Source organism: Lygodium microphyllum, chromosome 4 (genome assembly GCF_053477565.2).
Source record: "Lygodium microphyllum isolate KBCC chromosome 4, Lygodium_microphyllum_v1.1.10, whole genome shotgun sequence".
Taxonomy (NCBI): domain Eukaryota; kingdom Viridiplantae; phylum Streptophyta; class Polypodiopsida; order Schizaeales; family Lygodiaceae; genus Lygodium; species Lygodium microphyllum.
The window spans coordinates 9656819-9728907 of record NC_141138.1 but is presented as its reverse complement, the minus strand read 5'-3'; the positions used below and the strand labels follow the sequence as shown (position 1 = coordinate 9728907).

The following is a 72089-nucleotide window of genomic DNA, read 5'->3' as shown; positions in this document are numbered from 1 at the left end:
TCTGTATACCTTCCGTATAGCTTTTGTTTTGTTCTGATTTTCTTCTGTATGAAGCATGGATTGATGATTGATGAAGATTGAGATCTTTTGAAAGCTTATTGAATAGTTTTTGATAGTTTGGAATGGTTTTAGTATGAGTTACGAGGTTCTAATGACCTTCTGTAACCCTCTGTAAACCTTCTGTAGAGCCTCTATCTCTGCTCTGTCTCTGTTCTATGTAATAGTTCTGTATCTGCTCTAGTATTGTACTGTACTGTTTTGTAGACCTTCTATAAGTGTTCTGTAGAATGTATGTGTGAATTTGGGAAATTTTTCTAACTTTTGGAAAGGATGAATCTAAGTTCAAAAGAGCTAAAACAAATGGAAGAAGCAGCTGTTGAAGACTGAAGAGGAGACTGAGTGACAGTGACAATAGTGAGCTGTGAAGAGACATTGTAGTGGCTCTGGTGCCTCTTCATATCAGACATACCTCTTGGGAGGTGCATCCATGACCTAAGAAGGATTATTGAGAGTTATTATGAGAGTATTGTAGTGAGGAGATGATGTACTATTGAGAGAGAGAGAGAGAGAAAGAGCCAGAGATAGCCAATTCTATCAAAACAGTATAACTGTATATGAGAGATTGAGAGAGAGAACTATGAAGACATTAAAGATGAATAATATGTGATTGATTTCCATTCAAAAATGGTGTATTCCTTTATGTTTATTGTTCTATTGAAGAATTCTATGAATAAGTTGAAGATTATGATTGACTCTATTAAATCCGTGGGAGATATCTTCTATGATGCTGCGTGAAGATTTGCTATTTTCTTTGTTTTGTTCATCAAAATAATGAAATGAAAGCTTTTTGATATTACAAGATAGATTTTCTTATAGTAGACTCCCCTTTTTCTTAGTGTCTCTCTTGGGACTCCATGTTTTTGGTGCGCAACCGGGGAAACTTGCCATCAACAAGCATTAGAAGAGGCTGAAAATGAAGGAAATGGCATTGCCAAGAAGAGAAGAATTCAATGGATGTTTGCAAAGTTCCTTCTTCCACTGAAGAGTTAGAGATTCTCATTATCAAAGACACTTTCTACAAGAAGTTCATCCCACAATGGCGGAAACATATCACCATCATGATGCATGCTCTATGTGGTGGAATGTTTCCTCTTCATGTTGAAGCAGCAAAAACTTGCATCTCGGTGGCAAACTGTTTGGGAACAAACTGAAGAGTAGAAACAAAGAGAATGACCATCCATGGTGTAAAATATTACACGGCGCAGCGAACAGAATCTGAGAAAGAGATAGAGAGTACACAACAGATAAGAGGAGAATCAGTAAATTCTTTAACTCCAAACAACTGATACAAAGATGGCTCTGTCCACCCGTGCGCTTCCACTGTGTGAAGCTTAGATGGCGATCTAGACAGAAGATAGGTGAAGAGTTTAAGGCTAGCTGGAACAACAACTCTGACTGGGTGAAAGATGAGTGAGAGATGGCTGCGAAGGGGTTTAGCTTTTATAGCCCGCGAAGGTCGTTAGGTCGGCCTGCTGACCGACCTACCATATGAGCCTCCACTAGTCGGCCAGGGAATATTCCCTTTACCATCGGGCCTTACCACGCAACTCAATGCAATGTGCCTCGAGTTGCTACCAGCTTAACCACTCCGTCTAACCCAAAGATTAGACCCACAACAGTCACCTTTTTGCCATCCGGTCACATAGACCTCATCTGATATACAAGTCAGGACTCAACCAATGTCCGGGCTCACATTTGGCTTCTCCTCATAATGGGGGCCTTACAACTTTGAGCACCATGGATCATTGGTAGCACCTAATGAGGGTGGGGCATTGATCATATCTAACACATGGAAGATTTTGCATTCATTGAGAAGTTTCTAGACATCATTAAGTGGGAGATCGTGAAGAAGCTTCAGGAGTCGTGGTCCGTGGAGGTTCACGAAAACAAGAAGGAAAAGAGTTGGAATTTGTTCATAGATGCTCAACAGCAAGATACATGGGATGCTTGGTGCACTAACAATCTTCTTTTTGTCCAATTAGAAACCCACTCGAAGTTGGTAGACAGAGTGTTTTTCACAATATACACTATTGAAACCCTCAGAATCTGGCATTATTATAATGACACAACAACAATCCTAAGAAGAATGAGTTTTTATACTTTCAGAATGGAATATCTCCCCCTCTGTAGTGGTTTGAAAGCTGAATTCATAGATGTTGAAAAGACGGAAATAGAAGAGATGTTGGCCAGAGAATCCCCCAAAGACTCAAGCCCTCTCAGATACTATCATATTGAGCACAGACTAACTGGTTGGAGCCAAGCCCCTGATGAATGACACAATCAAGAGGCAAGCGTTAGAATGATTCAAGAGGTACGTAAGAAGAGAGAAGGCAAAAATCAAAGTTGAGAATGAGCTCGTAGCAAAAGCTTCCTTTGACGCCCTAAAATCACTCTTTACAGAAGTTTCCATGGCAACTCAAGGTCCCCTTCCTAGTCAGATTCATCCTGGAAATATTGATGATATGCCAGCAAATGTAGTCCCATTGCCAATTTTTAAGGGAGAGTACAATGAAGACCCTGATCTTCATGTAGCAGAATTTATGGTAGCATGTGTGGCTAACAATGCCAGAACCCTTGAGCATTGGTTAGTGATATTCCCCACCACTTTCAAGGGCGCAACATTTCAGTGGTATGAGAGACAAGCAGCATGAACTTTTGGCACATGCGACGACCTGAAGTTGGCCTTCCTCACTAAATTCAGGCGTGAAGGTTTTGAAGAGCAGATGCGAGAGGAGTTCATGAACCTAAGTTGGTCCTCTGGAGAAAGAGTAGAAGCTTATGTCTCGCGAATTGAATCCATCCTGAAGAAATGGACTAACCATCATTCGGACGAAGGAATCCACAAAGGAGTGTTCCTTAGAGGCCTACAACCAGAAGTTCACAAGTTCGTGGAATTGAGAAGACCAGTCAATCTGCAAGCTGCAGTGGAAGGTGCAAGATTTGTATGATGAAGTTGAAGCAAGGTTGTCAATGACTTCAGGAAGAGGAGTCTTACCTCCTCCCATGCTAGGAATGGTATACCCACCAAATTCAGTCCCAGGGGCAGTTCCCTATCCCTATCCCCAGATGCAAATAGTGCCGCAGTATAATGCACCTAATCCACTGTGGTCACCACAAACGACAGTGCCTCAAATGATGGTTCAACCACAACAACAGTGGCCTCAAACAGTTCCTCCCATGGCGACTCAACAACAGTGGAATCCTACCAACTGGAATCAACAACCCCAAGTCTCAGCAAGAGCTCTGAATTAGAGCTAGAATAGAGGACCTTCTAGATCGACCCAACTAGTGTATGTAGTAATTACAGAAGCTTTCCAAAACCCTACTACAAGTACTTCAGGAGGTGAAAATCTGAAGGACTACTTATCCAACTCAGTTGCAAGTATCAAGAAAGAGCTTCTGGATGTGATTACAGAGCAGACGTTGAAGGTGAATAGAATACCGCCAATATATCCAATCCTGTGGGAGCTAGAAGAGATGTGATGTGCTCTAATACATGGTGCGAAAAGTGTCATCAAGCGGGACATTTAGCCACTGAATGTACCAAAAAACCAACCATTCCTAGGGCCCTCTGTTCTTATTATTTGCAGAAGAACCATATAGAGGATATTTTCTCTCTCAAAGAGATGCATGAACGAAGACAGAAGGATGAAAATGCAAGATTCAACTTGCTAGAATCCAAAATGATAACACAAGATATTAGACCAAAGCCTAGGAAATTTAGTCCTAATTTCAGTCCAAGGAGGTTTCCCTCTCAAAGTTACAGAGAGGATGATAGTCTGGGAGATCGGAGGTGGAATGTTATAGGTGTGGAGAAAAGAGTCATATCTCCCCGAATTGTCCAAACCCTAGACGATCAGTGGATTACAAGCCCTTATGTAGCCGATGCAAAGGTGAAGGCCACACTGCAAAGGATTGTCCAAGTCCAGCCCCTATAAAGCCCAATGGCACTGATAGCCAACAGAAGGTACAAGAGCCTGCCTTCAATTTGGTAGAGTTGGAAGTTGCTGCTGTCACACACGCCAAGAAGAAGGGACCAGTTGTCCAAGAAGAGAACAACTCTCCTGCCAAGACTGTGAAGTTCAACCTACCAACAGAGGGACAGAGAAGTACAGGACAGAATAGTACAGTACAGAGCACTATAGTGCCACAGAGAGTTATAGAGATAGTCCCAAAAACAGGACCAGAGGCCCAGGAGATAGATGATAGAGAAGCACCTCCAGAAACAAAGGAAGTGCCAATGCTGCAATTATTAGAAAAAAAAGGAAAGATGAAAATGGGCATGGCCCCATTCCCCCAATAGACTGGAGAAGCCTGTGGATCCTATCAAAGATTATGACTTGGTAAAAGACCTAGACACTTTTAAACTAAACTTAACATTCCGATAGTTGCTAATGTTGTCTCCCAGCTACCGAAAAATTTTCAAAAGCATCTTGATAAGAAGACGTGGACTAAGGATCACTCCTTCAACAATGAACAAGACCAATAAGTCCCTGGAGCCTATAAAGGAAGTCGATGTGGCTAATGCCTTCCTAGATCCTAGAACCCCAGAGATTAGTGTATGGATTGAATGATGCTTTATTTGAGATGCATTGATTGATGGAGGCTCATCAGTAAACATAATGACTAATGTGATCATGAAGGACTTAGGGTTGCAAGGAATTCAACCTACACATTGGCTTATCAGATTGGCAGACCAAAGCAAAATTAAACCGTTGGGCATCCTCCCATACATAAAAACAACCCTAGCAAGAAGAGACTATTGGCTAACATATCTGGTGGTCAAACCAAATTCTTATGGGACCTCATATCCTCTGCTGTTGGAAAGACCTTGGCTTTTTGAAGTAAGAGCCAGGACGGACTGGTTCAAAGACCCTACGTAGAGGACCCAACAAAGTGGTGTTAAAGCTGTATGGATCGCAAAAAGGCAATGGATCCACATCCATTGAAGTCATAACTGACTCCTCCAACGAGGTAACAGATGGTACAACAGGAGATGAAGAGGTTGTTAAGCAGATTTTTCCTAAGAAAACAGAGGCATAGTCCCTAACAGTGGGCACTGTAAGACAACTTCCAAGGGAAGAAAAATCCTTGTCCATGGGAGAATATATCCTACCTCAACTAGAATTAACTTCTGAAATCACCTCTGACAGTGAAATAGAAGCATGGATGCATTGTTCTCCCTGTTACATGACAGTCACAGAGATAGAACCAGAGACAGAACAGATACAAAGCAGTAACAGATACAGAGACAGAGCAGATGCAGAACAGAGACGTAGCAGATACAGAGACAATCACAGAGACAGTAATAGACACAGAGCTAGAGCCAGAGCCAAAGGCAAAAGTAGAGTCGGAGGCTGTGACAGAAGTAGAAGCAGATGCAGAGGTAGAATATCTGTTCTTCTCCTACAAAGCCTCTACAGAAGAGCAGAGACAGAGCCTCTAGAGGAAGAGGATGAGAATGACAAGGAAGAAAACAAAGCAGGTTATGAAAGTGCAGATGAAGAATTTCCTCTGATAGAGGATGATCTTGTCGATGTCTCTATAGAAACCTCAAAGGAGGCCGAAGATCTCAGGGTGCTGTATGGAATGACTATGGTTCCATTTGGGTTGGCCAATTGACCATAAAGTATACAGAATCTGTATGAGCAATGGATTAAAAGCATAAAACTTAAGTTAACCAGTGGCTCCTGTCGCCCTTACCGTTCAGTCCAGAGAAAAGATGATGATGATGCCCCTTGCCAATAGAAGCCAGAGCTATAAAAGCCTCGGCCTCTAGAAGGTCCGTGCTATGTGACATTCTTTAACAAATCCTCTGAAGATGAATACCTAAGTCCAGAATAAATCATCACTCACATAGAAGTAAACAAAGCTCTGATACCCTTCCAGTAACCTCAACAGACAAATGATTCATCTGTTCAGAAGGAGGACACTGGCTCTAGTGGAACATCAGATGAGGATACTACTCTCTTGAAAGAGTCAGACATCTATCTAGACCTCTATCCAGAAGTAATCGGTGGACATTTATCCGCGAAGTGGAAGGTGAAAGACAAATAACATTCCTGGATACTGACGATACTGAATGTCACCTAAAAGTGGGTCTCAATCTTCCAGAGGAAGAACTAGTGGTCCTGCGAGACTTACTAAAGGAGAACTTAGATGTGTTTGCTTGGTCATATAAAGATCTAAAGGGGATTGATCCCACAGTATGCCAACTATCACATTGACCTAGAGTCTGATGCCAAACCTATAAGGCAAAGACAAAGGCGTATGAATCCTAATTATTCTGCATTGGTGAAGGTTGAATTATTGAAACTTCTTGAAGCAGAGTTCATTTGTCCCGTGGCTAACAGTGAATGGGTTTCGTCCATTGTGGTAGTACCCAAGAAGAATGGGAAACTTCGAATATGTTTCGACTTTTGAAAGCTGAATTCGAAGACAAAGAAGGATCATTTCCCCATCCCTTTTACCGACCAACTGTTGGACACAGTGGCAGGCCATGAGTTGTATTCCCTCTTGGATGGATTCAGTGGATATAACCAAGTCCAAATTGCAGAAGAGGACCAATCTAAAACAACCTTTACCACAGAATGGGAGACCTATGCCTATAGAGTGATGCCATTCGAGCTGTAATGCTCCTGGCACCTTCCAATAAGTAATGATGGCTGCCTTCCAGAATCATTTGCATGATTTCATTGAGGTGTATCTTGATGACTTCTATGTCTATAGCTTGATCCGTGAGCACTGGGGACACTTGGAGCAATGTTTTGACAGATGCCGAGAGTATGGGATTTCTCTCAACCCCGACAAATGTGTCTTTGGCACCTCCTCAGGAGTTCTTCTGGGCCATATTGTCTCCGCACAAGGGATTGCAACAAACTCGGCAAAGATTGAGAAGATTGCCGCTTTGATAGCACCAATAAACCTCAAGCAATTGAGAGGATTTCTTGGCCATGTGGGCTACTACATAAGATTTATTGTACATTTTCCAACTCAGGCAGCCCCTCTGCACAAGCTGCTAAAGGAAAGAAGCTGATTTCCTTTGGACTGATGACTGTGAAGAAGCCTTTAATACCCTAAAACAATGCCTTATCCAAGCACCTATCTTGCAGCCTCTTGATTGGACGAAGGAGTTGCGTGTGCACACAGATGCATCTGTTGAAGGGCTAGGTGCTATCCTATGTCAAAAGGGCCCTTCTAAATTAGATCAACCAATTTATTATGCAAGTCGAAAGGTCACTGATAGGGAACGGAACTATACAGTGATAGTGCCTGAATGCTTAGCAATGGTCTTTGCACTAGAGAAGTTTCGACACTATCTACTGCCAATGCATTTCAAGTTCTACATGGATCATGAAGCCTTGTCCTTCCTGATGAACAAAGCAGATGTTAAAGGATGACTGATGAGATGGTTGCTCCTATTCCAAGAGTTCGATTTTGAAGTGGTCACTAAGCCTGGCCATTCCCATGTCCTAGCCGATCATCTGTCACGGATCCCTCAAATAGTGTTGAGAATCAGCAATCACACTCACTAAAACAGCCTCTTTGTATGGAGCTTCAGGTTCAAGGATATGCAGGCTAACTTATCCCATATGCACAATGGTGCCTACTGCAGTTTCCTACTTTCCTATAAAGCATTGTACTTGCTTCCTTTCTTAATGCAATGATAGTACTCTTTTCTTTTCAGTGAAGTGTCAATGTCATTGTCCACATACACAAGATTGTGTTTATGAGTCCAAGTCTCAATCTTGGAACCTAATTCACTTGTGTAACAAACAGTGTCTTTGTCTTCTCCATCATGCGTCCACACTTCTCATTTCATCCTCCTTGCCATGCTCTAGATCCCGCATTTGTCACATGGTATCAGAGCCCAGTTGGGCATGGCATTGCTTCTCTAGCCTCTCTTGATTCCTCTCAACCTCAGTCTAGCTCAATGTCAACTCATGACTTCATCTCCCAACTCTACTCTCACTGAAGCTTCCATGGCAGCCATAGCCAGCAGCACCCTGTCAGATTGAGCTGCTTATATCTCACTCCACAGGTCAAATCTCTTGGAGCTTCCTTCTGGAAAAGTATTTCCCAACTCACAAAGCTTCCCTGTATCACATCAATCCAGGACATTGGACCATCTGGAGCTCAACATTGTGAAAATCCTCAATCTCTGCTCTGTGTTTGCCATAGCCAGACAGGACCTACCTTACTTGGAGCTTCAATAACTCCTCAATCAGGCCATTTCAGCCCATGATTTCTTCTAGGGATTGTTCCTCTACTCAAGGCGATTCATCTTGGCACAAAAATCGACTGCATTACTGCGCCCTGACTCTAGCATTGCGAAAATTGCGGAAATCTGTCAGAATTGCGCCTACTTACGTTCGAGCTTCCTGCATGCTGCATACAGTCCACGATGTTGACGATTATCATGGGGCTTTGATAGCCCATGAAGTCAGCTTCCTAGGCATATAAAAAATTTTGAAAATGATCCACTGTAGCTCCTGCAATCAGCAAAAAACCAGGCTGCCCCCAGAAACCCTAATGCAAAAGCCATAGCCGAAGCTTCAAAATTCTGACATTTCTCATTGTTTCTCTCACTGAAGTTATCAACAGTGATTTTAATCACTGAGCAATACTCTCTGAAGTTCATTAAAGTACTGTCACTCAGATTTGAAGGTATCAGCATCAAATCAAGAAGGGGAAGATCACTTGGATTTAAAAGAGTAAAGGACTTTGCAGATTTGGTATTCATTGACACTCAGTTAGTGTTTTTTAGCACTTGTGTCTCTCAACCAACTCTTCTGCTGCTCAAATCTAATAAGTCTGAAGTTGATTTGCTACTGTTCCCGTAAGTCTGACATGGGAAAAGACTCTCCAAATGCTCGATTCAAAGGAGTCGGGTTCCACACCTGGCAAACCCGCATCAAGCTCATCTTGATGAAAAAGGGTCTCTGGGCCATCACAAATGGCAAAGAGAAGAAACCTCGGGACGCGGACCTTGCAACTACTTGGCAAAAGAATGATGACAGAGCCCATGCCATTATCAAACTGGAGCTAGACGACAGTTATATCCACCATGTGGATAACTGTGAGACCTCACAGGATACATGGAAAAGACTTGACACCCTGTTCGGTGCACAATCTAAATCATCAAAGTATGGTCTCTTGATTGAGTTCTTCAGGCTTGAAATGAAGTCCAACACATCACTTGCCACACATCTCAATTACATGGAAGGACTCCTAACCCAACTTGCAGGAATCAACATTAAAATGGATGAAGATGTTTGCATCGGTGTTCTACTTAAGAGCTTGCCTCCTGAATATAATAATGTATCAACAACTTTAATCAACATGCCAAATCCTGAACTTGTTGATATCCAGGCATCACTGTTAGAAGAAGAAAAGAAGCTAAAAACTAAGGAAGAACCAAGTACCTCTAGAGATGAGCATGCATTATATGTTGGCAACAGGTACAAAGGCAAGAAGGATCAGCTCTTCTGCGACTTCTACAAAAGGACTGGACACACCGAGAAGTTCTGCCACGCAAGAAAGAGATCCCAAAAGGCCTATCTAGTCGCAGTCAAAGAAGAAGAAGAAAATGGAGCAAAGGAAGAAGAAGATGAAGATGAAGACCACCAGGATCGGAAGAACAAGACTCATCAGTCCTTGTACTCTCATAATTCTGATAGACTGTTTTAATAGCCTTGTATTTTCCTTGCCCTAATGCTTCCTGCCATAAGCTTTGTAAACTCCTTATGTAACTTGGCATTACAATCCATGTACACTTTGTGAGGCCCCTGTTACAGCCTCTGGATGTCCACCATGTTTATGGTACCCACACTTAGCCTTTTCTGCGATAGCCTCTGGTGTTTTGCCATGTTTGTGGTATGCCCACACTTTGCAGGTGGTTCTCATTACAGCCTCTACACACTTTGTGCCTTTCTAGTTGTGATTGAGGAGAGGTGTTGAGAATCAACAATCACACTCACTAAAACAGCCTCTTTGTATGCTTCAGGTTCAAGGATATGCAAGCTAACTTATCCCATATGCACAATGGTGCCTACTGCAGTTTCCTACTTTCCTATAAAGCATTGTACTTGCTTCCTTTCTTAATGCAATGATAGTACTCTGTTCTTTTCAGTGAAGTGTCAATGTCATTGTCCACATACACAAGATTGTGTTTATGAGTCCAAGTCTCAATCTTGGAACCTAATTCACTTGTGTAACAAACAGTGTCTTTGTCTTCTCCATCATGAGTCCACACTTCTCATTTCATCCTCCATAGCTTCCGGTTTTGCCATGCTCTAGATCCCGCATTTGTCACAAATAGAAGCAGAGGAACAAGATGATCCACACCTTCCTGATGCTTCTTTGTTTCTAGTTGAAAGAGTTACTCCTTGGTATGCAGACATAGCCAACCTCCTGGCAACTCAATAGTATCCTCCTGGCATCTCAAGCCGTGAGAAGAAGAAGCTTCTGTTAGAATCAACCCCCTACACCTTGGTAGGCGGAAGTGCTGCGAAGATATGTTGCAAGGGATGAAATCGGCATAATATTGAAAGCATGCCATGATGAACCATGTGGTGGACACTTCGCAAGAAAAACGACAGCCAGGAAGGCTCTATTAGCAGGATATTGGTGGCCGACCCTCCACAAGGATGCATATGATTACTGCAAGAGATGTGATGCTTGTCAACGAATGGGAAAACCTACCACAACAAGTGCCATGCCACTGCAACCCATTCTTCTCCTAAAGCCGTTCGAGGAGTGGAGGATTGATTTTTGGGTCCCATTGATCCACCCAACAGACGGAAGAAGAACAAATACATCCTAGCATGTACGGATTATGTCACAAAGTGGTGTGAAGCTAAAGCCCTGAAGCGGGACGATGGTAACAGCGTAGCCCTGTTCATGTACGAGAATATTATCACTCATTTTGGTAGTCCCCTTGAGCTAGTAAGTGACCGAGGTACTCATTTCCTTAACAAAATCGTGGAGGAGCTGATGGAACTGTATAAGATCTGCCATTGTAAGTCCACTCCTTATTACCCCAGAGCCAACGGCCAAGTTGAAATCACCAATCGCATCCTCTACTCGATTCTGACAAGAACGATTGCCGAACATCGTCACAACTGGGACGATCGACTTACAGAGGCCCTCTGGGCATACAGAACTTCCCATAAGGCAGCTATAGGATAGACCCCTTTCTAGCTAGTGTATGGTACAGAAGTCGTCTTCCTTGTTGAGCTGGAATTGCCCTCTTTGCGAGTGGTAGTTAAAGAATGCTTGGGAGATGATGAGTTACTGCAACGCTATCTCCTGCACTTAGAATGCTTGGACGAGATATAGCAGATGGCCCTACAGTGCATGGAAACCACTCAAGCGCGACGCAAAGCCTATCATGAGAGTTTCATCAAGCACAAGGAGTTCAAAGAAGGTGATCTTGTCCTAGCCTATGATTCGAGATTTGGCAAGTTTCCTAGCAAGCTTCAACAATGGTGGATGGGCCCATACAAGGTACTTGCTGTCAATCCTAACGGCTCTGTTCAGGTGCAAACCGTTGATGCCTCTGATGATCCTTTCCTGATCAATGGCTATCGTCTGAAGATGTACTTCCCTCCCTGGGGATCTTGAAAATCATAGTTGACATACCCTTTCCCTTTTGGGCATCGCACTATCCTGCTCGTCGTGCTTCTGATAGCCCTTATGATTCTCCTCATGAGGCGGTCTCATTCTGCTAGCCCCTCACAGATACCTCTCAATCCGACCTTGTTCTCTTCTCGTCTAATCCAACAATGGTGGCAAGATTGGTCCTGACACATGGTATTTCTACAATTTTCTTTCTTAATGAAAAAAAAAGGAAAACAGAAAAAAAGAAGAAAAATGGAAAAAAAAAAAACAAAACAAACGAACTTGTTATGGGAGAAAAGAAAGAAATTCCCTGTCATAATAGGGCTCGTTCCAAGAAAAGGTGGAAACACCCTTGGCCGGGAAGCTAACTGTGGAAAAGGTGGTAACACCTTGCAGTTCAGGATAGCTGATTCATCAGCAGACCCTTTTCAGCAAGAAATTCGAAGCCATCTCCCTTGGTGCGTTGTCTCTGCAATATCAGTCCGTCTGTCCTTCTTAACACACGACTTTTCTTACAAATCATTGAAGTACGAGACTTGTTGGCTGCCTCCCTGGGTATGCCTCATCTTCAAGATCCTCATGACAACCACAATCCTCATGATCTTCATCACCAACCCCTTGAGTGATGCGAGCTTTCATCCTAACAGGATGGGGATGTGCATATGGGCTGCCCTCTGTATCTATCAGAGTGTGAGACAGAGGGTGGGGTGAGTGACCACTCTTTTCTTTCAAATTGAATGAGAGGTGAGATGTGTGAACAAAGTATTGCATGCACGGGATGGGCCTCTCAATGCACAAAGCATGATCTGTTCATGTGCACTGCACCATAAGGCTCCATGGCCTTCCTTTTTGCACTGTATGCCGACACAGGGCAGGATGCACAGTTGCACCATCAAATGCGCACAAGGCATACAACCTTTGCACAAGTGACTGTGAGGATTACATCAATGGGTTTCATGAATGGGCTACCCTCTGTATCTATCAATAGAGCGTGAGACAAAGGGTGGCCTGAGTGTGACTAGCGTTTCTTCAATCAATTATTGAGAGGTGAGGATCGAGGGACGTTACGACCATTGGAGTCAGGTATGTTTCTGTTTTCCTATGCACCCATAGGATGGGTCACTGCCATAAGCATTGGACATGTCACTCTGTTCTATACACCGCATTGCAAGGCTCCCTGGCATGCCTCCTTGCACCTATGCCAGACGGGTTGGACGCACTGATGCACCATCAATTGTGCACCCTAGCATACTCTCTCTACACCATACCCTTGTCGATTCCTAAACCGGGTGTGAGATCTGGGTTTTCATCATTATTTCCTCGAGTGATGTTAGTCATGGGGCGAGTGACTGTTCTGTCATTCCATTTGAGTGATTGTGAGTTGAGTGCAATATCCCTCGCCACCTATCGACGAATTTCCTGTGATTCCTTCAACCAGCTATCTCCCTAGGTGCTATTGCGTGGTCCCTGCCATGAAGGACATTGGACATGTGCTGTGAAGACACATGGGTACCTCCTACAGCTGACAACGATACAAGATGCAACCTCGATAGTCGACATTCCTCCTCAGCAATATGGGCCAAGTTTTTCTAACCCTACACCTTCTATTTCTCAGTGACGGTCATGTCTTAAGTGTGGGGACGTATGTGGTTGGTCTGATGTGTGGTACTCGATCCTTGATGTTGGGTTTACCCTTCCTGCTAAGGTTTTAAGTGTGGGGACGCGTCCCTGTGCGCCTATGTTGCATATCCCCATGCATATACCTGGCTATGATCATGCATCTCTACCATGAATTTATTTTACCCTGATGGGGTTCCTTCCCCACTCTTCCGTTCTATTTCACCCTGTCCCCGGGGTTGTTTCTTGACCGTTTTTCTTTATCTTTTATTTTTTGATTTTTTCATATGAACGCACCTTACGTTCACCGAAATCCCAATCCAACCTTATAGTCCTGTTCGTCCCTTTGAACTGCATATTTTTTCTTTTTACGGACCCTTGTTTCGACAGATGGTTCTAAAGTTATTAATTTTTGAAGCAATTCCCGTAAATTGGACAGTTTCCCATGTGAATGCATCTTTCTTACTTCGGAACCCTAGTCCGATGTGCCAGCCCTATCCTTCCCATTCCCCCTAAAATTTTCCCTTTTACTCCATGTCATTTCGATGCACGGTTCATCCATTATTAATTTTTGTGGATTTTCGGGCCCTTTTCGTGCTTATTTTTCACATTTTTCCATGTGAACCTGCCCTATTTGCATTGGAATTCCAGTTTGATTTGACAACCGTGTCCCGCTAGCCTTTCCCCCACTTTTTCCTTTTTCCTCCCCCCTCTTCCGACTATCGGATTTTTAGTTATTAATTTTTTTGAGTATTTTCAAGTGTGTTTTTTGTGTTTTTCCCATATGAACCCCTCCTATTTTCCTTCCAACTAAGTTTTGATGCACCAGCCCTATGAATCCCTTCCTTTCGGATATTTTTCCTTTTTATTGTCCTCTATTTCGGTGCACGATTCTTCCCGTATTAATTTTCGAGTCCATTTTTGGGCCTGTTTTTTGGGTTTTTCCTATGTGAGTGCATCCTATCTTGCTTGGAACTGTGCTTTGCCATGATGGGGTTGTTGGACACATTGTTCTGTACAATTTTCCTTCTTTCCGCATTTCGTTCTGATGCGTGAATTTTCTGATAATAATATCTGTATGTATTTTCAGGCTTTTTTTGCATTTTTCCCATGTGAACACCCTGATTTTTCCCCGAGACCCATGTTGCATGTTCCATCACTTTTCCCTCGTCTCCCAGCACATTTTTCCTTTTTACGGATTTTCGATCCGACGTACGGTTTGGGTTTTATTAATTTTTCTTCCTTTTTGCCGTGTGACCGTGTTTCTTGTGTCGCGCGTGAACGCGCCTGTTTTTGGTTTTACGTGCCTCAAGACGCCCCCGTGGCGTATGTGTTTTGCACATCGCCGTCCCTGCCCCGTTTGCTCCCATCATTGCAAATTTTTTTACCGCTTGCCCCGCGCATGCACACAGGATGGGGGTGTGTTCCTTTTGCACACCCATACCCCTTTTTTTTTTTAACCCTCAATTACACACACATAACAACCAAACCACCCACATTTTTTTAAAAAAATGATACTACTAATACTACATACAAACCAAAGACAAACACACATAGAAAAAAAAGGGGCCAAGAAAAAAAAACACTAACTTTAATATATATATATATATATATATATATATATATATATATATATATATATATATATATATATATATAAACATAATTAACAAAAAAACCCCCAAAAAAACACAAACAAAACACACCTAATTATAAAACACACCAACTTTTTGAAAACAAATAAATTAAATTTTTAAAAAAACGCAAAAAAACAACAAACAAATTAATTCAAACTTACTTTAAAACACAAAAATAATAAAAAACCACAAACATAAAAAAACAAAACCGCTTACCTGCCTCCTCCTCCTCGTTGCCCACATCTCCTCGTCCACACGCTCCCCTGCCGCCCGCCACCATAGTCATCATCCCCTACCGCCTGCCACCATAGCCGCTGTGCCTACGACCGCCACCCGCCCCCGTGCGCCAGGGCGTTGCCTCCAACCTCCCCCTTTCCCTCTTCGCTCCGCTCCTCTATGCCGCCCACCAACATAGCCGCTGCCCCTGCCACCCTCCTCGCCTCACCACCACCACCACCACCACCACCACCTCCTCCTCCTCCTCCTCCTCCTCCTCCTCCTCCTCCTCCTCCTCCTCCTCCTCCTCCTCCTCCTCCTCCTCCTCCTCCTCCTCCTCCTCAGTCGCCGGCCTTCCCCCTTCCCCTACCCCTGGTTAGTCCTAACCTTGCTAACCTTACTTAACTAACCTCACTAACCTTACTTCAACAAACTAACCTTACTTAACCTGACTAACATTACTTAACCTAACTAACATAACTTAACAAACTAACCTCACCTAATCCACTTAACAAACTAACCTAATTGATTTAATAAACTAAACTAACTTAATTGCTTTCACCGCCTAAGTTAACCTAATTAACTTAACCTACTCAGTCACCTAATTCACTTAGGTTACCCCCTTACAGCCCCCGTTTCTGCCCCTTCTCCCTTCTCCTCTGTTGTTTTCCCACCATGTGGTCGCTCTCGGTGTACGGGTGTGCTAGCGGGCGTTCAAGTGCGAGGACGCACTTCCGGTTTGTTCGTGCGGTGGAGTGTTCCAGTCAGCTGTTCACATGCAGTCATCCTCCGCTGTTCACACGCAGCTCAGGTACCGCCTTTTATTTTCAAACCCGCAAAATACATAAAAATACGTAAAAATAAACATAAAACACAAAAAATCCAAAAAATCATTAAAATTTAATTAAAAAGCAAAAAATTTACCCAAAAAATCTAAAAATTTTCCATATTTCTAAAATCATTTGGAATATTTTTTAAAAGTGAAAATTCAAGAAAATAAATTGCAAAAATTTCAAAATTTCAAAATTCCTTCAAAAATATATGTAAAATGAGTAAAACTCATTAAAAATTAGTAAAAATTCAAAAATATTTCCAAAAAAAATCTAAAAAATTTCCACAAATCCCCTTTCCCCTTTTGCCACTAATTTCTTAATTAAAAATGCTTCCATAAATAGCCAAAGTATTATTAAAAGCCAAAACTCCTAAATTTAATACTTCACCTCATGAAAATTCATTTTAAATTCCAAAAATCAGCTGAAAAATCATGGATAAATTACAACACATTTTTGACACTTGCTAGATTGCTGAAATTTTACCCTTACACTTCACAACATATTCATGTGTCCTATATCTCGATTTAATTATTTAAAAATAGAAAAATAATAATAAAACAAATAAATCAAACCAAATAATATACACAATACAAACACACCTAAAATACAATTTTAAAAAAACCATAAACAAACAATATAAAAAAATAAAAATCAGCAAAAACACTAAGGTGCTTTATTTTTTCCAATCAGTGGTGTTTTTTTTTTTACTGCTTTCCTTGCATTTGGGGACTACTCAGTGCGCCTTCAGTCTATTGCATGTACACCCCTACCAGGTTTTTTTAAATAAGTTTTATTCATTTTCATTATCCCTTAACCACAATTAATTGCTAAAATGAACTATATTCACCCACTTTCCATGCGCGCTCGCACTAAACACACAGTTTCTACTAATTTAAAAATGAACCAACCGTCCACTTTGCACGCGCTACGTGTGCTTCAGAGACACCTTATTTTTTATTTAGAAATGAACCAACCGTCACAAAAAAGCACGCGCTGGCAAAAAAACGCTCCACATCACTATTAATTTCTAATTAATGAATTTACATTTAGAGATCCCAGTCTGGGAATCGCATTCCGGGTTTTGTTTAAGCACCGCTTCACCCTAATAAATTGTAAATAAATTTTAAGAAGGAACCAATGTTTTCTTATTAAGGTTTATCACCTAATAAAATGTCACCCATTGTTAATAATTTCTTAAAATGAACCCTTCATTAAAACCATTTTTCCTCACTATATTTTTTTCTCCTTTTTAATAAACACGCTTCGTGGGATGGGTGCGTAAAGTCCTCTTTGCTGAAATTGTTGGTCAAAGTTATGGTCAAGTCCTGATTTAGATTTTTATGGTATTATGGTTTGCTTATGTGCTACGATTATGGATACAGTTTGTAGTTTTTTCTCTTTTTTGCCTGATACGGGGTTTTGGGTGCCTACTTGTTGCATCGCATGAAGTTTTCAGTCGCATATGTGTAGAGGTCATGCTGAATTTTTTCTGGGATGTGGATTGTTTGGGGTGGTAAATTGGTTAGTTATGTCTATGTGTGTGTATTTCTTTTTGATAGCCCTTTGACTGTTTTGCATGCATTCCTCCCTACTGGCTTTTGAGCCTATAGCGAAAGCAGGACTTGCAACTTTCGTGGCTGCTTCATTCCCATTGATTCCAGATGATCCATCCTTGTGTGATGCGTTTCTTGCATCATATAGTAAGAAATCAGGTCTGGTTCATGGTGCTTCCATGGTGTTGACACCCCGAGGGTTAGGGAAGGCTTTGTCTCTTCCCTACAAAGGAGAGCTCTTTGTTACAGCTAGACAATTATTCTCCAATGATGAGATTTTCAAGCTGTTACAGAAGCAGACCAAGGAGATTCTGGATGTCAAGAAAGTGATAAACACTCCAAGAGTATCTTTTTCCATGATCACACTGATCCTCTTTGAAAATTAGTTTGTCAATTCCTCCAAGACAAGTTTATGCCTGCCAAAACGCCATCCCATTATTTGTCCAAAGAACTCTTCACGACTTCCAGGATGGTGTTAAAAGGGGTAGCTATTGATTGGAGTACTTACCTGCTTACAAAGATGGACCAAAATTTTGTCAAAGTAACCAGAGGAAATGTCACAAATGTCACAAATGTCACCTATGGTTCCAACCTATATGCTTTCTTGACGTACTCAGGCCTTAAGAAGGGTGTGCTACCACCTCCTCCATCTGATCCAATACCTCCCCCTCCACCTTCAGAAGAGTCAGAACCTATTGACATAGAGGATATTGATTCCCCTCATCCATTGGTTATTCAGTGGAAGCGCTTGAAGCGTGTAGCAGATAAAACTCCCTCAGTCCTTCCTTCAGTCACAATTCCTACTACTTCTGGCAGTGACCTCCCTGCTTACCTCACATGTAACAATTTGTTCAGGGCACATAGAGAGGGTTCTTTGGACATATCAGTCCCTTCACTGAATAGTTTAGTGTCAGGAGATGCTATTCCATTCCTTTGTAATGACATCCAGAGTTCGATTGAACTTTCAGTTGAGTGACAGCTTGTATTCAACAGTTGTATGCTTCTTTCTATAAAGAACTGATGCAGTCCAAAGACCAATTGCATAAGGCAACCTCAAAGTTAGCCTCTACTAAAGACACACTTGTAGATCTGTTTAAGAAGATGGAGCAGCAGACCCGAATGATTGAGACCCAAAGAGAAGAAATATCTTCTTTGAAGATTCAATTAACAGAAGCTCAGTCAGAGGTCACTAGAGTTTTAGAGGAGAAAGAGAGAATGTCTAAAGAAGCTCAAGAGTTTCAACTCTTTTAGATGCAAAACTGTCAGCCTTGCAGACTGGTCATAATATAGTAGAATCACAAGCTTCCCAGATTAAGCAGTTGCAAGACCAACTGGCACAGTCACGGTCCATTCCTCCAAGCCCCAATGTTCCTATTATTCCTTCTATCTCTAAGCAGGACTTGGCAGTTCTCCAGAGACAAGCCACATTGTGTCCATTGTTTCAAGATAAAGTGGAAAGATTACAGTCTAGGATGAATTTGTTATGGTCTACATTTGAGCACTTTCAGGAGTATGTTCCTCCGCACCATTCTTTCTTTGTCCACTATCAGTTGTTGCAGAAGATGGCCTTCTATATGAAGCTTTCAACGATGGATCTTCCTCTTCCAGAGGATGGTTGGAGTGGGGCTTGGTCTTCTGATTTGCTGACAGAAGTCGTATGTATGGTTTTTGAAGATTCTGTGACAACAGATACCATAGTTGTCTTACATGTATCTACGAGGTGATCTGTTGATTTCAGATTATGTAGATCTGGCCTTGTATGTGGGGGATGTGGTTTTACAAGCTGTTTTGTATGTCAACTATTTGGAGTTGCGGATAGATGACATGTTTCAGTGTTATTCCTCAAAAGTGGCTACTTGCCCTGACAATTCATGGCATTCAATGATTGATTCTGTGGTCCTGAATCAACGTCAGAATACAGCTTCTACTTATGTACAGAGCACTAACAAACTGAGGGTGGATCTCCTAGCTTATCTTTCCAAAAACCATCCATTTGATTCATCCTTTTTTTATGTCTACCAAAGAAGATTTGTTTTCAATCCCTGTGTTCCTAGCCTATTATACTATCAACAAATGGCCCATCGCTATGATACCTATCTTTCCCTTTATCAAACCAACTTAGCAGTTATCTTACCTCTTCTTTTTCAACCTCAAGGTTTTTCTCAAATTCCTATATTTACCTATTGTTCTTTTATCGAAGATTGAGTTTTTTCCCCTTCTCCACTATATCCTTCACCATCTATCCATATACATTCTACTTTTCCTGTTTATCAATTGACACCTTTCCTAACTGATTCACTTAAATTTTCAGCCACTCCTTCTTTATCTTATTCCTCCTTTTATGATTTTGCCTACCCATCTCTTCATCCTCTTTTACTTATTCCACTTCCATCTCCTGCCACTTCTATTTCTCAACCCCCTTAGTTGGTTAGTGAGTACGATGGATTTGATTAGCAGATTCCAAGAAGAAGAGGATGGAGCTCAACTGATTCTCTCACAAGACCCTAAATAAACTGGCCATTAATTCTAGGGGACTGGAAAACTGCTAGTCAAGCATACCAGAAGTACCCCCATTTTGCTCACCAATATTCACAATCTTTAAATCCTTTAGTGAGATTGGCAGCTCATTTTGCTTGGCATCTAGCATACATGCATAGGCATTCCCATAATGATCAAAAGGCCATTCCAAAGCTTTGTATAAATGTCAATGTGAACATTGATTCCCCACAGTTGGATATCCTCTATTTTCATGCCCTATGTCTCCCTAGTAGATACCTTGTTTTGCTAGAAAGGATGTGTTGCCTGCAGTTCTTTCAAAATCCTCCCAAGACATTTGTGGATGAGTCCTTCTCCATGGATCGTTTTCAAAACCACCAAGCCTTCAAAAGGGATCACCTTCATTGATGCCTTTGCAATGTATTGTGGATGATTCTTAATGATATATATCTCTTTTTGAAGGTGTCATTCAGATGGTTATGTTAGTGTTTGTGTGTGTGTTGTGGGTTAATTGTATGTGATGAGTTCGTGCTGATTGAGAATAATTTGTTCGAGAGCTCTTTTCAAACTATTGATGATGGATGGAAAGCCTATGGTGGAAAGCTGAATAAGAACCTCTTATATCCTTTACAAATTTGTTATGACTTCCAATTGATTAATTAGATGAGTTCATGAATAACGAAGTTTTCCTTTAGTAGTTTTTTTTTAGAGATACAGGTAATAAGTTGAGGTCGTGGTTTGGAGAGATTGTTGAAGATCCTATAGAAGATCAAAATTGAGCTCTTTAGTGAACTTATATTCTTCTTTTCCTTAGGTCGCGAGGACGCTTCCTTTCTAAGTGTGGGGATATGTTGAGAGTGGAAAAAGACTGAATTTTCGACTAATTTTTGTTGTTTTTTAGGTCTGAATGATTGATTTTTGATGGATTTAGAGTGATGTATGGTTGTTAAAGGAAGTGTTTGAGAGTGTTTTGGATGATATTGATTATGTTTTGGAAGTTCATGATGATTTTCAGTAGAGATATGAAGCTCTGTGATGTTTAGATAGTTTCTGTTGAGGTTCTGATTGGTTCTGTATACCTTCTATATAGCTTTTGTTTTGTTCTAATTTTCTTCTCTATGAAGCATGGATTGATGATTGATGAAGATTGAGATCTTTTGAAAGCTTATTGAATAGTTTTTGATAGTTTGGAATGGTTTTAGTATGAGTTATGAGGTTCTGATGACCTTCTGTAACCCTCTGTAAACCTTCTGTAGAGCCTCTATCTCTGCTCTGTCTCTGCTCTGTGTAACAGTTCTGTATTTGCTCTAGTACTGTATTGTACTGTTCTGTAGACCTTCTATAAGTGTTCTGTAGAATGTATATGTGACTTTGGAAAAGTTTTCTAACTTTTGGAAAGGATGAATCTAAGTTCAAAAGTTCTAAAACAAATGGAAGAAGCAGCTGCTAAAGATTGAAGAGAAGACTGAGTGACAGTGACAGTAGTGAGTTGTGAAGAGACACTGTAGTAGCTATGGTGCATCTTCATATCAGACATACCTCTTGGGAGGTGCATCCACAACCTAAGAAGGATTATTGAGAGTTATTATGAGAGTATTGTAGTGAGGAGATGATGTACTATTGAGGAGAGAGAGAGAGAGACAGAGATAGCCAATTCTATCAAAATAGTGTAACTGTATATGAGAGATTGAGAGAGAGAACTATGAAGACATTGAAGATGAATACTATGTGATTGATTTCCATTCAAAAATGGTGTATTCCTTTATTTTTATTGTTCTATTGAAGAATTCTATGAAGAAGTTGAAGATTATGGTTGACTCTATTAAATCCGTGGGAGATATCTATTATGATGCTGCATGAAGATTTTCTATTTTCTTTGTTTTGGTCATCAAAAGAATGAAATGAAATCTTGTTGATTTTACAAGATAGATTTTCTTGCAGTAGAATCCCCTTTTCCTTGGTGTCTCTCTTGGGACTCCACTATGGAGGATGGAGCTTGGAGGAGGAGGCTTGAGCTTGCATCACGAATTGTGGAGCTACCGAAGTGCTTGAGAGAGGAGGCAACTCATTTGGGCATCAAGGTAAGCTCACTACACCCCGGTAGGATCAAAGGCATGTCAAGTAGGTGAGAGAGCCACATGTGCTCGTTTGAAATGCTTGAAGGAATAAGTAGCCCATGGGTCTTGACGGTTGAGTGTGAGATCCCTCTACATTTTGGTTCCATTGTCTGGACCAATAGATTCAAGCTTGAGTGCTTGTGTGCCTCAAATCGAGTATCGAAGTAAGGGTTTCATCCCCAAACCGGAGCTTGAGTTAGATAAGAGATTTTAGGTTTTTAATCCGTGCTACAAGTATTTTTGGTTTTTGATGATTAGTTTAGTGGCAGAAAACGTTTCAGTACTTTGCTTTTGATTTTTGTTGCATTTAGAGTAGGTTAGGATCAAGTCGGAGTGGAAAGCTTAGGGTTTGTTGCTGTAAAACAGGCCTAAACATGGCATAAATAGGAAAAAATGGGAAAAATGAGTCCGATTTCGGAAATTAGACATATCCAAATCAGATCAACCACCCCATCCGATCTGACAAAACCTGTCCAATTGTGATAATCAGACATACCTGAATCAGACCAAACCAAATCGGATCACTGGTAAATCGGACATCTGATTTCCAGAATTGGACCCCGCACAATTGGACACACCCTAATAGAAAATTTTGGAAAATATGACATATCCCAAATGACATAGATCATGACACGCACCAAGAGAATTCACCAAATGCCTTACAAGCAATTTCAAACCTAGAAAACATAGTCAAATGGCCAGGAGTAGTGTTGACACACTTAGCAGCAAATTTGACATGCTTAGAGCCATGGGTTGACCAACATACCCCAAATTGACCTTGAACAAACTGAACGACATGTCGCACACCCTAGCAAGCAGCAAGAAAGACCAGGAACAGAGCTTAGAGCCCCATCAGGCCACGAATACAAGCGGGAGTGTGAAAGCTAAATGGTCATCTTGTCTTCGCACTCATATTGTTTTCCAACACTTGAAGTACACTTAATAAAAGCTGAAAGCCTAATTGAGCACAATGAATGGAAAAGAGTACATACACACATACACTGAGTGACTATAAATTGAGAATTTCTTGTAATTAACAAGGAACTCACTTAGACGTAATAACGTCAAGGAACCCATCAATAGGAGAGGACCTTGAGACATAGTTAGGTGATTGAAATCCCAAGCGTAGGATCAAGTTGAAAGTGCAATAGAGAAGCCAGACATTGTAGTAAGGACAAACACCACCGGAGAAGTGGATCTACCCGACCTAATCAATCTCATCGACAACTTGGTGGAGCACAAGACCACAGATATGGTAGAGATCAGCTCAGATTGCAAATGCAATGAGGAGCTTGATCTGGGAGGTTTCCCAAAGAAGATCTAGCAAATGGTGAACGAATATGACGCTCAAACTCGGCTAGACCGCCCAGATAGACCTATGGAGGTTGTCATAGCAGATCTCGAAGAGGAGAGAAAGCTAGCATGCAAGGCTTTGCACGGCATACTGGCTTAAAACCAGGATCAATAGACTAGGAGCTTATGCCAAAACATGGAAATACGAAAGATCCAGCGAGTGCTAGCCCTAGCAAGTAGAAATCAGATAGGACCAGACGCAAAGAGAGAGAGAGCGCACTAGAATGAGACCTCATGTGTTGCGAGCTTCTGACGAAGCTATTGCTAGATAATATGGTAGTAGAGCAGAGTGCTAGCAACATCGCTACTCGCATGACTAGGAGCCAGGGCTCCAAGAGCCAATAAAAAATCCATGTTATTGTGAAGTAATTGTATAATTACTAGTCGAATGACGACCCGGAATGACAACCTGTATACCTTTGTGGAGCAATTCAAAAAGGTTTGCAAACCCAACAGCCCCACCAACCTTACTTAATGCCCATAAGCATTTAGTCTATACTTAGGTGATAAGGGAAGGACTTGGTACACAAGTCTAGATGTTCTTAAGTGAGCCAACTTCAATAGCCTTAAAAATCTCTTCATTAAGAGATTCTCTGAGTCAAGGTACTCTAATAATTTGCTAGTGCAGCTAATGAATGTCAAGCAGAGGGATAAGGAAGATATCTGCGATTACATGACCCATATGAGGAGTCTCTTCAAGAGAATCCCAATGGAACTAAAAGAGTCGTGTCCATAATGTTAATTAATGAAATACGAAGCAAAGAGCTCTACAAGGCCTTGGCAAAAAACTCGAGCTTACAATGAGACATGTTGGCTAGGGTCTTTGAAGAGGCCATTAGAGTGGACGACTAGCTCAAGGAGAGAAGCTCCTGAAGCTCGAATCAAGATGAGACTACCTCTAGGAATTCCGAGAGAGTTTCAATGACAAGTGAAAGATTAGGCCCAAGTACTCAGGATAAAGGAAAGGGCACAGACTCAAGCCAAGAGCTAGCAGAGATGAAGATGGAGATAGCTAGATTACAAGAGATGATGAGACAACCAACACGGCGTGTGGTAGGTTCAGCCACGATGCCATGCATTGCAGATTGCCAAGGAGACTCATGTACTTGCAACCATACAATCAACCTTACCTAGAAAATAGGCTGCCAAACTTCTTTGGAAGGGGAGGCCCATTGGCTCTCCCGACACCCACCAATGACACCAAGTCAACCATTCCTATGATGGAGATAAACCCTATGGGCATACCTAGACCACATGAACCCTATGTGACCCATCCACCAAGTGACGCCTCAATCCACTACACAGAGGAGCCGAACGACGAAGAGCCTTACATGTACCCTTGCATCTCGTATGACGAAGAGGGAAATGCAATCCTTATGGACTACTGACCAGTATTGGTGATGGAATTAGACATGTCTCATTTGCACTGCCCTGAAAGGAAGCAAGCAAATTGAGAGAAGGCTGATCTAAGATGCGCTGAATGTAGAATCACACATCTCTTCATTGATTGCCCTAGACGGAAGCCATCATCTAATTTGGCAGATGAGCCATCGGCCCCATTGGGGTTATTTGGCGTCGAGACACTCGACAGGGAGGCCACACATATCCCGTTGCATGGCATGACCCCCACGCATAAACAAAGCAGGCTGGCATAACTTAGACGCAACCTCAATCGGAAAGAAAAGTCGCAAGAGAAGAAAGAAGAAACCAGATGCAAAGGTCACGCTAAAAATAGAGAGTGCTACAATGTTGCCTGCTGCTAGAAAGAAAGTGGCAGATGCAAAAGCAAAAATTTCAGCTCCAAGGATGGATGAGAAGGGAAGTGTGAAGGTTGGGGAGTACGCCAATCCAAAACGCCAACTTGAAGCCATCAAAAAAGTGAAGGAATGGGTGAAAGAAGCCCAGGAATACTTAAAAGACACTAAGCCCATAGTGGAAGATGAGATCGATGATCTCTCAAGCATAAGCATGCCAGTGTGGCCAAGGCCATTGGCCAAGAAATGTAAGGATAGGAGAGCGGCAAGTAGCTAGCAACCTTCTCACCACACTAATGACCACCCCCGTGACACTAAGCCTAGGAGATCTGCTAAGGCAGCATCTGCTATTGTGGCAAGAGCTGAAACAATGGATCAAAGGGTCAATGGAGCAATTTGACACTAACTCGCATGAACACAATGCAGAGACGCAGATACCGAGTCTGATGCTGCACTCATTGCCAAAATCCTTACACATCAATGCTTTTTGGGAGGGCACTGAAATGCGTGTTGTCTTGCCAGTCTTAGCCCTAGGTGATACCACAAGGAAAGGAATTGTAGACACATGAGCAGGAGCCAATATGTTGAGCCTTGTAGTGCTTCAGACCTGGGGTAACCCATTAGTCGAGATGGCCAGGTTTAACATCACATTGGCTAATAGGATGAAAGTGAAGCCATTTGGCATATTAAAGAATTGGCCAGTAAAGATTGCAGGAGTCCAATTCTCGATTGATTTTATAGTCATGAAGGGAGTGGACTATGACATCTTGCTGTGGGCCAACTGGGTAATGTGAGAGTCATAGAAGATTGGGGCAATAGTCTAATCTTCCTAGGTAATTGAACGGAAGACGTAAGAGTAGAGATGGACATCTAGAAGACCACACCAGTCGACCTAGATGCCATCTCCACTATGCTGAAGGGTGAGCCAAAATAGAAAATCTTACAAGTCATTGATTAAGTATATCCCTTGTCCTGAGGACGAGTAGGACTGGATGCAAGTCCTTGCTACGATCGACCTATTGTTCTCGGACAACAAAGAATACGAGCAAGCTGCTAAGGTAGTTGGCAAGACCTGAGGAGAGTCCTCAATGCCAATCTGCATGATGGCTAGAAGCGCGCAGAGAAGACCCAATCCTGTCATATTTGAAGTACCAAACAATAAGCAAGAGCTTCATGAGATCTTAGAGCACCTGACCGACAAGTTAGCTAGTAATCCATCAACAAACCTTAAACCACTCGAAGATCTCTTGAATGAACCTAAGTGGTGACAGACCAAAGTGCATGCCTTAAACTTAATGTACAATTGGACCTTAGTCACCAACGAGAAGGACAAGACATATCAAGACTTAGGAGATGATGAGCAGTCGGACAAAGATAGCTCTAACGAGATGAATATGAGGACTGTTCCCTTCAATGGTGAGAGTGAAGGGAAGATTGACACGATAGAATACGACATTAAGGGACGAGTGATAGATAAAATATGTGCAGACTCCAAACCGCGCAAGGGAAATGCCTTTAGAATTGAGAGAGGAGTCATGCGCATGGATTGCGATCGCACATGGTTGGAGCACATAGGTGCAATAGATTTTGAACAAGCAAGCGTAGCCCAGCCAAGTGCCACACCATTGCTGAGGATGGATTCATTGTCGAAGCTACAACCACCAAGGGAGACTCCCTCTTCTAGCGAAGACAAAGGGTTTGATTCCAAGTCGAAAGTAAGCTCTGAGAGTGATCATGAAATACCTCGACCTTCTAAGATGAGATGCACCAAAGGGGGCTTACCCATTCACCCAAGGCACCGAAGGTTAAAGGAGGAATGAAGGAAATAGCCTAGGGACGAGCAGGCAAAGGAGCAAAGAACATCGCAAGACCTACCAAGGAGATTCACCGAGTTCAAGAAAGGTGATAGGGTAGTGATCTTGTCGGGAGCCAAATGTCAAGGGCAAGCAAGTGAACCAATAGAAGGACCCGCCAAGGTCAAGGAGGTCAATTTGGCCAAGGAGGGGAAGACACCTCGACCTATCTTTATAGCCGATGACTTGACTAAGAAAGAGGAAGCAAGTCTCATTTTCTCTCTTGCGAGAGTATATAGACCTCTTTGCTTGGTCCCTGGAGAAACTCAAAGGGGTAGATCCGAGTGTGGTGACTCACAATATACACATGAAACCCGATGCAACACCGATCAAGCAGTGACCGGGTATCCCATGAATCCAAAACATGCTCACACTGTCAAGGAAGAAATTGGATTCATCTACGAGATTGAGCACATGGACTAGGTTTCACCCATATTCATTGTACTAAAGAAGAATGGAAAGATAAGAGTGTGCGCCAATTACAAAAATGTAAATGCTGCTACAAAGAGAGATAATTATCCATTATTGTACACCGAGCACATGCTCGAGAGAGTGGTTGGTAAAGAGGCCTACAATTTCCTGGATGACTTCTTGGGGTACAATCAGGTGCAAGTGCACCCTAACGATAGGCACAAGAGCGCCTTTGCCACTGAGTGGGGAGTCTTTACCTACATAGTCATGCCCTTCAGGGGCTAACTAATGCACCAGCTACTTTCCAGAGGCTCATGTGTGCTATATTCAAGGATATGCTTAAGGAGTTAGAGGTTTTCGTCGACGATCTGTGTGTTCACTCCACTTGGAAGGAACATTTAGAAAAACTCCAAGCTATCTTTGAATGGTATTGATTATATAGTCTCTCGTTGAACCCCTTAATGTACCAGTTCTGGGTAAAGCACGGATGCATCCTAGGGCACATGGTGTCAAAGAACGATATTGCCACACCGACTTCTCGAAAGTCAGGGTTATTGTCCATCTTCCACCACCAACTAATTACAAGGGAGCTCAGTGCCTCCTAGGCCATACATGGTATCATCGACGGTTTGTGTTGAACTATGCATTGATTGCTAGACCTCTATAAAAGTTGCTTATTATATTTGAGTGAACCGAGGAATGCCAATGCGCATATGAGGATTTGAAAGAGTCATTAACCATTGCCCCAATTCTATGAGCCCTAGAGAGGCTAGACAATCACTTTTTATGTTCACATTGACGCTTCTAAATTTGCTGTAGGAGATGTGTTGTGCCAGCTTGGTGAACATAACTTAGACTGTCATGTGAGCTTTGCTAGTAGACAACTCACAGATATGGAAATAAATTACTCAACAACGAAGAGAGAGGGTTTTAGCCATGGTGTTTGCTATAAAGAAGTTTTGGCATTATCTTTTGGCTATGCCCTTTACCTTCTTTGTTGACCACCATCAAGCCTTGCTTTACCTTGTTAATAAACCGTGCGCTACAGGACACATAGCTCAATGGTTACTTCTACTTTTAGAATTCAACTTCTTCGTGGTTGTGCATAAAGGAAAGCATCATTATATGGCTGACCATATGTCTCGCATCCCCAAGGGAGAACCACGTCTGGACAAGGCATTGCAGACGAACTACCTGATGCCCATCTATTCAACCTATCCAGCAAAAGAGATTTGTTTAGATCTGATTTGATGCCTTATTGGGCAGATCACATAGCCCAAGTATTTGAGCACGGAATCCCTGAGTGACCAATTGAAAAAGCCTCATTTAGACGATTCATTCTCAAAATCCAACCTTATCAGATAGCAGGCCAACTCTATCAGCTAGGGCAAAATGGATTGCTACGCAGATGCGTGTGCGAGCATGAAATGCATGGCGTACTTATAGAGGCACATGGCGGAATAGTTGGAGGGCATTTCAGTGGAGACACAACAGCCCGCAAGGTGCTACAGTCTCAGATATGGTGGCCTACTCTTTTCCAAGATGCAGCATGATTTGTAAAGCACTGTGATGAGTGCCAAAGGACCAAGGTACCAGTTTGCAAGGACAAAATGGAGTTGAGTCCAATTATTGCAAAGCAACCATTCGATAAATGGAGAATCAACTTGATTGGGCAATCAGTCATCCCATGCAGCACAATACTTACAAGCAAAATACATCATTGTTGCCACCACAGACTATCTCACGAAGTGGTCAGAAGTACGACCTACAATAAAGAATGACTCTAGGACCACTGCCAAGTTCCTTTGGGCACAGATAATCTCAGGATTTGGCTGCCCCATCAAACTCTTAGCGGCCAAGGCACACACTTCATCAATGAAGTGATCGCTCATCTTCTATCCATCTTTCTAATCATCCATCAGAAATCCTCACTATATTATCCTCAAGCTAATGGCTAGGCTAAGTCTACGAATAAAATTCTAGTAAACGTCTTGACCAAGGTAGTCTCTACTTCGCATAGTGACTGGGATAACAAACACATGGCAGCCTTATGGGCCTACAGCATAGCTTATAAAACGGCTATGGAACAAACCCCCTTCAGGTTGACCTACGGAACTGAAGCAATTCTACTTTAGAGTTCTTCATTTAGCCTGAGAATGCAACCTCTACAATCTCCATCTCTGCAATAGAGATGCCACCTGTGTCGAGTATGATGAATATGTCAAGGAGCTTCTCTGCCAATTAGAGAAAGCCAAGGAAGAGAAAAAGATAGCAAGGGAAGAGCTAGAAGCAGAAAAAGAGGCCATGGCTGCATTCCAGTTGGAGAAAACCTACCAAATAGCCAAGGCCCAAAGGGAAATCGGTGAGCTCAAAGAATAGCTACAGGCTAAAGAAGAAGCATAAACTAAATGGTAGGCAAGATTGAATGAAGAGATTGAAGCCATAGTGCGCCTATAAAGACTCAAAGAAGAGATCATAGGGATTTATGAAGACTTGCAAGCAGAGATGGAGAATATCTATAAATCCACAAAGGAACTAGAGGCACTCAGGGAGGAAAGAGCACGCATATATGAAAAAGAAGTGGAGAAATTGAAAAAAGAGGCAGTCTCGGAATAGGAAGAGCACCAAAGACTGAAAAGAGAAATGGAAGATCAAGAACAAAGGCTAATACTACTAGCTCAAAGGCAAGGGGAAAGCCTCAAGGAGATCACGAAAAGAGCAAACGAATGGGTAGCTCATAATGAAAGACAAGCCAAAGCCTTGGTACGCTGTCTAGCTCAGGTTGAAAAAGATAAGGTAGTGATTGAAAGCCGAGCGCAGAGGCTGCCCAAGTGGGCTTTAAAACCTAGCAACGTGTCTTTCTCAATACACTACTTTATGTCACCCAAATGGAGGAAAGGGAGGCCGTTGAAACCATCAAGAAGAAGCTGCAGAGATTGCACGCATGCCTTGAGAGCAGGCTTGCAGATGCCACCACAACCTGTGGGAGTCAACTTGACCCTTGAAGAGCAAAAAAGATATCTACTGTTGGCAGGCTTAACCCCAGAGGAAATAGATGTTGTAGGGTTCACGGAAGGGGTACAAGCAGGAAACCCAAGGAGATAAGGCTAGCCCAAGCTTCAAGATGGGGCCCTATGAAGAAGAGCTAGCCCCATAGCCTCCTTTCCCACCACGGTCGGAAGTCCAACAACAAGCAGACACACTCAAAGAGAGAAGGGCCGCACTTAAGTAAAAGAGAAAACAAATGGTGGAGGAAGCAATGAGAAGATTGAATGCTAGACCTGTACTACTGCCACACCCACGCCTATTCCACTGAGCCATGATAATTTTCCAATGAGCTTCCATGTTGATTTGGTAATCTGGGAATAATAGAAAACTTCCAAAAACATCTTCGATCTAAACTTCCAATTCCTCGCCAATTTGCACAGGGTTCTGCCGATCAAGGTGGTGGAAGAAGTGATCAACATTGGAAGCAAGCTCGGGGAGAAATGACTGGCTAAGAGAGAAAAGAACCCCACCTTATGGGGCACAGAGGATGCAGAATTTTGGCAAAACAAGGTTTTTGAGGTCCCGAGATTAGTGCCAGGGTATGAGTTCCAACCTACATGGAGAAGGCATATATGTGACATAAATACAGACACTTGGGTCAATTTTTGCAACACCCTCCCATTCAAATGCAACAACCTGACATTCATGTCATACCCCCGAAGGATGGGAGTGGATTTTGACCCCAATGTCCACAACGATGTCCACAACCGGTATGGCTTCCTCGTAATCTACAATGCAAATTGTACTAAGCTTGAAGAGGCTCTCATCTTTACCCCAGAAAATCTATATGACTCCATAGTCCATTCTGTGGATGAATTCTCCTCGTGCCTTGAACCTGCATTCATTAATACATGTAATTACCTTAGACTACTTAGGCAAAATCCCACTCCACAAGAATACAACTTTCCACCCCTCTATTTTGATCCCAATGCTGTAGACAACTGCACCATGGCTCGACTGATTATGCGTGCTGCTCTTCTCCCTTCATTTTGTTTATCTCTTCTAGAATATGTGAATGATAGCCGCTTTACGCACTGTAATCATCCATTTCTCTCTACTACCACTCTGCAAGTCCACCTGAACCTCAAAGGGTACTTGCAGAGTTGGCAATTTTTTAACAAATCTCTTAGGCCCACTTCTCCACCCCACTCGAATGATAAAGCTTAGCTCTCATCCTGCCTATGTAATCAAAAAGAAAAAGAAAAAGAAAAGGTAAAAAAAAGAGAGAGAAAAGAAAAGAAAAGAAAAGAGAAGAAAAAAAACAAGAGAAAGAAAGAAAGAAAGAAGAAAACAAAGATGAAAAGAGAAGAAATCACAACGAATAGCAATTCACCCCACATAGGCTATAGTCACTACACCTAGGGGTTCTCAAGTTAAATGTATCCCTAACCCCTTAGCCTCATTTTGATTCCCCACTTCACGCTTAGGGCACATCAAGGGCAGGACATACCTAGGGAGGTAACATTCTACCTGTCACCCTAAGCTACATGCACCGCACCTCCCTTATGCACAAACTAGGTCCTCAAGTGTGGGACAACACCCAGGCTTGCCAGACCCAGCTCCTAGTTCCACTAGCATGAGCACAATGCACCACATAGTAAGGTAGACACTCCCCCTAGGTAGCATACTTATTCTATTTTCAAGTAATGCCGAATACTACAAACCACCAACTTCGGAGGCCCCACCACCCACTCGACATACCCTCGGCCTCCAACAACACAAGCATTGCCAAGCCTCTCAACAAACAACAATCCACGCAAGGCTCCATCATCCATGCAATACATTCTTGACCCCCACCATCTCAACCAATTAATCAACCTCCCCCCAAAAACCAATCCCCATGAGACCCCATCATCATCGACTCGCACAACATCCCTTTTCAATCACCAAATCTTCATCAACTCCCAACTGCCATTGTCACAAATTTGCAATTGTCTAGGAGGGGGGCAATGTTCCATGAGATATCACCATGTAGTCCACAAAACGCAGAGGAAAACCAAGGAAGCCCCCATCAAAAATTGAATGAAGAAGCTCATTCTACTAAGGCAGAAATAGTGGAAGAGAAGGCAAGCTCTAAAGAGAAGCTCATTCTACTCAGGCAAAAATAGTGGAAGAGAAGGCAAGCTTTGAAGAAACGACGGAGAGCACTGGATATTCTAGCAAGGTGCTCAGAAAGAATGTGGAAAAGCACCGGATATTCTAGCAAGACTCTCTCAAGGATCAGGAAGAACTTTCGAGGACTCTCGCACGAAAAGCGTGAGACACAATGTAATTCATTTTATAAGAGTGCCAAGTTTCCTCCTGTGTGAGTGGTAAAGTCTAAACGGACATAAGGAAAAGAATCAAGCAGCTTGAAGGGAGTCCGAAAAAACTATACCTAGAAGGGCGAGGGGAAGGATCCGTCCAACACCATATTCAATTTCAAGGATGGATACATCTGCCCACCCACTATTTCCCAAGAATGATCCATCCAACACGATATTCAATTTCAAAGGATCCACTCAAGGCCAACATCACTACCCCAACTACATCTTCAATTTCAAGGGCCAATCCATCCAACACCATCCCCTAGAAGGACTTGTATACAAAATCAAAAAAGCCATCTGGCTATACCCATCCCACCTTCCAACTACTACACATCAGTGCCATGGGATTAGCACTAAAGTAGGAGGGGGGGTAATGTTAACCTCAGCAAAAGAAGAAAGCAAAAAATTTGGAAAAGCATAAGTCGGGACCTAAAGGAGGTGGCCTAGGAGGAAATCACACACAACGGAAGAGGCAAGATGGAGAACAACTAAAAGCGCAAGGGCAGCCTCAAAAATCAAGTCAAAGGTAAAATCACATTTTTAAATGCAAGGCGCCCCTAAAACAGTTGTAAAAGAGCACCATGTTCCCTCATGTGCAAAATGTAAAAAGTAGGCATGCATAGGCTAAAGAATAGAGCAAGTATAATGGAAATGGAAAATAGAACCTTGCCACAATGGCCGATCATGTAAAAAAAGAATGGGTGCCCAAGGGATTTTAGGGCATGTATATAAACTCTAAAAAGTGAATGAAAGGTCATTCTTTGGTATGTGACAAAAGTGAACTCATCTTCTCTCTCCATCTCTTCTCTTTGCTTGCTTGTGAGTGCTTGAGGGAGGGAGTGTGTGTGTGAGGGTGAGGAATCTTGGAGGTGCAGCTCTCCATCGTCTCCTCTCTTCTTCTTCTCTTCTCTTCTCTTCTCTCATCTCACACATGGCTACGGAGGATGGAGCTTGGAGGAGGAGGATTGAGGATGCTTGAGCTTCCATCAAAAATCGTGGAGCTATCGGAGTGCTTGAGAGAGGAGGAAACTCATTTGGGCATCAAGGTAAGCTCACTACACCCTTGTAGGATTGAAGGCGCATGGGCTAGGTGAGAGATAGTCATAGGTGCTTGCTTGAAATGCTTGAACGAATAAGCGGTCCGTGGGTCTTGGTGGTTGAGTGTGAGCTCCCTCTACAACATGCGACATGAACCAAAATGTAGCTAGATGTCACCGATACCGACTCTCTCTAATGCTAGATCATTATCCAAATGGACAAATCTAGTCAAACTATGATAGGAGTGAAACTACTCTCTATGATAGGTCACATGAAAGGAATCCCCTAAATCTATCAATCAACATTGAGTATACCCTGACAAAGCACAATCAACTGTGAAGCATCAAGAGAAGAAGCTGTAAGTATGAAATCATCATCAAAATTAGTTTGCACAATATTAATCTCCACAACAATGCAACGATCATCATTTTTGTCATGTGCTTTACCCTTGCCCCTTTTCTTTGTGCTTATCCTCATGTATTTTATGGCAATGTGGACAAATATGCTTTGCTTTTCCATAATAATGACAAGAGTCTCTACCACGGTGATCATTACTATCCCTACTATTATTGCCTCTATCAAAGCATGAGAGGTATGGGAAGCATCGATATTCTTCTTGTTAATCTCTTCATCCAAAAGTGCACCCTCTATATCCTGCAACCTATTAGTAGGTATGTTGGCACACATAGCAGTACGAAATGTATTCCATGATTCATGCAGTGTAACTAAGAGGAACAAGGGAAGAAAAGTGCTCTTGAATTCAATCCCTTGTAAAGAAAAATGATTGATAATGGAATTAAACTCATTTAAGTGGGCTGACATAAAAATGCCCTCCTTTATGCGAATGTCTATGAGTTGCTTCAGCCAATATATCTAAGAAGCATGACTCTATTTGTCGTAGATACTGCAAATCTTTTTCCATAATTCCCACGCGGACTGCCCATCATCAGAGATAACATTATAAAACACCTACTTAGAGAGAGATTTAATTTTATGGTGGACTTACATAGCTCATCTAATTCAGCCCAATCATCTGCATCAATAAGTTTCGGATTGACACCCTTATGTTTCAAGGGCCTAACCTGCATTTTTTGCGCTAAAACCTACTAGATTTAGGCCTTCTATAGTAGCTGTAGTTGTTTCCATCTAGCTTGTCAATATTGAAGATATCACTATCAGCCGAGCCGCCCATCATAATGAAGGCAAACAAGTGCACAATTTGTCAAAATAAGCTATTGCAATTATTGTAAATAGCCCTAAAACCACTGCCAAATCAAGTTGAAAACAAAGTATACTAACCAAGTAATGAACTATCCACAAACTCAATGCAAAGAACTATCAAATGAAGATTACTACTCACATGAATAGTTCAATACAATAATGCAAGTACAGCATGCTAAAAATATAGTACAATAGTAAAAGAAATCAATGGCAAAGATGGGCAATCACTAATATAAAATAAACTGCAACTGTCAACGAATAGCTCCAACTAGTAGTGAGTAAATTTGCAAATGGCATTGAGAACTATCAAAAAATCAGTGTATCAGACTGAGATGCATCCCATAGGCATAACCATCATGCATAGAGTGGGTCTCATGGGTAACAAAAGAGACCATATAGGCACAATGGATTGAGCAATGTAACGGAAGCTCAGTACATAACCAACCAAGATGCATACATCACTAACAACGTTGTGATGAGATGACAGAGATAGGTGCCAGCCCAAAAGTAATGTCAGGTCATCCCACTAAGCATCAATTGTGTACATAAATCATAATAAAAGCATATACATGTCACCGAGTTTGATAAGTCTCACTATAAGACCCTCAAGCTCAACTGTGTAGCCAAAAGCTCAATGTAATCTCCAAATGTCAAAAAGTGGCTCCAACTAAAATGAAAGTCAAAAGCCAAATGAGTAAACAAAGCTCAAAACATCATGTGGAAGGCATCCATACATTCAAGTTTCCAGTAGCATACATTCGAGAGCATCTGGCCCAAGTATCTTGCAAAGCTCTTACTAGAGAATCAAATAACCATACATAATAGTAAATGATAGCCAACGTCAAGATTCAAAGCTCCAATCTCAACTCAAAGGCAATCCGAAAGCATAACCAAGTATGTAACAGGAACCATAAGTATCACTATATCACCCATAAGTATCACTATATCACCCAAAATAATTGAATAGTATCACTATATCACCCATAAGTATCACCCATAAGTATCACTAAATGCACCTTTAGCCCCAACATATGGAAAAAATTTAGTAGGAACAATTGTCAACGCTTTCCACCTTCTGTTTCTTCGAGTCTTGTCTAGACTCAACATCTGTCATTGCTGGTCTTTTGGTTCCTATAACTGGAGTCCCTTCTCTTGCTCCCTAACTCATTTCCTTATTCACGAAGTATTGTACCTAGGCCATTAGATTGCTGGCATCCACCTTGGTCGTAGAGCTAGGTGTGGATATGGTGGTGGTAGTGGCAGGCACCAGAAGATTAGGAATGGGGGTGATTGGGGCCTTTCCCTTGCCTTCTTTTACTATAGGTGGTATGAGTTCCAGCACATGGGCACTCGAGCCTGGCCCTTCATCTCTACGTAGGCTCATGGGCTCTAGCTCATCCTGCATCATGGACTGCTGCTCAATGGATCTACGTGTTGCAAGGACTATATCTTCATCCTTCTTTCTTTTCAACTCCTCCTCCTCTTCATCTACCTTTCTCTTTGTTTCGTCCTCGGCCTTCTTTCATGGTGAGGTGGCAACCTACTTGGCATTTCATCAAATCCTTTGCCTTCTCCCTGCCCTTGCCCCAAGGCTTCTCTAATGATGGCGGTAAGGACCCCACCAAATCCAATGGTTGAGGCCTTTGAAGATGAAGCTATTCTTTTAGCCTTGGTGGCAAGGGACTCTCCTCATGTGGGTTGCCCTCCTATTGCCACGGCATTTTTCGATGGTCTTTCTCATGAAGCCATTGAGTTTCACCTCATCCAATGATCATGCTGCAATGCTCTCTAGCAAGGGGACATTAATGCGGCTCATGATTGTGTTATACCTCTGACTAGACAACAATGCGTGCACCATCTTGTCCTAGAGTTGGCTTTCGAGATCTGGAATATCCACCAAGCCGATGCCATTGTTGGTGTGGACCTTCACCTTGTCCATCCCCAGCATGTCATATACATCTCTCTTCAACTTTCTCTCCACTTTGTTTGCCATGACCAATGCTCTTTCTACCAACTTTGGGGTCAATTCAATTTGCACCTGATGAGTTTCTTCCCCCTCCTGCACGGTCATGGTGCAATGGTTCTTGTGAAAAGTTCGTAAGAACTCCATGAAATGGATGAAATCTACCCCTTGGTCCATTGCTTCCATGTATTTTTGTAGATTATATTGCTCAATAATTTGCCTCACAGCTCGTTCTTCGATGGCTATATCTTCTAGGTTGAAGACATGCCGAAATTTAAACTTGTTGAAGGCCCTTGTCTCTACTGAGAGGCCGTATTTCACATGTTCTTCTTCTGAGAAAGGCAACTTGCCAGTCTTTTCTTGGCCTACCATGATGGGTGCCTATCATGAAGCCATATATCATGATTAGTGCTTTTCAAAATAATTACTCGAATAGAAGGAAAGACTACATGCTTGCTGACTTGAAATGTTTAAGCGCAATAGACTTTTCCTTCAAGTCCATTCATTCCAAAATTTTATGATATTTTTCCTCAATTCACAATTTTATTTTTTATCTATTTTGGACATTGATTGAGGCTTTTTAAAATTTCTTGCACATTTTATTCACATTAATTACCTGTGTGATTTTACCTTTTGATTTCACCTTACCCCCTCCCCCCTTAAGAATGAGAAGGATCCTTCCTAGGATTAGAGGTTAAAGTGTGAAGGGCCTTTAGTCCGCATGAGCCAAGCATAGAAGTTTGGATTATATTTCATTTTAGCGTAGTGGTCCATGTCGATGGGTCGAATGCCTACGTGAGTGATGTAGGTAAGAACATCCATTAGGAAGTCACCGGAATTGATTCAGCTAGCAATGTGTAACTCCTCCTCAGTTAGAATACTTCGGTAGCCTTAACGAATACAAATTTGGATTCTTCCCATGAGCAAGGTAGCATACGCACCTCCGTTGCTAAAGGCTCTTCCAAAAGGTCTAAGGCCAAGCGATCATTTCTTTTAGTAAGTGGCAAGAAGGTGTCATCTAAGCATCTAAGGTAAGCAACCAAGTCATCCCCCGTGTTCTCGGCGAAGTTCGTGGCCAAGGTTAGAATTGATCTCCACTCATAAGAGGGTTTAAGTCATGTAGGTGGTTGGGGTTTGACTGAACTAGAGAGTTCAATAGAGTAGTTGATTGTTGCGGCTTGGGTTGCTTGTGAGGTTGTGGCTTGGCCTCTTGTTCAATAGGCTGGGCTATCGCTGCTAATGGTGCTTCTGAGGCTTGAGGAGCACTACTAGGCCTAGGTTGAGACAGTTTGTTAGCAGGGGATTGCAATTTTGGCCTATAGATTGTTGTAGATTCTTCGAGCCTAGACTTTAGAGGTTCTATGGATTTAGCAACTTGAGTCTCTTGTGGCATGAGTTCCTGATTTGTCTTGATGTTTATTGTGGTCAAGCTTGAGGGCGGCGTTTGAGTAGGGCCTTTGGCCATTTTGGCTTTAGGTACCCATATCCAGGTGTTACCCACATAGTAGCCTTGCACTTGCAATAAGGTCTTGGGGACCCATCGGCAGCTTGATCATACATCGATGTCTATAGTTTCATTTTCGCCTCCTAGGTTTTAAGCATGGGTCCTTAGTCTTGCGGGGCCGTGGATGTTTGTGCCTAGGTAGCGGGCCTTGATGTTTAGGTATCCATTGAAGCCTTGGTTCAGGGGTCTTGGTTTTGGCTTCAACGGTTTGCAGGTCTTTAGGTTTGGTGGGTGGTCGCGAGTCACGACCCCCCTCCTTAGACTTGGCGGTGGGTTTTTCTATCGGTGGCTTTGCAAACTTTGAAGGGGTCGTGAACCCTTTGCTGAAAGCGGTAACTATATATATATTGCCTATGGTGAGGTGAATACATTGGGACTCATAGTCGACATTACAATGAGCTCGCTTTTTAAATGTGCATCGTCCTAACAACGATTCTGTATCTTCATCTTTGGTGTTTGGAAACACATAGAAGATCATTGGTTTGCTTTCAGACTTGATAGAGACTGCAACCTTGCACTTTCCCAAGAGTGCATATGATCGACCCCCATATGGACTGAGTTTTGGCATTGGTGGGTTGCAATTGCAGTCTGTCAATGTGAGTCCAATGATCGTGAGTTAAGACATTAAAGTTAGCTCCCTCATCGATCAATGCATTGAAGGTGTGTGTTTGCTTGGCAGTGACCGTTATGCTTAGGTAGGCTGATTCTACTACTTTCTCATCATCATCATCAATCTATGTGATAGTGGCTACTTGCACATTGACAGGGGATTCTAGCATTGGCGGCTCATGCAGTGGTTGCGCGGGAGGGTAGTAGTACTTCTTGATGCGGCTACCATTGAAGAAGCATATGCCCTCACCCTCTAGGGTTTCGAGTTCTACATTGCTAGTTCGACTGATGGTGCGAACTTTGAAAGGCCCTAGCCCTCTAAACTTCATCTTCTGCTTATATCCTTTAACTGAATACAACAGTACCGAGTCTCCGTGTTTGGAATTGCACTTGGTTTCGTGATGCATTAGTGGTGGAAAGTGATTTTTTTGAATTGGATTTATCAAAACAACTTATAGCCTTACTATAGGTAGTGCAAAATTTTAAGAGCATTACCACAGTTTCACTACAAAAAGTGTGGTCTTTTCTCATTTTAAGCATTTGTTCTAAAAAATGATTGTTTTAACCTACTCTAGAAGATGGTATAAGTTGATCTAAGGATTTTTTTCAAGCCTTTATCATGCAAATGATACATGTACTAGTTGATTATGGTTGCTTTAGACAAAATGATATTATTGGCGGGATGTCTCAAGTTATTGGTTGTCCTTATGCTCTTACTTAGCAAGGTTTGTCACATCATTTACCTATGATATTAGTCCTTTGTATTATCCTTGGTGTCTACCTTAGTCTTGAGTAGTTTATGTAGTCCCTTTGATGTAAATGGACTTTAAACTTCACAAGATTATTGGTTATGGGTGGTTCTTGATCAACAATGACCTAAAGGAGGATTATCACTTTTTTTAAAATCATGCTATAGTGAATGATGGGAACTTGATAATGGAATCTGCCCTCATAATTTGCACCATGTTATAGCTTCATTTTTGTGCTTTACTAGAGCAATGTTCTTTGCCTTTATTCTTCATAATGATGGCATAAATGCTATGTGGTGTTTTCTCATGGTTCTATGGTGTTATCTCTGAGTTTTGTATTTGTTTCTTGAAGCAATAGGTTATTCTCCACAATACATGCAGTAATATGTCGTATTTCTTCACACAACAATACAGTCTTGCTATGCACTCTACATAGATTTTGGGCTATAACAATGAGCTAGTGGCATCAATAGAATCAAATATGCCACAAGGAAATGCTTCATGCTCCATAGCTACTATTAGAAGTCAGTTGCATGCCAATAAGCACAATGCTCTCCTAGAGAGCTTTATTACATAAGCAACTGAAATATGACATGTAGTCTTAATCCATCTTCAACATGTTGCTGAAAAACGAGAGGGCTACTATAATTGTTGATGATTACAATATATTTGTGTTTCGATTACTCTTATTTGCGATTTTTTTGTTTGTTGAACTTTGAATTATTTGTAATGCAAATAGTAAAATCTACAAAATTTGTTTAATATTCATTATTTCTCTATAATCACTGTCTTTTCTCTTATTGTGCTTTGTTAGCATGAAATATTCATGTGATGAATCATTTAGACTTTGTACTAACATGCGATTTGAAATCAAGGTGGGGGGAGAGGTTTTTTGAACTGCATTGGTTAACCCCTCCCCCCCAACCATGAAGAGAGACTCAAAGCAACCAAGATGGACTTAAAGCCATGGAGAGGTTCAACTCCTCTTTGGGCTTTGCCCTCTTAGTAAGATGATAGCAATACCAACAATAGGACACATCTTCGACACAAGATTTGCAAGTAATGTTTTGGCATGTTGCTCAGACTCTATCGTTAATGTCATTGTGACCTCAATGTTGATCAATTCTCTCAGATTGTTAGTATGCTTCCATTTTGCAATAAAATATCCAAGGGGAATCATGTCGTGACAATTTACAACATATAGGACTATCAAACCTTCAAGATAAAAGCTATGCGACATATTTATTACTGAATGATCCTTTGAGAGTAGACCAATAAAGCCATCATAGCTTGACCAAAGAAATGTAGTTGATTACTTAGTTTACTAAGAAAACAACAATCCAATTATCATGATCGACTTGGGACTTTTTAGCCTCTATTACCGATGAAATTTCTCAAAATCTGATCTATTGTATCTTCCAAACACCAATAAATATGAAAAACTCATGTACAAAAGTCTAAACATATGGAACCGACAATTGAAAATGTGCCTACCAACTAGGTGAACTAATAAAACTCTCCTAAAGTTTTATTTTTAGTTATTGTAAATTAGCATTATGTGTGCGCTTCGCGCGCGTAGAACGTTAGGCCTCTTTACGGCAGTGAAGTGCGAGTGAAGTAGCTATGCTATTGCATGGCAACTTCGCTCAACAATCCATTTCTCATCTTTCTCTTTCCTCTTTTTCCTCTCTCTCTCTCTCCCCCTCCAAATTCCCTATGTCTAATTCTCTCTCTCTCTCTCTCTCTTTCTCTGCCTTCTATTTTAGTTTATTTTTTCTCCTCTCTTGGTTCTCTCTCTCTCTCTCCTTTTTTTCTCTCCCCGCTTTTCTTCTCTCTCTCTCTTTTTATTCTCTCCCCTCTCTCCTCTCTTTTCCTTCTCTCTCTCTCTCTCTCCTCTTTTTTCCTTTTTTTTCTTCTTCTCTCTCTCTTCATTCTCTTTTTTAATTTTTTCTTTTCTCTCTCTCTCTCTTTTCTCTCTTTCTCCTCTATTTATATTTTCTCTCTCTATAATTCTCTCTACATGTTCTCTCTCTCTCTCTCTCTCTCTCTCTCTCTCTCTCTCTCTCTCTCTCTCTCTCTCTCTCTCTCTCTCTCTCTCTCTCTCTCTTTTCTTCTTCTTCTTCTTCTTCTTCTTTTTCTTCTTTCACTTTCTTCCCCCCCTAGTCTCTCTTAAAGTATGTAAATTTTATCTTTTTTCTATATATAATTCTCTCTTTATGTTTATATTCTCTCTCTTCTTCTCTTTCTCTCTCTTTCTCCGTCCCCTTTTCTTCTCCTCTTTCTCTTAATTTTTTGTTTTTTCTTCTCTCCCTCTCTCTCTTTTAAATTTTATCTTTTTCTTCTCTTCTTCTCTCTTTTAAATTATATATTCTCTCTCTCTCTCTCTCTCTCTCTTCCCCCCTCCCTCCTTCTTTCTCCCTTCCTCTCCTTCTCAAAAAATATTTAAATTTTAAAAAGACTTTTTTTTTCTTTTTCCCCATCTCTCTTTCTCTTTCTTCTTTTTATTCTTCTTATTCTCTCTCTCTCTCTCTTTTCCTTCTCTCTCTCCTCTTTTTTCCTTTTTTTCTCTTTAAATTTTTTTCTTTTCTCTTTCTTTTAAATTTTATATTTCCTCTCTGTGTTTAAATTCTCTCTTTTCTTCTTATTTTCTCTCTCATTTTCTTCTCTATCTCTGTCTCCCCCTCTCTCCTCTCTTTTCCTTTTCTCTCTCTCTCTCTCTTAAATTTTATATTTCATCTCTCTATAATTCTATTTCTTTCTTTTAAATTTTATATTTCCTCTCTCTATAATTCTCTCACTATGTTCAAATTATTTCTCTTCCTCTTCTTATTTTTTCTCTCTCTCTCTCATTTTCTTCTCTCTCTCTCCCCCCCTCTCTCTCTTAAATTTTATATTTCCTCTCTCTATAATTCTCTCTCTTTGTTCCCTCTCTCTCTCTCTGCCTTCCTCCCTCTTCTCTTCTTTTCTTTTTGCTCTTTGTTTATCTCTCTCTCTCTCTCTGTCTCTCTCTCTCTCTCTCTCTCTCTCTCTCTCACAAATTAAACTTTTAAATGTAAATTTCTTGTTTAATTAAAATAGAGAGAGAGAGAGAGAGAGAGAGAGAGGAAGAGAGAACCAAGACCCTACACATGAGAGAGAGAGAAGGGGGGGAGGGGGGAGAAATTTAATTAAAAAGGGGAGGGGAAAAAGAAAAAGAGAGATTATAAGTGACAGAGAGGGGAGGGGGTTTTAATTTAAAAAAGGGAGGTGAAAGGGGGGGGGGGGGGGGGGGGGGGGGGGCGAGGAGGCTTTAATGAAAAAAGGGAGGGGGAAGAGAAATTGAGATATTGCAAGTGAGAAAGATGTGATAAACTTGCACTCGTTATGCACTCAACACGGCACAGAAAGGTAACACGATATATGAGCTCAAGGTACACTCTTGTATTATTCAATCCAAAAAGCAGGACAACATAGACACATCCCACGACTACACCCTCGTGACGCCGCACATAAGAGGGTTCACCACTGAGTATAGGGAATCACACGCAGAGTGGAAACAAGGCAGGGCTTTGAGTCACTACTACTCCCTATATAGGTGCAATCAGTAGCAACGGCATGGTATAGCTACAAAGCCCTTACACTCACCCCCGCTTACTGGATTGCTGTCCTCAACAATCTAAGGGTAGCATTTGTTATTTGACTCATCCGGGGTCTTAACAAAGCTTTTCCTAGCAAGCTGGTCAGTGTCTGCCGGTCTAAGGGGAATGCGGGGTCTTAACACAATCTATACTATCAGACTGGCCAATGTCTGCCGCACTAGGACTTTGGGGGTCTTAACACAGCCTTTTCTAGCAAGCTGGTCAGTGTCTACCCATCTAGGCTTGGAAAGTTGGGGCTTTTTTGTTTGTTGGAGTTATTTGATGATTGCTACCATGCGGGTCCACCCTCGACTCGATTACATTTGAGGAGTGGAGGCACGTTTGGGGTCTATGATTGAGAACCGCATTATTTTTTGGTGTTCTGGAGAGGCTCAAGGGTCGTTGGAAGGGGCAGGGGGGTTCTCCTCGATCCAAAGGGCGAAGGCATCCTTTCCGCGTTCGCCGGCCTCCGCTTCTGAGATCCAAGTGGCCTCCTTGAGTGGACGCCCGCGCCACTTGGTGAGGTATTCGGGGAAGCCTCTTTGTTCTACTCTAGGGCCTCTTTGACTAGTTCTATGAAGTTGCTGCTGACAACACTGACAGCTTTCAGGTCAGCTTTCCGGCTCAAGGCATCTGCTATCTTGTTAGTGGAGCCGGGCTTGTGCTTAATCTCTAGGTCAAATTCGGCTAGGAAGTCTAGCCAGTGGGATTGCTTTGCCGATAACTTGGGTTGAGATTGGAAGTATTTGAGGGAGATATTGTCGGTGAAGACTATTGTATGCTTGTCTTGAACATAGTGCTTCCATTTTCTAAGGCAGTGGATGACTGCCAACATTTCCTTCTCATGTGTGCTCCACCTTGTTTTAGCATCGGTAAATTTCTTTGACTCATAAGCAATGGGGCGACCTTCCTGTACCAGTACACCTCCTATGCCGTAGTCGGATGCATCTCTAGAGATTTCAAAAGGTTTGGTAAAATTCGGCACCCTTAGGACGGGAGTTTGGCCCATGCACTTCTTCATTTGCTCAAAGGCTTCCTGTTGCGCGTTCCCCCATGTAAAAGAGTGATCTTCCTTGGTGAGGTGGTAGAGGGGGGCAGTAACGAGGCTGTAATCTTTGATGAATCTCCGACAAAATACTGTGAAGCTGAGGAACTTCCGCACTTCTCTTACAGTTTTCAGTACAGGCCATCTTTGGACGGCTTCGGCTTTCTTAGGGTCCACTTTGATTCCATCTGCTCCTACAATAAAGCCTAAGAACTCCAACTCTTTCACTGCGAACTCACATTTTTTCGACTTGGCATATAACTGATGCTGCCGCAGTTTCTCAAAAACTCAACGTAAGTGCTACTTGTGTTCTTCTAAGGTCTTGCTGTAGACTAGGAGGTCATCTATGTAGATAATGACAAAGACATCTATCTCCGGTTTAAAGACTCCATCCATGAGGCCACAAAATGTGCATGGCCCATTGCTTAGGTCGAATCCTAATATTAACCACTCAAAACTACCATATTGGGTGCGGAAGGTTGTTTTTGGGATATCCTCTTCGGCTATGTGGATTTGGTGGTATCCTGATCTAAGATCAATACGGCTGAAGTACTTGGCCCCGTGCAGTCTATCTAAGAGGTCTTCCACTAGGGGCATGGCGTATTTGTTTTTTATGGTGATTTTGTTAAGGGCCCTATAATCTACACAGAGTCTAAGTCCCCCATCCTCATTCTTTACAAATAACACTGGGGCACCAAAGGGGGATTTGCTAGGGCGAATGAATCCTTGTTCTTCTAGTTCATGTAGTTGCTTCTTTAGTTCCATGAGCTCAGTGTGGTTCATGCAATAGGGAGGTCGGGCCGGTGGGGCAGACCCTGGGATCAGCTCAATTTTGTGATCCACATCTCGCCTGGGTGGTAGACCCTTGGGTAGCTCGGCTGGCATCACATCTTTGAATTCTTCAAGTATTTATGTCACCTCTGTGTTCCTGTTCTGTTGTTTGGGTTTCTTGCCATTTTCTTCTTCTTCAATTGGTCAGATCATACACAGATAGACCATATCTCCTTGTTTGACAGATTTTTCGACCTGCTTGGCACTGCATGTCATGATACGTGGCCTGATAACGGTCCCTTGGACCGGCGCATTTTGGGTCTGGCCCTTTGGTTGGTTTGTAGTTGGTTTCACTGTTTGGCATGATACTCCTGCTTATTCTCCTTCATTTGCACTTTGATTGGGGTCCTGCCAGGCAATTGCATTCTTTCACATGGTACTCTGACGCCTTCTCCTTGCATATCTAGCATCATTTCATTTACACCTTTACCAAACATTGCAATGACATACTTGTCATAGAATTCCAGGCCCAGTATCACTTCAAAATCATCCATGGGGATTACTAAGAAGTTAAGTTTTGCTTTCCACTTGTCGGCTTCTACTTGGATTGCAAAGACTTGTTTCACTTCCTTGGCTCACTACAAGGGACTGGGGCAATAGCGACGCCGATTAGCGACGGCGTTTATCGGCGTCGCTATTGGCGTCGCTATTTGCGTCGCTATTTGCGTCGCATTTGCGACGCAAATAGCGACGCATATAGCGACGCCGCAGGGAAAAAAAGCGCGGCCGAAACCAGAGCGCCGTTTTCATTTTGTTTTCTTCGCCTTTTGAGAGCGAGAGCGAGGGAGAGAGCCAAGGCTTTGTGAAAGAAGAGGAGGAAGAGACTTGTTGCCGCCGCCACCGCCACCGCCACCGTCGTTGTTCGCGAAGGAGAGGAGGAGCCCTCGTTGCAAAGAGAAGCCGCCCACGCTCGCCATATCTCATTGGTGAGTCTCCCTCTCTCTTTCTTTTACTTGTTGAAGGTTTAAATCGTTCTCTTTTGTTTATTTAGGAGAGGAAAAGAAAGAGAAGGAGAGGGAGAGAGAGAGAGAGGGAGAGAAAGAGAGGGAGAGGGAGAGAAAGAGAGTGAGAGTGCATTCTCTCTCTCTCTCTCTCCCTTTTGCTTGTTTAATGTTTAAATTACTTTCTTCTTTGCTTGTTTAGGAGAGGAAACGAGAGAGTAAGAGAGAAAGAGAGGGAGAGGGAGAGGGAAAGGGAAAGAAAGAGAAAGAGAAATAGAGGGAGAGGGAGAGGGAGGGGGAGGAAATAGGAGAGGGAGAGAAAGAAAAAGAGAGGGAGAAGGAGGGAGAGTGCATTCTCTCTCTCCCTCCCTCTCCCTTTTGCTTGTTTAATGTTTGAATCACTTTATTTTTTGCTTGTTTAGGAGAGGAAATGAGAGAGAAAGAGAGTGAGAGGGATAGGAAGGGGAAGGAAATGAGAGAGGGATATAAAGAGAAAGAGAGGGAGAGTGCATTGTATCTCTCCCTCTCCCTTTTGCTTGGAGGATGTTTAAATCACTTTATTTTTTGCTTGTTTAGGAAATGAGAGAGAAAGAGAGATAGAGAGGGAGAGGGAGAAAAAGAGAGGGAGAGGGAGAGGGAGAGGGAGGGGGAGGGGAAGGAAATGAGAGAGGGAGAGAAAGAGGGAGGGGGAGGGAGAGGGAGCGAGGGAGCGAGGGAGAGGGAGAGGGAGAAAGAGGGAGAAAGAGGGAGGGAGAGGGAGAGGGAGGAGGAGGGAGGAAATGAGAGAGGGAGAGAAAGAGAACGAGAGGGTGAGGGAGAGGGTGAGAGAAAGAGAGGGAGAGGGAGAGGGAGAGGGAAGGGAATGAAATTTAAGATAATATACGTATCGATAATGGTATGCAATGTGCTTTGCATACGGCCACGTACTTCATCAAAATTAACCCAAAATTATTGTTATAGAAGTGGAGATCCCTTAAATTGAGTATAGGATAATTTCTCTCAGGTCTTATGACTATGAGTAGAATTGATTGAAATAAATTTTATTTCTATAGTTGTAAAATTTCATAGATCGCGCGCATTAATTTTAAAATGGATTACTTATACTCAAAGCAGAGATTAAGACGTCCTCTATTGAATCCGCAAGGCGGGGAGCAGTTGAGACGGTCTGTCTCTTTGAGAAATACCTGCCCACTAGCATGCTCACGATACAAGTTCACCTTCTTGTGCATCTTGTGGACGAAGTGGAGATTGCCGGACCTGTCCATACGCGATGGATGTTCTTCCTGGAGCGCTTCATGAAAACCCTGAAAGGCTTTGTGCGACAACGAGCTCGTCCGGAAGGTAGCATGGCGGAGGGTTGGTTGGTGTCAGAGGCATTAGTGCATATCTCACAATGGCTACCAACGGTGGAACCAGACAATGAAATGCTATGGACGCTCAAGGACGATGACAGGCTGACTGGAGATGTGGTGGTTGGAAATGGGGTAGAAAAAAGAATGGATGCCTCAATGGAAGAGAAAGTGAATCGCTTTTGTATGTTGCACCATGCCTCCATGGAGACGTGGCTCGCCAAGTACCAGATTGCAAGGCAAGATCGAGAGGAAGCGCGAGCTGAATTCCGACGCAGTACGCGTCACCGACCGATTCGATATCCCGAAGGCATGGAGGAGATGCCGCGGTTTATGTCAACACGATGGTTGCATGGAGCCTTGATCGCAGCATCCAGCGAAGGGGCAGAGGTCTCAATGGAGGAGTGGGAGTTCTCGAGGGGATGTAGTCCAAAGGTAATGAGGGGTTTAGAATGTGTCGTATCTGAATTTGTTTGCTACATCTAATTTGAGTGTTTCAATGTGCAGTACAAAATATATAGTGCAGCGTGGTCGCGCGGACGGCATTTTCGGGTGGAGCGTATTGACAAAATGCGCTCCACAATGGACTGTGGTGTCATGGCAAGGTTTGAGCAAGAGAGCCGGCGACGAGCAACGGATCCGAACACGGTTGTGGATGAGATGGAGTATTTTGGGAATTTGCAAAGTATTATTACGGTGGATTACCGTAGCTTCTCCATGATAATATTCGATGTGCAGTGGTTCAAAGTGGTACTTGGAGGAGCTGGCGCAACGGTTCGACGAGGTCCATCTGGATTTCTCGAAATAGATTCCGAAAAAAAATGGACGGATTTGCGCGACACCTTTGTGTTGCCGGCACATTGTGAACAGGTAATCTTCTAGTCATTTGCTTGCTAATTGTAATACGACATGCTTTATGTCACAATGGTTTGAAGACGGTTTGTAAGTGTTTGTGAACAGGTAATCTTCTATCCAAATCCCCGACAACCTCGATGGTGGTATGTTATACCTTCAACTCCTAGAGGTGCGAGAGTATACGATCAAAGCGATGTTCCAGGCATAGATGAAGAATATATGCAAATAGAGGGATCGAAATTACAAGGGGTGGAGGCCACCGCAAGCTTGGAGACCGCATCGGCTAACAATGATGGAAATACAGAAGTCGTAGAATTTTTTGAGAACGAGGCAGACTCGTTCTTTTGTGGTGACATGTCTATCGACCTTCCAGTGTATGCAGAGTTATGTCAGGAGATTAACATGGGACCATAGAATACTTCATTCTTGGAGAATTGTATTACTCAATTCGTTGTTTAGATCTTCCATAAAGGTAGATAAGATATGCATTTTAAGATGGATTTTTCAAAAATGATTTATATTAATGCGCTTTGTATAGTTTCAATTGATTATTCTAACATTATTTTTTATCTCTGCAGGTATCTTTATTTTCAGGATGAGTCGAGGGATGAGCGATGAGGAGTTTCAGGAGATGATGGCACGTATGTCTCCAGATCAGCTCGCGAGATTCAGAGAGATAGCAGATCAGGAGCTGTCTCGTTCTTCGTCAGGGCGCTCTGCTAGATCAGCTTCAGTGCGATCAGATGCTTCAGCTTCGAGCAGACGATCTCGACGCTCGCGACTTGGGCCAGAGGGAGGGACTGCGACTGCAGGAGGATCAGGGGGGTGCTGCTGTGGAGACACGGACGCGGTGTCTCCGTCTCGTCGTTCAGCTAGAGCTCGGTCACCTCCAGGATTTGTCACACCTGTGGGGACGTCCACTCCAGTTACTCCGGCTTTTGCGCAGCCGTCGGCAGATGTCACGCCTTTTGGTGGCACTCCTTTTGGTGGCACCCCCTCTGGTGGCACTCCTTTTGGTGGCACCCCCTCTGGTGGCACCCCTTTCAGTGGCACTCCGGGAGAGGGTACCCCCGTCGGTACACCGGATGTTCAGGGGTCTCCTGGATATGCCCAGGAGCGTGGACGGAGATGGGAGAGGGCCCATACGAGGCACACTCCTAGGGATTATGGATACCTAGTGGATGGCAGGTCAGGAGCTATCATCATGAATGATGAGGGGAGGAGGGTGATAGCTCGCATGAGGGAGTTGTGCCAACAAGTTTTTCGGCACAACGTCCTGGATCATTGGAGGAATATACCGGAGGGGAGCAAGGAGTACATAGTAGTATCCTTGCATGAGGAGTTCCCGGTGCCAGCCGCAGTGGATAGATTCTCTACGGGCTGGATGATGGATTGCATGCGTGCATACATGTCACATAGACGATCCGACGCACGCAAGGCAATCAAGAGTGGGGCTCCAAAGCCCGAGTGGTTAGATGCAGAGGACTGGCGCCGACTGAGGGAGGAGGCTACAAATTCGCCAGGACGTTGGAGTCAGCAGCGGGAGGCGGCGAGGGCACGAATCGAGGCCGGATCGGTACATCATCTTGGGAGTGGCGGCCACAGGACATATTTGGAGGACTTTGTAAGTTTCTCTTTTGTTTTGCTTATTTGTTTTTTTGAGATATTATTTGTACTGACAATCATATTTCTAACAGTTAGCATTTTGTTTTCTTTGCAGCACTCCATTACAAATCGCGATCCGCAAGGCCTTGAGACTCAATATGCAGAGAGGCACGGTCTCAGATCATTGATCGACCGATTGTACAGACGCGGCGGCGCAGTAAGTCTCTCATCTTTCATGTCCGTAGTTACCATGAGATATTTGAATGCATTATTGTATGGTGGATTGATATGTTGTTTCTTTTTCTGCAGAATCCGTTTGATGCTCCTTTGCAGAGGGACGAGCTTTCGGGGGACGACGATTTGTAGCTCGCCCTCGGATCCTTAGCGCTCACATACCTTTAGTTTTTAGTCGCCCGATCTATGTAGACATTTTCTATGTATTAGTGATATTGTTTTATGATTGTACCAATCGCATTTTATGCGATATCATGTATTTATTTCATCTATCAGTTTTATGATTTCAGTATAGATTCTTTTTGTTTGCAAACGCTTTGTATGCAGTAGTGCAGAAACTATTTTGTATGGCTCTCATACAGCACACAGTGCTATATGTGGCAGGGCAGCTTGCTGCCCTGCCACAAAAATTTTTTTTCCTCTGTTACCGTCGCTATTTGCGTCGCAAATTTACTGCAGGCGTCGCTATTGTCGTCGCTATCAGCGTCGCAAATTCTACATAACCGTCGCTAAATGCGACGCTATTTGCGACGCATATAGCGACGCATATAGCGATGCTAATAGCGACGATTCTATGGCGTCGTCAATAACGACGCTTTTTGCGACGACGGGGGCAAATTTTGTTGTTTGTATTTTCGTCGCTTTAAACGTCGCTATAAGGTCTATATCTTGTAGTGGCTTCTCCTTGTGCAGGGCCTTCGACAGTTTTAATCCATGTTTTGCTGCACACCTTGGTATCATGAAGTTGTGTGTTGCTCCTGTGTCCACCATGATAGGTTGGTCTCCTTAGCCCACTCGGCCTTTGACGTATAGATGGTGAACTGCAGCTACTCTGGTTGCCATGCAATGGGGTCGGGCGCGAACTGACCCTACCCTTGGGTGGTCCATTTCTTGCATACGCGGTGGTTGTGGTTCTTCTCCTCCATATGCGCTAGTTGCATTCACCATTGATCCACTTGATGAAGCTGTATCTTCTATTGAGCATCTGTTTTGGTAGTGTGGACCCCTGCATCTGAATCATCTGATTCTGACGGATGGGCCTGGGGGTCTCCACCATGATGTATTTGATCCTGTAGGCCCATACGATGTGCTAGGGGTTGGCTTGTAGTGATTGTTTCCCCATCTTCCTGCTGCTCCTCTTGGTACTAAAGCAGTTTGTGACACGTCCGTGGTGGTGGTGGTGTTTTGGCTCCTTGTATCTGTGAATGCCCCTCTAGGGGCCATGGGCCTTTGGTTCCACGAGTTGTTGTTGTTGAAGGTGTTGTTGAAGTTGTTGTTGAACCTGTTTTGGTTCCCTTGTGCTGTTCTTTTGCCTTCCAGGTCCACTAGTCTTTCGGCCATTCTCATGGCTTCTGCTAAGCTTGTTGGCTCCTGTCTCTCCACATCTCTTCTAGCCCATTCTTGCATCCCAAACAAAAATCCATGTAATTTAGTGTCTGTATCCATGTTTGGTAGCTGCAGCATGATCTGCCTATATTTGCTGACATATTCTTTCATCTTCCTCTGTGTTTGCTTGAGGTTCTTCCATTCATCTCTCACTTTGAATTTCTCCATCTTTGGAATGAAGTAGTCCTTTAATTCTTCCTGGAGTTCTTCCCACAAAAAGATGGTGTGGCCCTGCTCTTATTCCAGGTACCAACTGGCAGCGTCCTCCTCCAAGTAAATGGCTGCCACCTCCGCCTTCCTGTCTTCGGTTATTCGTGAATACTTCAAGTACATGTCCACCTCTATGATCCATTTCTTCAGAACCAACCCATCTCTCTCTCCCTTGTACTTGGCTGGTTGGGGCATCTTGAATTTTCCATAATCATCTTTTGAACTATCACTATCTTCCTCCTCTTTATGGTGGTGCTTCTTCTCCTTCTTCTTGTCTTTCTTTTTACTTCCTAATTCTACAACTTTCTCCTTCTCTTTCCTTGTATCTTGCGCCCTCCTAGATGTCTCCTCTCTGCCCATTCTATCCATCTCCTCTTGCATTCTATGTCTTTTCTCCTCTTCTTGTTGTTGTATTACCCATTCTCTATAGCCCTGCTCCACTTCTAGTTTTTTCTTCCTTTCTTCCTCCTCTTCCTTCATCTGCATATTCCTCCATATTGACTCCAGCATGCCTGACATACCATCTAATTGTCTTTCTAGTCCGGCCACCTTTTCCTCTTGGGCCACTCTCCATTCTTGCCCTCTACTCTTCTTCCTCTCTTCCATTGTTGGGAGGGTGATGTTCTCCCTTTCGTCCTCCATGTGGTTGGTGGTGGTGTCGACACAGGGAAGTCGCGTTTCGCGTGTGGTAGTGTGGGTTGTGCCGCGGGGAAGCCGCGTCACGTCTTCAGACGATGGGGTGTCGAGGTTGGGACGTCACGCCGAGGCGGACGCGTCGGGGGGCAACGCGACGTGGGGTCGACGCGACGTGGGGTGATGCGACGCGGGGCGTCGCGCTGTAGGTCGTTACGACTTCAATTTCTTCGGGGCACTGTATCTTTCCTTCTGCTTTCGTGAGCACTCCTTCACTCCGAGCAAGAGTCGCTCTGATACCAAGTGTGATAAACCTGCACTCATTACGCGCTCAACACGGCTTAAAAAGGTAACACGATATATGAGCTCAAGGTATACTCTTGTATTATTCAATCCAAAAAGCAAGAAAACATAGACACATCCCAGGACTACACCCTCATGACGCCGCACATAAGAGGGTTCACCACTGGGTATAGGGAATCACACGTAGAGTGGAAACAAGGCAGGGCTTTGAGTCACTACTACTCCCTATATAGGTGCAATCGGTAGGAACGGTATGGTGTAGCTACAAAGCCCTTACAAAAGAGGGGAGGGAGGTTTGGAAAAGGGGGTAGGTTCGGGAAGCCCTCTAGAGATTGGGGTTTTCCGAACCTATAGCTAAAATAATATAGTAGTAAGATTTACATTCTATGAGAAAAGGTTAACCCAAACTCTTTACTATGGCACAGGGTAGGCCAAAGACTTATCTGGGAGGGCCATCTAGCTTGGGGATATTACCTTTCATAGGAGCATAAATGGAGTTCCCAAAGTGCATATGCTTTTATAACATCGCATGAAACATGGAATTTTGGGGTATGAAACGATGAGACTCGAGAGGAAAGAGTAGTGCGATACAAAAGCTTTCACCCTTGATGATATAGGTTTTTCCTAAAATTTTATAAGTGTTTAATCATATTAAAACTGAAAATAGTAAAAGAAATTCAAAATTTTGTTTGAAATTTAACGATTCACCCTTATGAGTTTCATCAATTTCACGAACACTAATAGGACGATGAAGAGCGAGTGTTTATGGCTGGACGAAGGAAGGACCCACGTTGACAAAATGCTATTTGTGTTTTGGCCGTCTCCGCGGGGGGGGGCTCTTTCCCAAGCTTTTGGCGTGGAATGCCTCTCATTATTATTTTGTTGATAACGTCTAATTTCTAAATACCCGATTTCTAGGCCAATCAGCGTCGGCTTCTCCCTTCAAAAAATAAACCGATAACTAGTACACTTTATTGAGGCGTTTTCTCCCAAAAAACATAACCCCCGCGACCCCCCACCCCCTCTCTCATCAAACCAACATCAAAACGATACAAATGACAAAAAGCAGTTCGCGCTTGCCTTCTTGAGAGAGAGAGAGAGCGCGCGCGCGCTTTCGCTTCTGCTGCCTAACCGCCGGATAGGCATGCCCGTCATCATGGCAGTTCAAGCTCTCAATCCTTCCTCCATCAATCTCGCTCGCTGATCTCCGCAACCGGTAACTCTCTCTCTCTCTCTCTCTGTCTCTCCCCAATAATGATAATCCACCCCTCCGTTTGCGTTCCTTTTACTCTCTCTCATCATATGTCTGTCTGTCTATCTTGTTTTGTGTGTCGCTTCCTTCCTGCAGGCCGTCGCCATATAGTTCTGCTGCCATGGAGTTTCCCGCCATCGACCCCAAGCTCTTGCTTGCCCCAACAATCCCGTTCCCGACCTGGGAGGATTGCCAGCAGCGTCAGCTCCTCCCTTCTTCATCTCCTGCCCTTCACAACAGCCGCAACAACAACAACAACAACAACAATAACCAAAGAATGTTTCAACAACCACCTGGTAAGTCTGATCCGTCTTCTGCTCAATCGATCCGTGTTGTTATTGTTCTTTTGTCAAACAAGATGGCAGAGCCTTGCATGCTCATCTCTTAAAGCTCCGTTTCTCGCTCATCTGGAACCTTCGGCACGCTCAGGAACAATCGGATGGGCTGAATTGCCGATCGGATTTATCGTAGGGTCTTGCCAGACTGCACCTATAGCTCATCAGATCAGCTTCTCAGTCAAGTGTTTGTTGGATTGCAGCTGCAACGCCCTCCATCCCCAACCTCGTGTTGTTCCAGCAGCCGGCCGTTCATAACACCACAGCTCCTCATCGAAAGCGGCACACCAACTCGAACTCTACCGATGCTCTCTCCATCCAGCAGCAGCAGCAGCATCCAAGACACAGGCCTGCCTCTGCCTTGCAAGCGGTCGATCTCAATCAGGCCCAGGCCTGCTCCACCTTCGCTCCACAGCCTGTTATGGTCTCCACCGGCCTTCGACTCTCCTTTGATGATGAGAACTCCGTGGTCACAAGCTCCCAGCCAGATACAGCATCCTTGGCTCCTCCAAGTCCATTTGATGAGCTTTCGGGGCAGTTCTTTCAGCAGCAGCAAGAGCTCAATTGTCTCTTGAAGAACCAGGTGAATTTGCATACTCAGAAATTTTGTCTTTGCTCAAGCACAAGAGATGCTAGGTTTAGATTGGCTGGCATTTCCTGGAGTCCTATTGATAGATTTGCATACGTATGAGTTAAGTTTGCACCACTACAAGACCCGTTTGTGCTGTCTGCACCATAGCAACAAACAATTGCACCATTACAAGACATGTGCTTGTGCAGCACCCTGGCGGTAAACATTAACTCGGGGTATTGTAGGCTTTCTTACATTTACTTGTTTCTGTTCCACCAGTGCGAGCAATTGAGGCATGCTTTGGAGGAACAAGCCCGTGTGCACTCGCGTAGGATGCTCACCACGGTAGAAGAAGATGTCTCTAGGAGGCTCCGTGACAGGGAACTGGAGCTCGATCGGGTGAACAGAAGGAATGTGGAACTGGAGGAACAGGTTAAACATCTCAGTGTGGAGACACACATGTGGCATAGCAAAGCCAAGAGCAATGAAGCGATGGTTGCAGTTCTGAGAACAAATTTGCAGCAAGCAGTGGCCCAAAGCAGGGAGCACAGTAGAGCAGAGGGTTGTGGAGACAGTGAAGCAGATGATGCTGCATCAGCACATATTGATCCAAAGGTTGAAGCGCAGGTAGCCAGGGCATCAGTGATGACGATGAAGGTTGGGCGGGAGCAAGGCGTGGAGTTTATCAGGGTTTGCCGGAGGTGCAGGGCCAAGGAGGTATCCGTATTACTTCTCCCTTGCCTGCACCTGTGCCTGTGTAACGACTGCAAAGGGGACGTGGAAATCTGTCCACTTTGCAGTGCTCTGAAGAACGCGAGCGTCGAGGTCTATTTATCTTAATGGTGATGCAGGACCTGCAGAGTTGGGAGCTTGCAGTTGTCCTGGGTTTCTGTATGGATCCTTCACACCCTCCTGTTAAGATCCCCGGGCCTATCACCTTGCTGTCTACATGTACAGGATTGCAGTCTTGCTGGTACAAGTTATCTTTTCATGGGTATTCCCAAACCGAAGATAACAGAGCAGGTCCCTCTCTCAACTTACATGGTGGTGAAGACTTCTGATGAATTTCAGTTGTTTTGTTGCAATTCTGTGAAAGCACTGTAGTATTCAAGATTCAAGAAGAGAGTATTTACAACCCCAAAAGAAAACGAGCAAGAAACGCAATCATGTCAAGGCTTCTGCCAATCTTCTCGCTTGTGCAATAGACGAAAGAAGCAAAATCTGCTACTGGTATACATGTTCACCGTAATTTCTGTTCATTTCTGGAGTGTTAGTTAGCAGGGACATGCAGCTGTCTACAGGATGCCAAGTATTTGCCCAGGAAGCATAAAAGGGAAGATACTTCAATGCTTCTGGGAAACGTTCGGCTTTTGAACAGCTGCTCCAACCTCCCCTGCCAGTCACGGGTTCCATCTTTTGTTGGCGTGGATGAGTTGATCTCATCAGCATCCTGTAGGTGTTTCTTGTTGCTAGGAGCATGTGTATGGTATAGGGAGTATATAACTCTTTCCAAAATTCACCTCACTTTTGGAGCGTGCGCATTGAAGTGCTGTGCTGTTTCCCCACTGAAACTTTCCTGCCTGACACAAAAAATTTCCCCCCTTGGCTACGTATAGCCTGTGTTAACAGCCAACCTCAGCCGAACTTTCCTCGCCCCTCATGCCTCTCCATAGTATAGGAGGGCCAGGTCTGTCTCTAGTTGAAAGCAAGTATTAATTGGTTTGTGGGCAGAGGTGAGATATGAACAAATTTATTTGAAGACATTGTTGAGGATGGATGGATCATGGATGCAAGTCCCTTTCTATTTTAGTAGTGGAGGAGCATAGAATAAGTGACTGAGACTTCGTAATTACCACCCTGCCAAGGGCACTTTTGCCTGTCACTCTATGGCTTGCTGATGATTTATTATCATTTCCACGGTCGTCACTATATTGGATGACGTCTCCCTATATTGGCCTTTGTGCCCTAGACGACATTTCACAGAAAAGATGACTGAAACAATGTTACCTGTGATTTTTTTGCTCACTTGATGCAAATCTCGACTCTTTGTAAACCTTAACATGCTTAAAATCTTTCTTAACTAGCTCAATTTTGGCACAACTCAAGTTATCACAGGCATTTGATCCAATGTGAGAGTTCAAACAAAAATGATGATGATATGCTAGAGATGATGTATACATTACATCGATAAATGTAACATATAACCACTTGTAATAAAAAAAAGTGCTAATGTGATAATTTATTACTTGGGTCTTCGAGTGTTGTATTGACAATCATTACATAAGCAAAACTATTGAGCAGCTAGTGCCACCAAGCTTCTTCTTCAAGTCTATAGTGGTTAGCTTAGGAGCAATAAATTGCTTGGCCTTGTAGTCATTAAGGACAAGTAAAGGAGTAGGAAGTTACTTGGCTTTACAGTAAGGACAAGCACTTTCATTAGATGCCTCAAGTAGAGCCAGCACTAACAATGTTGAGTATCCTTACATCTTGCACTTATGCAACTCTCTTAACTTTAGCCTTTTAAAGATTAAAAAAATTCAAAGTTAAAACCGGGGTAATTTGACTCAAAGAAATATGAAACTTACAAGGTTGGGTCCCTTGGAAGATAGTGACCTCATCCAACTTTGAAGTATATACACCTTGGGAATATTAGGTGTCTTTCTCAAGTTAGTAGTTAGTGGATAGTTGTGCATGCCAAGACAAATATGTTGCTCTCACTTGAGAAGCATTATATCAAGTTTTCTCAAGGAGTAAGATTGCATGAATTGATTTAGCATGGTGTATATAGAGATCAAATTCAGAATAGCTTGTGTCCCCCTCTTTAAAGATAATGTGTCCTCTTTCAAGATAAAAACACGCATGCATAGACAATTAAAAACTCGAGTAAATGTTGGATAAAACCTCCCATTATTGCAAAAGTGTCTTCTACCCTTTGACCTATGCATCTTTACCTTCTTTTGAATATAAGTGTTTTTGGTTTAGAAGTAGCAAAACCTAAGGCTTTCTCCTTAATCTTCTATTTAGAAATTAAATAAACAAACATTGATGCTTCTAAATAAATAGTCAATATGTTGTCATACTAGACTAGGGGGGTGAGCTTGCATGCTCATAAATAATTTGGATGGATACTTTGTAAAGAATTAATTATAATTTTGCTAGAATGACTTAGCAAATGCTTTGATCACAATGTGGCATTTTTAATAACACTGGGATATAAATGTGAGATAGCATAAACTAAAATAATTAGACAAAGATCACCTCTATGGTGCATTGTGTATAGGAGCACATGCACTCATAAGCAATGCAGATGTCACTCCAATCAACATGGGTGTGCAAAATTCATCTATGTGTATGTAAACTAGCGTAAACATCCAAAAAGAACAAATCTCTTTGTGATAAAGGGAATAACTAGCCTCAACCTTTAGACAATACATACGAATACAAGAGCCTCGTGATTGAGTACAACAATCTCAACCTCATGGCAAGATACATTGGATGGAAAAAGTAGTTAAATGTAGTTACCAATATTTTGGATGTGCAGTAGTTAATAGTCCATGATACAAGTATAGGGCTATCCACTACAGGATGGTTTTGTATAGATTGCTAGTTTTAGAGGCTACATGGCCTTGGTTAACATCATCCTTTGGTTCAAATATTTTGACATCTTTTATCAAAGGAGATTGATTACATATAAGGTAACCAACAAAGTGCTTTTGTATGATCACGAAAGATTAATGTCAAATGGATTGTGAATTTTCCAATGTTGGGTAATTGTAATTGGAAAATATTGTTATTTGTTCTTTTGGAGAATTGAAAAGGTTCGTAGAGTCTAAATGCTAGTTGACTCAAGTTTTTATTTTTTTCTTTCTGAAAAATTACAATGCTAGTTGACTCCACTCATTGCAAAGTGTTTTTTAAGGATTTGTACATACGAAGGCAAAAACTTTGACAAGTGGACTAAGAGTAAGTGCTTTAAGACATTCATTAACAAGTAACTACTCATATCATGCACACTCAAGCCTCCAATGCAAATTCCATTATGCAAAAGGAAATTTAAGACCTTTGGTGTAAGAAATACTTTTTAAAAAATTCATTGCTATTCTTTTGCAATCACTCTTTGTTTGCTCCCCTATGTATTTGTAGCTCAAAAACATAAATTAACTCAAATGATAGTATGTATTTATAAGAGCCATCTATTAAAACTTAACCACCATAGGTTGAGCTATCAATTTTCACATGTTGATCAATTCATTATCATTTTAAGACCTCATGTGATAATCACTTTCAAAATTCATAGAAAATCGATGTTTAGTAAAAAAAAAATTGAATGATTCAAAGCAAAGCTATTTGAATTTCAAAAGTTGTCTCATTATAGTTGTAATGTGGTGAAAGATCACAAGTATGTGAATAACATCATCAATTAAATCTTATGTTACTTAACTTTTTATTTTCATCTAACAATAAAGATCCATATAAACGAGTTTTTATTTCATATATGTATGTGTGTGTGTGTGTATGTATATATATATATATATATATATATATATATATATATATATATATATATATATATATATATATATATATATATATATATATGTTTAATAACAATAATAATTTAACAAGTGAATGTTTAAAATATTTAATACTCAAAAGTTTTAACAATTCTATTTAAAAATGAATATAATCTATAATATTTAGAAAAAAATTGATACACATAATATATTCATACAAATAGTTGTTACTAGGGTTTGGGTAGTAGCAAGTAATGCTTTGTAAGCCTTAGTCAAGGCTATATGAAAGCTAGGATCAAGTCTGGAGCACTACAAGGGAATGGGGGTATAGCGACGGTCATTTTCGACACAAATTAGCAGCATTGCTAAATGCGATGCAAATAGTGACACCAATAGCAATGCCACTCTGAGAGAAAAAAAAGCAGCAAAAACCCTCCGAAAACTCGAGTGCAGCATTTTGCCACAGAGAGTTTGAGAGAGAGAGCAAAAGAGATCATGGCTTTGGGAGGGAGAGGAAGAGGTAAAGAGAGAGAAGGATAGCTTCTCACCACTGTGCCGTTCGCGAAGAAGAGAGAAGAGTGCACAAAGGAGAAAGAGGGGACGTCGAAGAGGAGATGAAGAATGCATCCTCGGGCCTTTGCAGTAAGAACATTGCCTCCTCTTGGTTTGTTCTGATTTTTTCTTCTTTTCTTTTGTTTTTTTTCTTGAGAATGATGTGCATTGAGAAAGAAAGAGAGGAAATGAGAGTGGGAGAAGAAGAAAGGAAAAGAGAGAGAGAGAGAGAGAGAGAGAGAGAGAGAGAGAGTAACCATGAAAGATAACAAAGAAAGAGAAAGAGAGAAAGGGAGGGAGAGAGGAGAATGAGTGAGAAAACAACGAGGGGGAATATAGAAACAAAGAGAGGGATAACAAAGAAAGAGAAAGAGAGAAAAAAAGAGAATGGGGAGAGAACACGAAATGAAGAGTGCAGAGAGAGGTGGATAAATTGTGTTAGGTTAGTTAAAAAACTAAAGCTACTCCTCGAGGAAAGCGGGTGTTTAAATTGCCTATGGATTTTTCATATAGCAAAGTGGTCTTGATTAGCCAAGAGGATTCCATTAAAAATCTAAAATGTTAGAGTAGATCAAGTTAGGAAGGATCAAATGTAGACTATCCTAGTGTGTTATTCTAGATCCAAATCAATGTTATTTTAGGGGGGTTGAGTTCACTACAAGGATTTGAGTTGGTAGCGACGGCGGGTAGCGGCGTCGCTATTTGCGTCGCTATTATCGTCGCTATTTGCGTCGCTTTTGCGATGCAAATAGCAACGCAAATAGCACACAAATAGCGATGCTCCACAGGGAAAAAAGCGGGCCGAAACCGAGCGCGGCTTTATTTCGCGTTTGCACGTTTTGTGTTTTGAGAGCGAGAGCGAGGGAGAGAGCGACCGTCGTGAGAGAAGGAGAGGAAGAAGACTTGCTGCCGCCGCCGCCGCCGTTGTTCGCGAAGGAGAAGAGGAGCCTTCATCGCAAAGAGGAGCCGCCCCACACTCGCCATATCTCATCGGTGAGTCTCCCTCTCTCTTTCTTTTGCTTGTTTAAGGTTTAAATCCCTTTCTCTTTTGCTTGTTTAGGAGAGGAAATGAGAGAGAAAGAGAGGGAGAGGGAGAGAGAGGGAGAGAAAGAGAAAGAGAAAGAGAAAGAGAAAGAGAAAGAGAGGGAGAGGGAGAGGGAGAGGGAGAGGGAGGGAGAGTGTATTCTCTCTCTCCCTCTCCCTTTTGCTTGTTTAAGGTTTAAATCACTTTCTTTTTTGCTTGTTTAGAAGAGGAAATGAGAGAGAAAGAGAGGGAGAGGGAGAGGGAGAGGGAGGAAATGAGAGAGGGAGAGAAAGAAAAAGAGAGGGAGGGAGAGAGGGAGGGAGAGTGTATTCTCTCTCTCCCTCTCCCTTTTGCTTGTTTAATGTTTAAGTCACTTTCTTTTTTGCTTGTTTAGGAGAGGAAATGAGAGAGAAAGAGAGAAAGAGAGAAAGAGAGGGAGAGGAAGAGAGAGAGAGAGAAAGAGAAAGAGAGAGAGAAAGAGAAAGAGAAAGAGAGGGAGAGGGAGGAAATGAGAGAGGGAGAGAAAGAGAAAGAGAGGGAGAGGGAGAGGGAGAGGGAGGGAGAGTGCATTCTCTCTCTCCCTCTCCCTTTTGCTTATTAAAGGTTTAAATCACTTTCTTTTTTGCTTGTTTAGGAGAGGAAATGAGAGAGAAAGGGAGGGAGAGGGAGAGAGAGAGAAAGAGAGGGAGAGGGAGAGGGAGGAAATGAGAGAGGGAGAGAAAGAGAAAGAGAGGGAGAGGGAGAGGGAGGGAGAGTGCATTCTCTCTCTTCCTCTCCCTTTTGCTTTTGGAGTGCTATTGTTTGTCTACTACCAGAGAGAGATTGTGAGCAAAAGCAAGCTGCGACAAAAGAAGAGCAACATAGAGGAAGAAGAGAAGAATAATTGGAACGATAGCATATCCATGATTATGGTAATGGTATCCACTTTGCTTTTTTTATGGGTACCATTACATCGACTCCTTAAGAGGGCTAAAAATTAGTCATACACTTTATAAAGTCTAATTAGGAGATTTAAGATGCACGATAATAGACTTATCGATAATGATATGCAATGTGCTTTGCCATGGGCCATGTACATTGGTGACTCTTTAAGATGGCTTAAAATTGGTCATATCTTTCATAATGTCCAAGTAGGGGATCTAATTGTGATATGCATAATTCATTGTTTTTGTATTAACTTTATAGGCATAACAAATTAGAAATCATGCCAACTAGTCAATGGAAGGACTAAAAGAAAATGATACCCTAGCTAATGGTCATTACAGTACTTCATCAAAATGAACCCAAAAGTATTGTTATAGAAGAAGAATCCCTTAAATTGAGCATATGATATTTTCTTCAAATGTTATGACTATGAGTAGAATTGATTGAAATAAATTTTATTACTATAGTTGATAAATTTCATAGATGGCATTAATTTTAATATGCGATCCTAGGACAAAAAAACCACATTTCTAAGATGCTTTTTGTTGAGACTGATTTATTATTAGACTAAGAGATCCTCCATGATGCTCATAAATGGATTACTTATACTCAAAGCCCTCTAGTGCAGTTGTATAAGTAATCCTAGTAGAGCCCCTCTAAGATACTCAAAGTACATAACCTAGAGACCGTAGCTAGGTATATAAGGTATAATGGTTGTACAAGAAGACACCTCAATAATTGACTTATCACCATTAAATCCCAAAGAAGAATCGTGTTCCATCCCCTTCAACTCTATATTCACCTCGTGAAGAACTTCATTAATCATAGCATCCTTGTCACCAATCTTTTTGTTGCAATGATGAAGTAACATATTCATCACTTTTCCTTTTAGCATCTAAGCCATTATCCAATCTTTTAGTTAAGTCCAAACATTTAGTCTTCGACTCATGAACCTTATGAACCAATGCTTTTTTTTTTTACAATAACAAATAATTATCTACTGGGACAAACAAATCCTTGAGCATGGTATATGGCCGAGATATAACATCAATAAATCCCTCAACTACTATGTACAATGCATTCTTTACATTAATTAGTAAAGCATTTCTTATATCTTGAAGTTTAGATTTCAACACCATGGATGCATCAATATCAACCTCAATGTTTTACAAAATTTGCTTCTCAAGCTCTTGCAAAGGTAAAACCTCTCAAGCAAGAGCTTATGGTCAACTTGCAACTTGACATACATCTCCATAAAGCTATTCATTCGAGCCTCATTTGTTGTAATGTAGATAAGATGGAAAACGAAGAAGGTCTTATTGTTCAAGATCGCGAGGCATATCTTAATCAGCGTGTCCCATGCCCTTGCTCTCAATGCAAGTTGGCAATTAGACGAAAACACCGATTGTCTATAGAACACGTACGACGATTTGGCGAGTTTCAATCTGAGATAATTGATCAGGCGATTGCGGATTTTCAGCAAACGGTAATTTGAAGTTAATATTAATCATGCATTGTACTCGCAAGCTAATTGAAAACCATACACAATAAGATTGGGTCTTGTTGGCAAATTTTCTATCCAGGGGGGCGATGTCTCTTCCCAAAGGGGAGTGTACCCTTTGCGGCCAATTAGAAGAGTTCGTGGACGTGCGATGGATGGATTGCAGGAGCCAATCCACCATTCGCAAGGCCAATCTATACCGTCAATGCCAGAGGAGATAGACAACCTTCCAAACCTACCTACAATCTTGGAGCCTGAGATGGAGGCAATGATCGATGCATTGATTCCCATGGATGTCGAGACATCTGATCTGCTTAGAGAGGAAGCATCCATACCATTATATGATGGGTGCCGAGCATCTCAGTTGAAGACATTGCTTGCACTCTTAAGTGTGCAAGCAAAATACGGGTGGAGCGATACGAGTGTGACCGAGTTATTCAGGTACCTTGCACATAGGCTTTATTGATTATTATTTTTTGACACTATTATTACAAACAGTTGTGGTTTTTCAAGGTGTTTTATGATTTTTTTCAGGTTATTGAAATATCATATATTACCACCTGCAAATATCATGCCTGAGTCTCGTGATGATGCACGACATGTTTTACGGAAGCTTGGCATGGACTACAATAACATCCATGCATGTATCAACGATTGCATACTGTTTCGAGATGAATACGAGACTATGGAGACATGTCCAAAGTGTGGTGCTCACTGGTATCGATAGGACTTGCAAGGGCAAACCATCCCTCAAAAAGTTCTCAAACACTTTCCGCTCATCCCCCGCATAAACCACATGTTTCGTACGTCCGGCATGGCAAGCTTGACAACGTGGCATGTGCAGAATAGATCCACGGATGGAGTTCAATGAATATCAACGGATTCGTGCACATGGAGCCACATGGACTCTACCTTCCCAGGCTTTTCGCGAGAGCCAAGGAATCTTCGGCTCGGTCTCGCAATGAATGGTGTGAACCCATTCGGTCTGCGCTCAACTTCTTACAGTGTGTGACCTATAGTGCTTGTTAACTACAACATCCCTCCATGGCTTTCTACGAAGAAAGGACATCTCATCCTTAGCTTGCTCGCCCCAAGCCGCTACAAAGTAAAAAATATGGACGTCTATCTTCGTCCATTAGTCGATGAGCTTAAGATTTTGTGGGAGGAGGGGGTCACTGTGCAAGATATGAGCAGACGCAATGGTCGGCGGTCAGTCAACATTCGAGCCATTCTCATGTGGACGATGCATGACTTTCCGGGATTGGGAGAGTGCTCAGGTGAGTAGATCTTCATTCTCACTGGTAATATCTATATTTTATCTCATTCAATCAAGTATTCACTAGGTCGTGGCTCGCCTTACAGGTTTGGTTACCTCAGGTTATCATGCATGTCCATTGTGTGGGCCACAGTTAGACTCCCAAAGGTCACGAACCATGAAGAAGATGGTATATCAAGGACACGCCGCTTTCTTGCCGGAGGATCATGAATTCAGGGAAGGTTTCCTTGGACGACCTCCAACACGTATGAACGCCGCAAGTTGGTACGAGCTGAAAATGTTAAACCTGGAATCACATCCAAATGGAATGCGACGGTTCTCAGTTTTCTACGAGTTGCCATATTGGACCCACTTACAGGTCAACCACTTGTTGGATCCCATGCATATTTTCAAGAATGTGGGCAGCTTGCTATGGGACCACATCACAGGAAAGAGAGACACTATAGGGGCACGAATGGATTTGAAGGAGGTAGCTAAGATGGAGGCGCTTTGGCCGCTGCAGTCGAGTGTTGATGGTCACGTGCAGCTTCCTCGCGCTCCTTGGGTTTTGTCCACTAAAGAAGAGCGCATTGTGAAGCAAGTAATCAAGTCTATCCGCACTCCAACGGGTATGATGCGTTCTCTCATGTCTGCATTTTCCAAAGATGGCATAAGATATGTTAGGTTTGTGCTACGAATGGATTGTAATTAGCGTGGGCATTTTGCAATTTGAAAAGTGGCCATTATTCATAATTCTTTCTCATTTGTGGCAGTTTGTCCTACCGATCGCGATCGCAGGATGCCTTACTCCAGAAATTTGCGGGGCCATTTACAAGTTGTAGACTTTGGTGCAATGGATCTCACAGAAAGAGATTAAGACGTCCTCTATTGAATCCGCGAGGCGGGGAGCAGTGGAGACGGTGTGTCTCTTTGAGAAATACATGCCCACTAGCATGCTCACGATACAAGTCCACCTTCTTGTGCATCTTGTGGACGAAGTGGAGATTGCTGGACCTGTCCATACGTGATGGATGTTCTTTCTGGAGCGCTTCATGAAAAACTTGAAAGGCTTTGTGCGACAACGAGCTCGGCCAGAAGGTAGCATGGCCGAAGGTTGGTTGGTGTCAGAGGCGTTAGTGCATATCTCACAATGACTACCAACAGTGAAACCAGACAATGAAATGCTATGGACGCTGAAGCACGATGATAGACTGACTAGAGATGTGGTGGTTGGAAATGGGGTAGAAAAAAGAATGGATGCTTCAATAGAAGAGAAGGTGAATCGCTTTTGTATGTTGCACCATGCCTCCATGGAGACGTGGCTCGCGAAGTACCAGATTGAAAGGCAAGATCGAGAGGAAGCGTGAGCTGAATTCCGACGTAGTACGCGTCATCGACCGATTCGATATCCCGAAGGCATGGAGGAGATGCCACGGTTTATGTCAACACGATGGTTGCATGGAGCCTTGACCGCAACATCCAGCGAAGGGACAAAGGTCTCAATGGAGGAGTAGGAATTCTCGAGGGGATGTAGTCCAAAGGTGATGAGGGGTTTAGAATCTGTCGTATCTAAATTTTATATGCGACATCTAATTTGAGTGTTTCAATGTACAGTACAAAATATATAGTGCAACGTGGTCGCGCGGACGGCATTTTCGCGTGGAGCGTATTGACAAAATGCGCTCCACAATGGACTGTAGTGTCATGGCAAGGATCGAGCAAGAGAGCCGACGACGAGCAACGGATTCGAACACGGTTGTGGATGAGATGGAGTATTTTGGAAACTTGCAAAGTATTATTACGGTGGATTACCGTAGGTTCTCCATGATACTATTCGATGTGCAGTGGTTCAAAGTGGTACTTGGAGGAGCTGGAGCAACAGTTCGATGACGGTCCATCAGGATTTCTCGAAATAGATTCTGAAAAAAAATGGACGAAAGCTTGGAGCCCGCATCGGCTAACAATGATGGAAATACTGGAGTCCAAGAATTTTTTGAGAATGAGGCGGACTCATTCTTTTGTGGTGACATGTCTATCGACCTTCCAGTGTATGTAGAGTTATGTCAGGAGATTAACATGGGACCATATGATACTTCATACTTGGAGCATCCACCCACTCAATTCGTTATTTAGATCTCTTATAAAGGTACATAAGATATGCATTTTAAGAGGGATTTTCTAAAAATGATTTATATTACTATGCTTTATATAATTTAAATTGATTATTCTAACACCATTTTTTATCTGTGCAGGTGACATTTTCAGGATGAGTCGAGGGATGAGCAATGACAAGTTGCAGGACATCTTCACACGCATGTCTCCAGACCAGCTCGCGAGATTCAGAGAGATGGCAGACCAGGAGATGTCTCGTTCTTCGTCAGGGCGCTCTGCTAGATTTGCTTCAGCGCGATCGGATGCTTCAGCTTCGAGCAGACGATCTCGACGCTCACGACTTGGGCCAGAGGGAGGGACTGCATCGGGATCAGGGGGATGCTGCTGTGGAGACACGGATGTGGTGTATCCATCTCGTCGTTCAGCTGGAGCTGCATCACCTCCAGGATTTGTCACACCTATGAGGATGTCTACTCCAGTTACTCCGGCTTTTGCGCAGCCGTCAGCAGGTGCCACCCCTTTTGGTGCCACCCCTTTGGGTGCCACTCCGAGAGAGGTTACCCCCGTCGGTACATCGGATATAGAGGGGTCTCCTGGATATACCCAGGAGCGTGGACGGAGATGGGAGAGGACCCATCTTAGGCAGACTCCTAGGGGTTATGGATATCTGGTCGATAGTAGGTCAAGAGCCATCATCATGAATGATGAGGGGAGGATGGTGATGGCTCGCATGAGAGAGTTGTGCCAACAAGTTTTTCGGCACAACATCCTGGATCATTGGAAGAACATACCGGAGGGGAGCAAGGACTACATAGTAGCATCCTTGCACGAGGAGTTTTCGGTGCCAGCCGACAGTAGATAGATTCTCTACGGGCTGGATGATGGATTGCATGCGTGCATACATGTCACATAGACGATCTGACGCACGCAAGGCAATCAAGAGTGGGGCTGCAAAGCCCAAGTGGTTAGATGCAGACGACTAGTGCCGACTGAGGGAGGAGGCTACAGATTCTCCAGGACGTTGGAGTCAGCAGCGCGAGGCGGCGAGGGCATGACTCGAGGCCGGAGTGGTCCATCATCTTGGGAGTGGCGGCCACAGGACATATTTGGAGGACTTTGTAAGTTTCTCTTTTGTTTTGCTTGTTTGTTTTTTTGAAATATTCTTTGTACTGACAATCATGTTTCTAACAGTTAGCATTTTGTTTTCTTTGCAGCACTCCATTACAAATCGCGATCCGCAAGGCCTTGAGACTCGATATGCAGAGAGGCACGGTCTCAATGTATTGATCGACTGATTGTATAGACGCGGCGGCCCTGTAAGTCACTCATCTTTCTTGTTCGTAGTTACCATGAGATATTTGAATGCATTATTGTATGGTGGATTGATGTGTTGTTTCTTTTTCTGCAGAATCCGTTCGATGCTCCTTTGCGACGGGACGAGCTTTCGGGGGACGAGGATTTCTAGCTCGCCCTTGAATCCTTGGAGCTCACATACCTTTATTTTTTAGTCACCTGATCTATGTGGACATTTTCTATGTATTAGTGATATCTTGTCATGATTGTACCAATCGCTTTTTATGCGATCATATATTTATTTCATGTATCAGTTTTATGATTTCAGTATACATTCTTTTTGTTTGCAAGCACTTTGTATACAGTAGTGCATAAACTATTTTGTATGGCTCTCATATAGCACACAGTGCCATATGTGGCAGGGCAGCTTGCTGCCCTGCCATAAAAATTTTTAAATCTCTATTATCGTCGCTATTGGCATCGCAAATTTACTGCTCGGGTCGCTATTGCCGTTGCTATGCGCGTCGCAAATTTACTGATTGCGTCGCTATTGGCATCGCTATATGCGTCGCATTTGCGACACATTTGAGACGCTAATAGCGACGCCAATAGCGGTGTTTCTATGGCATCGTCAATAACGACGCTTTTTGCGACAACGGGGGCAAATTTTGTTGTTTGTATTTTCGTCGCTTTAAACGTCGGTATAAGGTCTATATCTTGTAGTGGCTGAGACAATATCTTATTAATAAAGTGGTTAATGCATATCACTCCCCCTCATTTCTCACTCTCTTTAAACCAATGCAATGTTCTACTTAAGTTTGAGAGATGATAGCAAAGTAGTTATCTTAAGTTAATGTTAGATAACCATGGTGAAAGGTGAGAAGGATCGAAGCTTGCTTGGAAGAGCTATGGTGGGAGAGCAAGAGCAAGAAAGAGAGAGACCACAAACTCCAATAGTCACAATGTGTCACCGAGCCTTCCTTTATTCAAATTGTCACTAAAAGAATAAAGAATAAAGTGACGGTGATGGGCACCCGCCACCTATAGAGTGAAGTGGCGGGTATTTCAGTGTAGTAATATACAGGCGGCTAGGCAAAGGCGACTTTACCCCCAACAACCTCCCACTTAAAGGTGAATCTACCCTAGTGAGGAGTGAAAAGAAAAAGAAAAGATAGTACAATGTATACATGTACAACAAGATGAGGAAAAACATAATCTCATCCAACACCCATCAATCTCCTAAGGAAGGAAAAGTACTCAGTAGTGCGGCTTTTCGTGAGCAAATTTGTAAGATTTTCGTTAGTGGAGATCTTGACAAGATTGATAGACTTGTCCTCCACGACCCCATGTATGAAGTGATATCTCACTTCAATGTGTTTCATCTTCGCATGGAAGATCGGATTCCTGGCTAGTTGAGTAGCACTCATAGAATTCGAATGCAACATAGGTATAGTATTAATCCCAAGGTCATGAAACAAACGGCCCAACCATATGGCCTCCTTGCAAGCCTCAGTGGCTGTGACATACTTGGCCTTAATGGTAGAGAGAGCCATACACTTTTGAACCCTGGACATCCAAGAGACAACACCTCCACCATAGGTGAATACATAGCTAGAAGTGGACTTCCTACTATCTGCATGTCTTGCATAATCAGAGTATGTGTACCCCACAACTCCTATACCATGGGGCTACCATAGCAAATACACATATTCGCTATGCATTTTAGGTATCTCATGATACCCTTCACTGCATCCCAATGTTTCTGGCCAGTAGGTGTAGCCATATAGCGTGCCACAACACCAACTACAGAGGCAATATCTCGACGAGTGGTTATCATGGCATACATCAAACTTCCCATGGCTGATGCATAAGGGATCTTTGCCATCTTGGTCTTCTACTCATATGTCTGCAGACAATCAGCCTCTGAAACCTTCACATAAGAAGGTAATGGATAGCCAATAGGCTTCATGTCCTGCATGCGAAAATGCTCAAGGACTTTACGAATGTACTCCCTTTGTGAGAGGTAGAGTAGTCCCTGATTCCTATCGCGTTTAATGCGCATACCAAGAATGTGAGAGGCCTGTCCCAAATCCTTCATCTCAAAGATCTTCTTCAATTGAGATTTAAGAGCATCCAGCTCATCATGAGCTCTCCCTGCTATCATCATATCATCCACATAAAGTACCAAAATAAGTAATGAGCCATCATGGGCTGTCTTCATGCAAAGACACAAATCCATAGCACTCATGCTGTAGCTCTATGATTGCATAAAGGCATCAAAATTATGATACCACTCCCTAGGTGACTACTTCAAGCCATAAAGACTTTTCTTCAAGTTGCATACTAGGTGCTCGCTGTTATGCCAGGTTCTACAAAGTCCTTGGGCTACTCCATGTAAATCTCATCATGCAAATCCCCATGCAAGAATGCAATCTTGACATCCATGTGATAAATGTCCAAGTTAAGCTGCACGACTAATGCCAAAACCAAGCGTAGGGTGGCCATCTTGACCATAGGAAAAAAGACTTCATCAAAGTCAATGCCATGCTCTTGCTTAAAACCCTTAGCAAAAAGTCTTGCCTTATAAGCCGGCTTGGGGTGTCCAGGGGTACTTTTCAGCTTGTATACCCACTTGCATGGTAGAGCCTTCTTGCCAGCAAGGAAGGAAACCAAATCCCAAGTCATATTCTTATGCAGGGAGTCCATCTCAGACTATATAGCCCTCTCCCAAGAGTGACTATCACCCCTGTGTATAGCCTCATCATAGGTGAGAGGCTCTCCTATATTTGTAGCCAAGACATAATGGATTGAGGGCTCAAATCTATTAGGTGGACGTCTAGCTCTAGTAGAAAATCTCATTGCAGGCTCTGTTGCATGTCTAGTATCATGTCCAACACCCTGGCCATGTGTACCAACTACTGATGCAGGCTGTCTAACTGGCTGTGCAGGAGCATGTGGCTCTTTCTGGAATATAACCATGCGTATCTCTACCACCTTCTCAGACTGCCTATGCATCTTGTCTTCATGGAAGACTACATCATGGTTGTGGATGACTTTCTGCCCCTGTGCATCCCAGAGGTGGTAACCCATCTTTCTTGCATCTCCATAGCCAAGGAAGATGCATTTGACATTCTTAGGATCCAGCTTAGTCTGCTTGTCCTTGGACACATGGTAGAATGCCTCACATCCAAAGACACATAGATGCGCATAAATGAAGGTTTCCCAGTCCATACCTCCTCTGTAACCTGGAAATCCAAACCACTGGAAGGTAATCTATTGATGACATGCACAGCTATACTAACTGCCTCAGCCCAAAAGCTCTATGGTAGGCCTACATGGCTAAGCATATTGCATACACGATGGTTCTATTCATTTGCTCATCCAAACCATTCTGGGGTGGGGTATAGGGGGGGTCAATTGATGCTTAATACCTCTCTCGTCACATAGCTGCTCAAAGGCAAGTGACACATATTCTCCCCCATTGTCACTCCTAAGGTATTTTAGCCTATGCCCAATTTGGTTCTCAACCAATGCAAGCCATCTCTGAAACACAACCAAGACATCTAACTTAAGCTTAATGGGGTAAGCCCAAACTTTATGCAAAAAATTGTCAATGAATGTCACAAAATACTTTGCACCACCCATAGATTGGTAGGGCATGGGCCCACAGACATTCGAATATACCATGCTAGGGTCTTACTCATGTGTGTCCTACAAGACTTCTCATGCATATTCCTAGTCTGTCTGCCATAAGGACAATGCTCACATGAATTAAAACATGCATAGT

General features: G+C 42.7%; 3 protein-coding genes across 3 annotated transcripts; all 3 read left to right on the top strand.

Moving 5' to 3' along the window:
- Nucleotides 1–48325: 48325 nt before the first annotated feature.
- LOC148036786 (uncharacterized) lies at nt 48326–49012 on the top strand. The gene is made up of 2 exons (XM_087677036.1): nt 48326–48613; nt 48704–49012. Exons 1-2 carry the CDS (start codon nt 48326–48328, stop codon nt 49010–49012), a joined length of 597 nt encoding a protein of 198 aa, XP_087533162.1.
- Nucleotides 49013–49990: 978 nt separating this feature from the next.
- LOC148036785 (uncharacterized) lies at nt 49991–50694 on the top strand. Its single transcript, XM_087677189.1, has 3 exons — nt 49991–50222; nt 50319–50420; nt 50513–50694. The coding sequence occupies exons 1-3, from the start codon at nt 49995–49997 to the stop codon at nt 50567–50569; spliced, it is 387 nt and encodes a 128-aa protein (XP_087533315.1). The 5' UTR covers nt 49991–49994; the 3' UTR covers nt 50570–50694.
- A 3331-nt stretch (nt 50695–54025) lies between these two features.
- On the top strand, nt 54026–57326 carry LOC148036784 (E3 ubiquitin-protein ligase BOI-like). Its single transcript, XM_087675673.1, has 4 exons — nt 54026–54185; nt 54318–54517; nt 54760–55139; nt 55407–57326. The coding sequence occupies exons 2-4, from the start codon at nt 54343–54345 to the stop codon at nt 55965–55967; spliced, it is 1116 nt and encodes a 371-aa protein (XP_087531799.1). The 5' UTR covers nt 54026–54185; nt 54318–54342; the 3' UTR covers nt 55968–57326.
- The last annotated feature ends 14763 nt before the right edge of the window (nt 57327–72089 follow it).

Bases quoted from the DNA above. Each gene is read 5' to 3' on its own strand.
- LOC148036785 (XM_087677189.1), top strand. From the start codon at position 49,995: ATGCGTGCATACATGTCACATAGACGATCCGACGCACGCAAGGCAATC. The intron at 50,223-50,318 runs GTAAGTTTCTCT...TTTTCTTTGCAG, and splicing joins GGACATATTTGGAGGACTTT to CACTCCATTACAAATCGCGA. The intron at 50,421-50,512 runs GTAAGTCTCTCA...CTTTTTCTGCAG, and splicing joins TGTACAGACGCGGCGGCGCA to AATCCGTTTGATGCTCCTTT.
- LOC148036784 (XM_087675673.1), top strand. From the start codon at position 54,343: ATGGAGTTTCCCGCCATCGACCCCAAGCTCTTGCTTGCCCCAACAATC. The intron at 54,518-54,759 runs GTAAGTCTGATC...GTTGGATTGCAG, and splicing joins AATGTTTCAACAACCACCTG to CTGCAACGCCCTCCATCCCC. The intron at 55,140-55,406 runs GTGAATTTGCAT...CTGTTCCACCAG, and splicing joins ATTGTCTCTTGAAGAACCAG to TGCGAGCAATTGAGGCATGC.
- LOC148036786 (XM_087677036.1), top strand. From the start codon at position 48,326: ATGGACTGTGGTGTCATGGCAAGGTTTGAGCAAGAGAGCCGGCGACGA. The intron at 48,614-48,703 runs GTAATCTTCTAG...GTTTGTGAACAG, and splicing joins TGCCGGCACATTGTGAACAG to GTAATCTTCTATCCAAATCC.